Here is a 71,467-nt window from a genome sequence, read left to right on the forward strand (position 1 = left end):
GGGAGCCGTCTCCATGGGCGTCAGCTTGCTCTCCATATCGCACTGCCCTGGCTTACGTGTGAGACAGGAGAGAGGGAGCCGGCTCCATGGGTGCAGTTTGCTCTCCATATCGCACTGCCCTGGCTTACGTGTGAGACAGGAGAGAGGGAGCCGGCTCCATGGGCGTCAGCTTGCTCTCCATATCGCACTGCCCTGGCTTACGTGTGAGACAGGAGAGAGGGAGCCGGCTCCATGGGCGTCAGCTTGCTCTCCATATCGCACTGCCCTGGCTTACGTGTGAGACAGGAGAGAGGGAGCCGGCTCCATTGGAGACAGCTTCCTCTCTATATCGCACTGTCCTGGCATACGTGTGAGACAGGAGAGAGGGAGCCGGCTCCATTGGAGACAGCTTGCTCTCCATATCGCACTGTCCTGGATTACGTGTGAGACAGGAGAGAGGGAGCCGGCTCCATGGGCGTCAGCTTGCTCTCCGTATCGCACTGCCCTGGCTTACGTGTGAGACAGGAGAAGGGAGCCGGCTCCATGGGCGTCAGCTTGCTCTCCATATCGCACTGCCCTGGCTTACGTGTGTGACAGGAGAGAGGGAGCCGTCTCCATGGGCGTCAGCTTGCTCTCCATATCGCACTGCCCAGGCTTACGTGTGAGACAGGAGAGAGGGAGCCGGCTCCATGGGCGTCAGCGTGCTCTCGATATCGCACTGTTCTGGCTTACACGTGAGACAGGAGAGAGGGAGCCGGCTCCATGGGCGTCAGCTTGCTCTCCATATCACTCTGCCCTGGCTTACGTGTGAGACAGGAGAGAGGGAGCCGGCTCCATGGGCGCCAGCTTGCTCTCTGTATCGTACTGCCCTGGCTTACGTGTGAGACAGGAGGGAGGGAGCCGGCTCCATGCGCGTCAGCTTGCTCTCCATATCGTACTGCCCTGGAATAAGTGTGAGACAGGAGAGAGAGTGCCGGCTCCATTGGCGTCAGCTTGCTCTCCGTATCGCACTGCCCTGGCTTACGTGTGAGACAGGAGAGAGGGAGCCGACTCCATGGGCGTCAGCTTGCTCTCCATATCGCACTGCCCTGGCTTACTTGTGAGACAGGAGAGAGGGAGCCGACTCCATGGGCCTCAGCTTGCTCTCCATATCGCACTACCCTGGCTTACGTTTGAGACAGGAGAGAGGGAGCCGACTCCATGGGCGTCAGCTTGCTCTCCATATCGCACTGCCCTGGCTTACGTGTGAGACAGGAGAGAGGGAGCCGGCTCCATGGGCGTCAGCTTGCTCTCAGTATCGCACTGTCTGGCTTACGTGTGAGACAGGAGAGAGTAAGCCAGCTCCATGGGCGTCAGCTTACTCTCCGTATCTCACAGCCCTGGCTTACGTGTGAGACAGGAGAGAGGGAGCCGGCTCCATAGGCATCAGCTTGCTCTCCGTATCGCACTGTCCTGGCTTACGTGTCAGACAGGAGAGAGAGAGCCGGCTCCATGGGTGTCAGCTTGCTCTCCGTATCGCACTGTCCTGGCTTACGTGTGAGACAGGAGAGAGGGAGCCGGCTCCATGAGCGTCAGCTTGTTCTCCATATCACACTGCCCTGGTTTACGTGTGAGACAGGAGAGAGGGAGCCGGCTCCATGGGCGTCAGCTTGCTCTCCATATCGCACTGCCCTGGCTTACGTGTGAGACAGGAGAGAGGGAGCCGGCTCCATTGGAGACAGCTTGCTCTCCATATCGCACTGTCCTGGATTACGTGTGAGACAGGAGAGAGGGAGCCGGCTCCATTGGAGACAGCTTGCTCTCCATATCGCACTGCCCTGGCTTACGTGTGAGACAGGAGAGAGCGAGCCGGCTCCATGAGCGTCAGCTTGCTCTCCTTATCGCACTGTCCTGGCTTACATGTGAGACAGGAGAGAGGGAGCCGGCTCCATGGGCGTCAGCTTGCTCTCCATATCGCACTGCCCTGGCTTACGTGTGAGACAGGAGAGAGGGAGCCGGCTCCATGGGCGTCAGCTTGCTCTCCATATCGCACTGCCCTGGCTTACGTGTGAGACAGGAGAGAGGGAGCCGGCTCCATGAGCGTCAGCTTGCTCTCCGTATCGCACTGCCCTGGCTTACCTGTCAGACAGGAGAGAGCGAGCCGGCTCCATGGGCGTCAGCTTGCTCTCCGTATCTCACTGCCCTGGCTTACGTGTGAGACAGGAGAGAGGGAGCCGGCTCCATGGGCGTCAGCTTGCTCTCCGTATCGCACTGCCCTGGCTTACGTGTGAGACAGGAGAGAGGGAGCCGGCCTCATGGGTGTCAGCTTGCTCTCCGTATCGCACTGTCCTGGCTTACGTGTGAGACAGGAGAGAGGGAGCCGGCCCCATAGGCGTCAGCTTGCTCTCCATATCTCACTGCCCTGGCTTACGTGTGAGACAGGAGAGAGGGAGCCGGCTCCATGGGCGTCAGCTTGCTCTCCACATCGCACTGCCCTGGCTTACGTGTGAGACAGGAGAGAGGGAGCCGGCTCCATGGGTGTCAGCTTGCTCTCCACATCTCACTGCACTGGCTTACGTGTGAGACAGGAGAGAGGGAGCCGGCTCCATGCGTGTCAGCTTGCTCTCCGTATCGCACTGTCCTGGCTTACGTGTGAGACAGGAGAGAGGGAGCCGGCTCCATGGGCGTCAGCTTGCTCTCCATATCGCACTGCCCTGGCTTACGTGTGAGACAGGAGAGAGGGAGCCGGCTCCATTGGAGACAGCTTCCTCTCTATATCGCACTGTCCTGGCATACGTGTGAGACAGGAGAGAGGGAGCCGGCTCCATTGGAGACAGCTTGCTCTCCATATCGCACTGTCCTGGATTACGTGTGAGACAGGAGAGAGGGAGCCGGCTCCATGGGCGTCAGCTTGCTCTCCGTATCGCACTGCCCTGGCTTACGTGTGAGACAGGAGAAGGGAGCCGGCTCCATGGGCGTCAGCTTGCTCTCCATATCGCACTGCCCTGGCTTACGTGTGTGACAGGAGAGAGGGAGCCGTCTCCATGGGCGTCAGCTTGCTCTCCATATCGCACTGCCCAGGCTTACGTGTGAGACAGGAGAGAGGGAGCCGGCTCCATGGGCGTCAGCGTGCTCTCGATATCGCACTGTTCTGGCTTACACGTGAGACAGGAGAGAGGGAGCCGGCTCCATGGGCGTCAGCTTGCTCTCCATATCACTCTGCCCTGGCTTACGTGTGAGACAGGAGAGAGGGAGCCGGCTCCATGGGCGCCAGCTTGCTCTCTGTATCGTACTGCCCTGGCTTACGTGTGAGACAGGAGGGAGGGAGCCGGCTCCATGCGCGTCAGCTTGCTCTCCATATCGTACTGCCCTGGAATAAGTGTGAGACAGGAGAGAGAGTGCCGGCTCCATTGGCGTCAGCTTGCTCTCCGTATCGCACTGCCCTGGCTTACGTGTGAGACAGGAGAGAGGGAGCCGACTCCATGGGCGTCAGCTTGCTCTCCATATCGCACTGCCCTGGCTTACTTGTGAGACAGGAGAGAGGGAGCCGACTCCATGGGCGTCAGCTTGCTCTCCATATCGCACTACCCTGGCTTACGTTTGAGACAGGAGAGAGGGAGCCGACTCCATGGGCGTCAGCTTGCTCTCCATATCGCACTGCCCTGGCTTACGTGTGAGACAGGAGAGAGGGAGCCGGCTCCATGGGCGTCAGCTTGCTCTCAGTATCGCACTGTCTGGCTTACGTGTGAGACAGGAGAGAGTAAGCCAGCTCCATGGGCGTCAGCTTCCTCTCCGTATCTCACTGCCCTGGCTTACGTGTGAGACAGGAGAGAGGGAGCCGGCTCCATAGGCATCAGCTTGCTCTCCGTATCGCACTGTCCTGGCTTACGTGTCAGACAGGAGAGAGAGAGCCGGCTCCATGGGTGTCAGCTTGCTCTCCGTATCGCACTGTCCTGGCTTACGTGTGAGACAGGAGAGAGGGAGCCGGCTCCATGAGCGTCAGCTTGTTCTCCATATCACACTGCCCTGGTTTACGTGTGAGACAGGAGAGAGGGAGCCGGCTCCATGGGCGTCAGCTTGCTCTCCATATCGCACTGCCCTGGCTTACGTGTGAGACAGGAGAGAGGGAGCCGGCTCCATTGGAGACAGCTTGCTCTCCATATCGCACTGTCCTGGATTACGTGTGAGACAGGAGAGAGGGAGCCGGCTCCATTGGAGACAGCTTGCTCTCCATATCGCACTGCCCTGGCTTACGTGTGAGACAGGAGAGAGCGAGCCGGCTCCATGAGCGTCAGCTTGCTCTCCGTATCGCACTGTCCTGGCTTACATGTGAGACAGGAGAGAGGGAGCCGGCTCCATGGGCGTCAGCTTGCTCTCCATATCGCACTGCCCTGGCTTACGTGTGAGACAGGAGAGAGGGAGCCGGCTCCATGGGCGTCAGCTTGCTCTCCATATCGCACTGCCCTGGCTTACGTGTGAGACAGGAGAGAGGGAGCCGGCTCCATGAGCGTCAGCTTGCTCTCCGTATCGCACTGCCCTGGCTTACCTGTCAGACAGGAGAGAGCGAGCCGGCTCCATGGGCGTCAGCTTGCTCTCCGTATCTCACTGCCCTGGCTCACGTGTGAGACAGGAGAGAGGGAGCCGGCTCCATGGGCGTCAGCTTGCTCTCCGTATCGCACTGCCCTGGCTTACGTGTGAGACAGGAGAGAGGGAGCCGGCCTCATGGGTGTCAGCTTGCTCTCCGTATCGCACTGTCCTGGCTTACGTGTGAGACAGGAGAGAGGGAGCCGGCCCCATGGGCGTCAGCTTGCTCTCCATATCTCACTGCCCTGGCTTACGTGTGAGACAGGAGAGAGGGAGCCGGCTCCATGGGCGTCAGCTTGCTCTCCACATCGCACTGCCCTGGCTTACGTGTGAGACAGGAGAGAGGGAGCCGGCTCCATGGGTGTCAGCTTGCTCTCCACATCTCACTGCACTGGCTTACGTGTGAGACAGGAGAGAGGGAGCCGGCTCCATGCGTGTCAGCTTGCTCTCCGTATCGCACTGTCCTGGCTTACGTGTGAGACAGGAGAGAGGGAGCCGTCTCCATGGGCGTCAGCTTGCTCTCCATATCGCACTGCCCTGGCTTACGTGTGAGACAGGAGAGAGGGAGCCGGCTCCATGGGTGTCAGTTTGCTCTCCATATCGCACTGCCCTGGCTTACGTGTGAGACAGGAGAGAGGGAGCCGGCTCCATGGGCGTCAGCTTGCTCTCCATATCGCACTGCCCTGGCTTACGTGTGAGACAGGAGAGAGGGAGCCGGCTCCATGGGCGTCAGCTTGCTCTCCATATCGCACTGCCCTGGCTTACGTCTGAGACAGGAGAGAGGGAGCCGGCTCCATTGGAGACAGCTTCCTCTCTATATCGCACTGTCCTGGCATACGTGTGAGACAGGAGAGAGGGAGCCGGCTCCATTGGAGACAGCTTGCTCTCCATATCACACTGTCCTGGATTACGTGTGAGACAGGAGAGAGGGAGCCGGCTCCATGGGCGTCAGCTTGCTCTCCGTATCGCACTGCCCTGGCTTACGTGTGAGACAGGAGAAGGGAGCCGGCTCCATGGGCGTCAGCTTGCTCTCCATATCGCACTGCACTGGCTTACGTGTGTGACAGGAGAGAGGGAGCCGTCTCCATGGGCGTCAGCTTGCTCTCCATATCGCACTGCCCAGGCTTACGTGTGAGACAGGAGAGAGGGAGCCGGCTCCATGGGCGTCAGCGTGCTCTCGATATCGCACTGTTCTGGCTTACACGTGAGACAGGAGAGAGGGAGCCGGCTCCATGGGCGTCAGCTTGCTCTCCATATCACTCTGCCCTGGCTTACGTGTGAGACAGGAGAGAGGGAGCCGGCTCCATGGGCGCCAGCTTGCTCTCTGTATCGTACTGCCCTGGCTTACGTGTGAGACAGGAGGGAGGGAGCCGGCTCCATGCGCGTCAGCTTGCTCTCCATATCGTACTGCCCTGGAATAAGTGTGAGACAGGAGAGAGAGTCCCGGCTCCATTGGCGTCAGCTTACTCTCCGTATCGCACTGCCCTGGCTTACGTGTGAGACAGGAGAGAGGGAGCCGACTCCATGGGCGTCAGCTTGCTCTCCATATCGCACTGCCCTGGCTTACGTGTGAGACAGGAGAGAGGGAGCCGGCTCCATGGGCGTCAGCTTGCTCTCAGTATCGCACTGTCTGGCTTACGTGTGAGACAGGAGAGAGGGAGCCGGCTCCATGGGCGTCAGCTTGCTCTCCGTATCGCACTGCCCTGGCTTACGTGTGAGACAGGAGAGAGGGAGCCGGCCTCATGGGTGTCAGCTTGCTCTCCGTATCGCACTGTCCTGGCTTACGTGTGAGACAGGAGAGAGGGAGCCGGCCCCATGGGCGTCAGCTTGCTCTCCATATCTCACTGCCCTGGCTTACGTGTGAGACAGGAGAGAGGGAGCCGGCTCCATGGGCGTCAGCTTGCTCTCCATATCGCACTGCCCTGGCTTACGTGTGAGACAGGAGAGAGGGAGCCGGCTCCATGGGCGTCAGCTTGCTCTCCATATCGCACTGCCCTGGCTTACGTGTGAGACAGGAGAGAGCGAGCCGGCTCCATGAGCGTCAGCTTGCTCTCCGTATCGCACTGTCCTGGCTTACGTGTGAGACAGGAGAGAGGGAGCCGGCTCCATGGGCGTCAGCTTGCTCTCCATATCGCACTGCCCTGGCTTACGTGTGAGACAGGAGAGAGGGAGCAGGCTCCATGGGCGTCAGCTTGCTCTCCATATCGCACTGCCCTGGCTTACGTGTGAGACAGGAGAGAGGGAGCCGGCTCCATGAGCGTCAGCTTGCTCTCCGTATCGCACTGCCCTGGCTTACCTGTCAGACAGGAGAGAGCGAGCCGGCTCCATGGGCGTCAGCTTGCTCTCCGTATCTCACTGCCCTGGCTTACGTGTGAGACAGGAGAGAGGGAGCCGGCTCCATGGGCGTCAGCTTGCTCTCCTTATCGCACTGCCCTGGCTTACGTGTGAGACAGGAGAGAGGGAGCCGGCTCCATTGGCGTCAGCTTGCTCTCCATATCGCACTGCCCTAGCTTACGTGTGAGACAGGGGAGAGTGAGCCGGCTCCATGCGTGTCAGCTTGCTCTCCATATCGCACTGCCCTGGCTTACGTGTGAGACAGGAGAGAGGGAGCCGGCTCCATGGGCGTCAGCTTTCTCTCCATATCGCACTGCCCTGGCTTACCTGTGAGACAGGAGAGAGGGAGCCGGCTCCATGGGCGTCAGCTTGCTCTCCATATCGCACTGCCCTGGATTACGTATGAGACAGGAGAGAGGGAGCCGGCTCCATGGGCGTCAGCTTGCTCTCCGTATCGCACTACACTGGTTTACGTGTGAGACAGGAGAGAGGGAGCCGGCTCCATGGGCGTCAGCTTGCTCTCCATATCGCACTGCCCTGGTTTACGTGTGAGACAGGAGAGAGGGAGCCGGCTCCATGGGCGTCAGCTTGCTCTCCATATCGCACTGCCCTGGCTTACGTGTGAGACAGGAGAGAGGGAGCCGGCTCCATAGGCATCAGCTTGCTCTCCATATAACTCTGCCCTGGTTTACGTGTGAGACAGCAGAGAGGGAGCCGGCTCCATGGGCGTCAGCTTGCTCTCCATATAACACTGCCCTGGTTTACGTGTGAGACAGGAGAGAGGGAGCCGTCTCCATGGGCGTCAGCTTGCTCTCCGTATCTCACTGCCCTGGCTTACATGTGAGACAGGAGAGAGGGAGCCGGCTCCATGAGCGTCATCTTGCTCTCCGTATCGCACTGCCCTGGTTTACGTGTGAGACAGGAGAGAGGGAGCCGGCTCCATGGGCGTCAGCTTGCTCTCCATATCGCACTGCCCTGGCTTACGTGTGAGACAGGAGAGAGGGAGCCGGCTCCATTGGAGACAGCTTCCTCTCTATATCGCACTGTCCTGGCTTACGTGTGAGACAGGAGAGAGGGAGCCGGCTCCATTGGAGACAGCTTGCTCTCCATATCGCACTGTCCTGGATTACGTGTGAGACAGGAGAGAGGGAGCCGGCTCCATGGGCGTCAGCTTGCTCTCCGTATCGCACTGCCCTGGCTTACGTGTGAGACAGGAGAGAGGGAGCCGGCCTCATGGGTGTCAGCTTGCTCTCCGTATCGCACTGTCCTGGCTTACGTGTGAGACAGGAGAGAGGGAGCCGGCCCCATGGGCGTCAGCTTGCTCTCCATATCTCACTGCCCTGGCTTACGTGTGAGACAGGAGACAGGGAGCCGGCTCCATGGGCGTCAGCTTGCTCTCCACATCGCACTGCCCTGGCTTACGTGTGAGACAGGAGAGAGGGAGCCGGCTCCATGGGCGTCAGCTTGCTCTCCACATCTCACTGCACTGGCTTACGTGTGAGACAGGAGAGAGGGAGCCGGCTCCATGCGTGTCAGCTTGCTCTCCGTATCGCACTGTCCTGGCTTACGTGTGAGACAGGAGAGAGGGAGCCGGCTCCATGGGCGTCAGCTTGCTCTCAGTATCGCACTGTCTGGCTTACGTGTGAGACAGGAGAGAGGGAGCCGGCTCCATGGGCGTCAGCTTGCTCTCCGTATCGCACTGCCCTGGCTTACGTGTGAGACAGGAGAGAGGGAGCCGGCCTCATGGGTGTCAGCTTGCTCTCCGTATCGCACTGTCCTGGCTTACGTGTGAGACAGGAGAGAGGGAGCCGGCCCCATGGGCGTCAGCTTGCTCTCCATATCTCACTGCCCTGGCTTACGTGTGAGACAGGAGAGAGGGAGCCGGCTCCATGGGCGTCAGCTTGCTCTCCATATCGCACTGCCCTGGCTTACGTGTGAGACAGGAGAGAGGGAGCCGGCTCCATGGGCGTCAGCTTGCTCTCCATATCGCACTGCCCTGGCTTACGTGTGAGACAGGAGAGAGCGAGCCGGCTCCATGAGCGTCAGCTTGCTCTCCGTATCGCACTGTCCTGGCTTACGTGTGAGACAGGAGAGAGGGAGCCGGCTCCATGGGCGTCAGCTTGCTCTCCATATCGCACTGCCCTGGCTTACGTGTGAGACAGGAGAGAGGGAGCAGGCTCCATGGGCGTCAGCTTGCTCTCCATATCGCACTGCCCTGGCTTACGTGTGAGACAGGAGAGAGGGAGCCGGCTCCATGAGCGTCAGCTTGCTCTCCGTATCGCACTGCCCTGGCTTACCTGTCAGACAGGAGAGAGCGAGCCGGCTCCATGGGCGTCAGCTTGCTCTCCGTATCTCACTGCCCTGGCTTACGTGTGAGACAGGAGAGAGGGAGCCGGCTCCATGGGCGTCAGCTTGCTCTCCTTATCGCACTGCCCTGGCTTACGTGTGAGACAGGAGAGAGGGAGCCGGCTCCATTGGCGTCAGCTTGCTCTCCATATCGCACTGCCCTAGCTTACGTGTGAGACAGGGGAGAGTGAGCCGGCTCCATGCGTGTCAGCTTGCTCTCCATATCGCACTGCCCTGGCTTACGTGTGAGACAGGAGAGAGGGAGCCGGCTCCATGGGCGTCAGCTTTCTCTCCATATCGCACTGCCCTGGCTTACCTGTGAGACAGGAGAGAGGGAGCCGGCTCCATGGGCGTCAGCTTGCTCTCCATATCGCACTGCCCTGGATTACGTATGAGACAGGAGAGAGGGAGCCGGCTCCATGGGCGTCAGCTTGCTCTCCGTATCGCACTACACTGGTTTACGTGTGAGACAGGAGAGAGGGAGCCGGCTCCATGGGCGTCAGCTTGCTCTCCATATCGCACTGCCCTGGTTTACGTGTGAGACAGGAGAGAGGGAGCCGGCTCCATGGGCGTCAGCTTGCTCTCCATATCGCACTGCCCTGGCTTACGTGTGAGACAGGAGAGAGGGAGCCGGCTCCATAGGCATCAGCTTGCTCTCCATATAACACTGCCCTGGTTTACGTGTGAGACAGCAGAGAGGGAGCCGGCTCCATGGGCGTCAGCTTGCTCTCCATATAACACTGCCCTGGTTTACGTGTGAGACAGGAGAGAGGGAGCCGTCTCCATGGGCGTCAGCTTGCTCTCCGTATCTCACTGCCCTGGCTTACATGTGAGACAGGAGAGAGGGAGCCGGCTCCATGAGCGTCATCTTGCTCTCCGTATCGCACTGCCCTGGTTTACGTGTGAGACAGGAGAGAGGGAGCCGGCTCCATGGGCGTCAGCTTGCTCTCCATATCGCACTGCCCTGGCTTACGTGTGAGACAGGAGAGAGGGAGCCGGCTCCATTGGAGACAGCTTCCTCTCTATATCGCACTGTCCTGGCTTACGTGTGAGACAGGAGAGAGGGAGCCGGCTCCATTGGAGACAGCTTGCTCTCCATATCGCACTGTCCTGGATTACGTGTGAGACAGGAGAGAGGGAGCCGGCTCCATGGGCGTCAGCTTGCTCTCCGTATCGCACTGCCCTGGCTTACGTGTGAGACAGGAGAGAGGGAGCCGGCCTCATGGGTGTCAGCTTGCTCTCCGTATCGCACTGTCCTGGCTTACGTGTGAGACAGGAGAGAGGGAGCCGGCCCCATGGGCGTCAGCTTGCTCTCCATATCTCACTGCCCTGGCTTACGTGTGAGACAGGAGACAGGGAGCCGGCTCCATGGGCGTCAGCTTGCTCTCCACATCGCACTGCCCTGGCTTACGTGTGAGACAGGAGAGAGGGAGCCGGCTCCATGGGCGTCAGCTTGCTCTCCACATCTCACTGCACTGGCTTACGTGTGAGACAGGAGAGAGGGAGCCGGCTCCATGCGTGTCAGCTTGCTCTCCGTATCGCACTGTCCTGGCTTACGTGTGAGACAGGAGAGAGGGAGCCGGCTCCATGGGCGTCAGCTTGCTCTCCATATCGCACTGCCCTGGCTTACGTGTGAGACAGGAGAGAGGGAGCCGGCTCCATGGGCGTCAGCTTCCTCTCCATATCGCACTGCCCTGGCTTACGTGTGAGACAGGAGAGAGGGAGCCGGCTCCATTGGAGACAGCTTCCTCTCTATATCGCACTGTCCTGGCTTACGTGTGAGACAGGAGAGAGGGAGCCGGCTCCATTGGAGACAGCTTGCTCTCCATATCGCACTGTCCTGGATTACGTGTGAAACAGGAGAGAGGGAGCCGGCTCCATGGGCGTCAGCTTGCTCTCCGTATCGCACTGCCCTGGCTTACGTGTGAGACAGGAGAGAGGGAGCCGGCTCCATGGGTGTCAGCTTGCTCTCCGTATCGCACTGTCCTGGCTTACGTGTGAGACAGGAGAGAGGGAGCCGGCCCCATGGGCGTCAGCTTGCTCTCCATATCTCACTGCCCTGGCTTACGTGTGAGACAGGAGAGAGGGAGCCGGCTCCATGGGCGTCAGCTTGCTCTCCATATCGCACTGCCCTGGCTTACGTGTGAGACAGGAGAGAAGGAGCCGGCTCCATGAGCGTCAGCTTGCTCTCCGTATCGCACTGCCCTGGCTTACCTGTCAGACAGGAGAGAGCGAGCCGGCTCCATGGGCGTCAGCTTGCTCTCCGTATCTCACTGCCCTGGCTTACGTGTGAGACAGGAGAAGGGAGCCGGCTCCATGGGCGTCAGCTTGCTCTCCATATCGCACTGCCCTGGCTTACGTGTGAGACAGGAGAGAGGGAGCCGGCTCCATGGGCGTCAGCTTGCTCTCCATATCGCACTGCCCTGGCTTACGTGTGAGACAGGAGAGAGGGAGCCGGCTCCATGGGCGTCAGCTTGCTCTCCGTATCGCACTACACTGGTTTACGTGTGAGACAGGAGAGAGGGAGCCGGCTCCATGGGCGTCAGCTTGCTCTCCATATCGCACTGCCAAGGTTTACGTGTGAGACAGGAGAGAGGGAGCCGGCTCCATGGGCGTCAGCTTGCTCTCCATATCGCACTGCCCTGGCTTACGTGTGAGACAGGAGAGAGGGAGCCGGCTCCATAGGCATCAGCTTGCTCTCCATATAACACTGCCCTGGTTTACGTGTGAGACAGGAGATAGTGAGCCGTCTCTATGGGCGTCAGCTTACTCTCCACATCGCTCTGTCCTGGTTTACGTGTGAGACAGGAGAGAGGGAGCCGTCTCCATGGGCGTCAGCTTGCTCTCCGTATCTCACTGCCCTGGCTTACATGTGAGACAGGAGAGAGGGAGCCGGCTCCATGAGCGTCATCTTGCTCTCCGTATCGCACTGCCCTGCTTTACGTGTGAGACAGGAGAGAGGGAGCCGGCTCCATGGGCGTCAGCTTGCTCTCCATATCGCACTGCCCTGGCTTACGTGTGAGACAGGAGAGAGGGAGCCGGCTCCATTGGAGACAGCTTCCTCTCTATATCGCACTCTCCTGGCTTACGTGTGAGACAGGAGAGAGGGAGCCGGCTCCATTGGAGACAGCTTGCTCTCCATATCGCACTGTCCTGGATTACGTGTGAGACAGGAGAGAGGGAGCCGGCTCCATGGGCGTCAGCTTGCTCTCCGTATCGCACTGCCCTGGCTTACGTGTGAGACAGGAGTGAGGGAGCCGGCTCCATGGGCGTCAGCTTGCTCTCCATATCGTACTGCCCTGGCTTACGTGTGAGACAGGAGAGAGGGAGCCGGATCCATTGGAGACAGCTTGCTCTCCATATCGCACTGCCCTGGCTTACACGTCAGACAGGAGAGAGGGAGCCGGCTCCATGGGCGTCAGCTTGCTCTCCATATCGCACTGCCCTGGCTTACGTGTGAGACAGGAGAGAGGGAGCCGGCTCCATCGGCGTTAGCTTGCTCTCCATATCGCACTGTCCTGGCTTACGTGTGAGACATGAGAGAGGGAGCCGGCTCCATGGGCGTCAGCTTTCTCTCCATATCGCACTGTCCTGGCTTACGTGTGAGACAGGAGAGAGTGAGCCGGCTCCATGCGTGTCAGCTTGCTCTCCGTATCGTACTGCCCTGGCTTACGTGTGTGACAGGAGAGAGCGAGCCGGCTCCATGGGCGTCAGCTTGCTCTCCGTATCTCACTGCCCTGGCTTACGTGTGAGACAGGAGAGAGGGAGCCGGCTCCATGGGCGTCAGCTTGCTCTCCTTATCGCACTGCCCTGGCTTACGTGTGAGACAGGAGAGAGGGAGCCGGCTCCATTGGCGTCAGCTTGCTCTCCATATCGCACTGCCCTGGCTTACGTGTGAGACAGGGGAGAGTGAGCCGGCTCCATGCGTGTCAGCTTGCTCTCCATATCGCACTGCCCTGGCTTACGTGTGAGACAGGAGAGAGGGAGCCGGCTCCATGGGCGTCAGCTTTCTCTCCATATCGCACTGCCCTGGCTTACCTGTGAGACAGGAGAGAGGGAGCCGGCTCCATGGGCGTCAGCTTGCTCTCCATATCGCACTGCCCTGGATTACGTATGAGACAGGAGAGAGGGAGCCGGCTCCATGGGCGTCAGCTTGCTCTCCGTATCGCACTACACTGGTTTACGTGTGAGACAGGAGAGAGGGAGCCGGCTCCATGGGCGTCAGCTTGCTCTCCATATCGCACTGCCCTGGTTTACGTGTGAGACAGGAGAGAGGGAGCCGGCTCCATGGGCGTCAGCTTGCTCTCCATATCGCACTACCCTGGCTTACGTGTGAGACAGGAGAGAGGGAGCCGGCTCCATAGGCATCAGCTTGCTCTCCATATAACACTGCCCTGGTTTACGTGTGAGACAGCAGAGAGGGAGCCGGCTCCATGGGCGTCAGCTTGCTCTCCATATAACACTGCCCTTGTTTACGTGTGAGACAGGAGAGAGGGAGCCGTCTCCATGGGCGTCAGCTTGCTCTCCGTATCTCACTGCCCTGGCTTACATGTGAGACAGGAGAGAGGGAGCCGGCTCCATGAGCGTCATCTTGCTCTCCGTATCGCACTGCCCTGGTTTACGTGTGAGACAGGAGAGAGGGAGCCGGCTCCATGGGCGTCAGCTTGCTCTCCATATCGCACTGCCCTGGCTTACGTGTGAGACAGGAGAGAGGGAGCCGGCTCCATTGGAGACAGCTTCCTCTCTATATCGCACTGTCCTGGCTTACGTGTGAGACAGGAGAGAGGGAGCCGGCTCCATTGGAGACAGCTTGCTCTCCATATCGCACTGTCCTGGATTACGTGTGAGACAGGAGAGAGGGAGCCGGCTCCATGGGCGTCAGCTTGCTCTCCGTATCGCACTGCCCTGGCTTACGTGTGAGACAGGAGAGAGGGAGCCGGCCTCATGGGTGTCAGCTTGCTCTCCGTATCGCACTGTCCTGGCTTACGTGTGAGACAGGAGAGAGGGAGCCGGCCCCATGGGCGTCAGCTTGCTCTCCATATCTCACTGCCCTGGCTTACGTGTGAGACAGGAGAGAGGGAGCCGGCTCCATGGGCGTCAGCTTGCTCTCCACATCGCACTGCCCTGGCTTACGTGTGAGACAGGAGAGAGGGAGCCGGCTCCATGGGCGTCAGCTTGCTCTCCACATCTCACTGCACTGGCTTACGTGTGAGACAGCAGAGAGGGAGCCGGCTCCATGCGTGTCAGCTTGCTCTCCGTATCGCACTGTCCTGGCTTACGTGTGAGACAGGAGAGAGGGAGCCGTCTCCATGGGCGTCAGCTTGCTCTCCATATCGCACTGCCCTGGCTTACGTGTGAGACAGGAGAGAGGGAGCCGGCTCCATGGGTGTCAGTTTGCTCTCCATATCGCACTGCCCTGGCTTACGTGTGAGACAGGAGAGAGGGAGCCGGCTCCATGGGCGTCAGCTTGCTCTCCATATCGCACTGCCCTGGCTTACGTGTGAGACAGGAGAGAGGGAGCCGGCTCCATGGGCGTCAGCTTCCTCTCCATATCGCACTGCCCTGGCTTACGTGTGAGACAGGAGAGAGGGAGCCGGCTCCATTGGAGACAGCTTCCTCTCTATATCGCACTGTCCTGGCTTACGTGTGAGACAGGAGAGAGGGAGCCGGCTCCATTGGAGACAGCTTGCTCTCCGTATCGCACTGTCCTGGATTACGTGTGAGACAGGAGAGAGGGAGCCGGCTCCATGGGCGTCAGCTTGCTCTCCGTATCGCACTGCCCTGGCTTACGTGTGAGACAGGAGAGAGGGAGCCGGCTCCATGGGTGTCAGCTTGCTCTCCGTATCGCACTGTCCTGGCTTACGTGTGAGACAGGAGAGAGGGAGCCGGCCCCATGGGCGTCAGCTTGCTCTCCATATCTCACTGCCCTGGCTTACGTGTGAGACAGGAGAGAGGGAGCCGGCTCCATGGGCGTCAGCTTGCTCTCCATATCGCACTGCCCTGGCTTACGTGTGAGACAGGAGAGAAGGAGCCGGCTCCATGAGCGTCAGCTTGCTCTCCGTATCGCACTGCCCTGGCTTACCTGTCAGACAGGAGAGAGCGAGCCGGCTCCATGGGCGTCAGCTTGCTCTCCGTATCTCACTGCCCTGGCTTACGTGTGAGACAGGAGAAGGGAGCCGGCTCCATGGGCGTCAGCTTGCTCTCCATATCGCACTGCCCTGGCTTACGTGTGAGACAGGAGAGAGGGAGCCGGCTCCATGGGCGTCAGCTTGCTCTCCATATCGCACTGCCCTGGCTTACGTGTGAGACAGGAGAGAGGGAGCCGGCTCCATGGGCGTCAGCTTGCTCTCCGTATCGCACTACACTGGTTTACGTGTGAGACAGGAGAGAGGGAGCCGGCTCCATGGGCGTCAGCTTGCTCTCCATATCGCACTGCCCTGGTTTACGTGTGAGACAGGAGAGAGGGAGCCGGCTCCATGGGCGTCAGCTTGCTCTCCATATCGCACTGCCCTGGCTTACGTGTGAGACAGGAGAGAGGGAGCCGGCTCCATAGGCATCAGCTTGCTCTCCATATAACACTGCCCTGGTTTACGTGTGAGACAGGAGATAGTGAGCCGGCTCTATGGGCGTCAGCTTACTCTCCACATCGCTCTGTCCTGGTTTACGTGTGAGACAGGAGAGAGGGAGCCGTCTCCATGGGCGTCAGCTTGCTCTCCGTATCTCACTGCCCTGGCTTACATGTGAGACAGGAGAGAGGGAGCCGGCTCCATGAGCGTCATCTTGCTCTCCGTATCGCACTGCCCTGCTTTACGTGTGAGACAGGAGAGAGGGAGCCGGCTCCATGGGCGTCAGCTTGCTCTCCATATCGCACTGCCCTGGCTTACGTGTGAGACAGGAGAGAGGGAGCCGGCTCCATTGGAGACAGCTTCCTCTCTATATCGCACTCTCCTGGCTTAGGTGTGAGACAGGAGAGAGGGAGCCGGCTCCATTGGAGACAGCTTGCTCTCCATATCGCACTGTCCTGGATTACGTGTGAGACAGGAGAGAGGGAGCCGGCTCCATGGGCGTCAGCTTGCTCTCCGTATCGCACTGCCCTGGCTTACGTGTGAGACAGGAGTGAGGGAGCCGGCTCCATGGGCGTCAGCTTGCTCTCCATATCGTACTGCCCTGGCTTACGTGTGAGACAGGAGAGAGGGAGCCGGATCCATTGGAGACAGCTTGCTCTCCATATCGCACTGCCCTGGCTTACACGTCAGACAGGAGAGAGGGAGCCGGCTCCATGGGCGTCAGCTTGCTCTCCATATCGCACTGCCCTGGCTTACGTGTGAGACAGGAGAGAGGGAGCCGGCTCCATCGGCGTTAGCTTGCTCTCCATATCGCACTGTCCTGGCTTACGTGTGAGACATGAGAGAGGGAGCCGGCTCCATGGGCGTCAGCTTTCTCTCCATATCGCACTGTCCTGGCTTACGTGTGAGACAGGAGAGAGTGAGCCGGCTCCATGCGTGTCAGCTTGCTCTCCGTATCGCACTGCCCTGGCTTACGTGTGAGACAGGAGAGAGGGAGCCGGCTCCATGGGCGTCAGCTTGCTCTCCATATCGCACTGCCCAGGCTTACGTGTGAGACAGGAGAGAGGGAGCCGTCTCCATGGGCGTCAGCTTGCTCTCCATATCACACTCCCCAGGCTTACGTGTGAGACAGGAGAGAGGGAGCCGGATCCATGGGCGTCAGCTTGCTCTCCATATCGCACTGCCCTGGCTTACGTGTGTGACAGGAGAGAGGGAGCCGTCTCCATGGGCGTCAGCTTGCTCTCCATATCGCACTGCCCAGGCTTACGTGTGAGACAGGAGAGAGGGAGCCGGCTCCATGGGCGTCAGCTTGTTCTCCATATCACACTGCCCTGGTTTACGTGTGAGACAGGAGAGAGGGAGCCGGCTCCATGGGCGTCAGCTTGCTCTCCATATCGCACTGCCCTGGCTTACGTGTGAGACAGGAGAGAGGGAGCCGGCTCCATTGGAGACAGCTTGCTCTCCATATCGCACTGTCCTGGATTACGTGTGAGACAGGAGAGAGGGAGCCGGCTCCATTGGAGACAGCTTGCTCTCCATATCGCACTGCCCTGGCTTTCGTGTGAGACCCGAGAGAGCGAGCCGGCTCCATGAGCGTCAGCTTGCTCTCCGTATCGCACTGTCCTGGCTTACGTGTGAGACAGGAGAGAGGGAGCCGGCTCCATGGGCGTCAGCTTGCTCTCCATATCGCACTGCCCTGGCTTACGTGTGAGACAGGAGAGAGGGAGCCGGCTCCATTGGCGTCAGCTTGCTCTCCATATCGCACTGCCCTGGCTTACGTGTGAGACAGGGGAGAGTGAGCCGGCTCCATGCGTGTCAGCTTGCTCTCCATATCGCACTGCCCTGGCTTACGTGTGAGACAGGAGAGAGGGAGCCGGCTCCATGGGAGTCAGCTTTCTCTCCATATCGCACTGCCCTGGCTTACCTGTGAGACAGGAGAGAGGGAGCCGGCTCCATGGGCGTCAGCTTGCTCTCCATATCGCACTGCCCTGTATTACGTATGAGACAGGAGAGAGGGAGCCGGCTCCATGGGCGTCAGCTTGCTCTCCGTATCGCACTACACTGGTTTACGTGTGAGACAGGAGAGAGGGAGCCGGCTCCATGGGCGTCAGCTTGCTCTCCAAATCGCACTGCCCTGGTTTACGTGTGAGACAGGAGAGAGGGAGCCGGCTCCATGGGCGTCAGCTTGCTCTCCATATCGCACTGCCCTGGATTACGTGTGAGACAGGAGAGAGGGAGCCGGCTCCATTGGAGACAGCTTCCTCTCTATATCGCACTGTCCTGGCTTACGTGTGAGACAGGAGAGAGGGAGCCGGCTCCATTGGAGACAGCTTGCTCTCCGTATCGCACTGTCCTGGATTACGTGTGAGACAGGAGAGAGGGAGCCGGCTCCATGGGCGTCAGCTTGCTCTCCGTATCGCACTGCCCTGGCTTACGTGTGAGACAGGAGAGAGGGAGCCGGCTCCATGGGTGTCAGCTTGCTCTCCGTATCGCACTGTCCTGGCTTACGTGTGAGACAGGAGAGAGGGAGCCGGCCCCATGGGCGTCAGCTTGCTCTCCATATCTCACTGCCCTGGCTTACGTGTGAGACAGGAGAGAGGGAGCCGGCCCCATGGGCGTCAGCATGCTCTCCGTATCGCACAGCCCTGGCTTACGTGTGAGACAGGAGAGAGGGAGCCGGCTCCATGAGCGTCAGCTTGCTCTCCGTATCGCACTGCCCTGGCTTACCTGTCAGACAGGAGAGAGCGAGCCGGCTCCATGGGCGTCAGCTTGCTCTCCGTATCTCACTGCCCTGGCTTACGTGTGAGACAGGAGAAGGGAGCCGGCTCCATGGGCGTCAGCTTGCTCTCCATATCGCACTGCCCTGGCTTACGTGTGAGACAGGAGAGAGGGAGCCGGCTCCATGGGCGTCAGCTTGCTCTCCATATCGCACTGCCCTGGCTTACGTGTGAGACAGGGGAGAGTGAGCCGGCTCCATGCGTGTCAGCTTGCTCTCCATATCGCACTGCCCTGACTTACGTGTGAGACAGGAGAGAGGGAGCCGGCTCCATGGGCGTCAGCTTTCTCTCCATATCGCACTACCCTGGCTTACCTGTGAGACAGGAGAGAGGGAGCCGGCTCCATGGGCGTCAGCTTGCTCTCCATATCGCACTGCCCTGGCTTACGTGTGAGACAGGAGAGAGGGAGCCGGCTCCATGGGCGTCAGCTTGCTCTCCGTATCACACTACACTGGTTTACGTGTGAGACAGGAGAGAGGGAGCCGGCTCCATGGGCGTCAGCTTGCTCTCCATATCGCACTGCCCTGGTTTACGTGTGAGACAGGAGAGAGGGAGCCGGCTCCATGGCCGTCAGCTTGCTCTCCATATCGCACTGCCCTGGCTTACGTGTGAGACAGGAGAGAGGGAGCCGGCTCCATAGGCATCAGCTTGCTCTCCATATCGCACTGTCCTGGATTACGTGTGAGACAGGAGAGAGGGAGCCGGCTCCATGGGCGTCAGCTTGCTCTCCGTATCGCACTGCCCTGGCTTACGTGTGAGACAGGAGAAGGGAGCCGGCTCCATGGGCGTCAGCTTGCTCTCCATATCGCACTGCCCAGGCTTACGTGTGAGACAGGAGAGAGGGAGCCGGCTCCATGGGCGTCAGCGTGCTCTCGATATCGCACTGTTCTGGCTTACACGTGAGACAGGAGAGAGGGAGCCGGCTCCATGGGCGTCAGCTTGCTCTCCATATCACTCTGCCCTGGCTTACGTGTGAGACAGGAGAGAGGGAGCCGGCTCCATGGGCGCCAGCTTGCTCTCTGTATCGTACTGCCCTGGCTTACGTGTGAGACAGGAGGGAGGGATCCGGCTCCATGCGCGTCAGCTTGCTCTCCATATCGTACTGCCCTGGAATAAGTGTGAGACAGGAGAGAGAGTGCCGGCTCCATTGGCGTCAGCTTGCTCTCCGTATCGCACTGCCCTGGCTTACGTGTGAGACAGGAGAGAGGGAGCCGACTCCATGGGCGTCAGCTTGCTCTCCATATCGCACTGCCCTGGCTTACTTGTGAGACAGGAGAGAGGGAGCCGACTCCATGGGCGTCAGCTTGCTCTCCATATCGCACTACCCTGGCTTACGTTTGAGACAGGAGAGAGGGAGCCGACTCCATGGGCGTCAGCTTGCTCTCCATATCGCACTGCCCTGGCTTACGTGTGAGACAGGAGAGAGGGAGCCGGCTCCATGGGCGTCAGCTTGCTCTCAGTATCGCACTGTCTGGCTTACGTGTGAGACAGGAGAGAGTAAGCCAGCTCCATGGGCGTCAGCTTGCTCTCCGTATCTCACTGCCCTGGCTTACGTGTGAGACAGGAGAGAGGGAGCCGGCTCCATAGGCATCAGCTTGCTCTCCGTATCGCACTGTCCTGGCTTACGTGTGAGACAGGAGAGAGAGAGCCGGCTCCATGGGTGTCAGCTTGCTCTCCATATCGCACTGCCCTGGCTTACGTGTGAGACAGGAGAGAGGGAGCCGGCTCCATTGGAGACAGCTTGCTCTCCATATCGCACTGTCCTGGATTACGTGTGAGACAGGAGAGAGGGAGCCGGCTCCATTGGAGACAGCTTGCTCTCCATATCGCACTGCCCTGGCTTACGTGTGAGACAGGAGAGAGCGAGCCGGCTCCATGAGCGTCAGCTTGCTCTCCGTATCGCACTGTCCTGGCTTACGTGTGAGACAGGAGAGAGGGAGCCGGCTCCATGGGCGTCAGCTTGCTCTCCATATCGCACTGCCCTGGCTTACGTGTGAGACAGGAGAGAGGGAGCCGGCTCCATGGGCGTCAGCTTGCTCTCCATATCGCACTGCCCTGGCTTACGTGTGAGACAGGAGAGAGGGAGCCGGCTCCATGAGCGTCAGCTTGCTCTCCGTATCGCACTGCCCTGGCTTACCTGTCAGACAGGAGAGAGCGAGCCGGCTCCATGGGCGTCAGCTTGCTCTCCGTATCTCACTGCCCTGGCTTACGTGTGAGACAGGAGAGAGGGAGCCGGCTCCATGGGCGTCAGCTTGCTCTCCTTATCGCACTGCCCTGGCTTACGTGTGAGACAGGAGAGAGGGAGCCGGCTCCATTGGCGTCAGCTTGCTCTCCATATCGCACTGCCCTGGCTTACGTGTGAGACAGGGGAGAGTGAGCCGGCTCCATGCGTGTCAGCTTGCTCTCCATATCGCACTGCCCTGGCTTACGTGTGAGACAGGAGAGAGGGAGCCGGCTCCATGGGCGTCAGCTTTCTCTCCATATCGCACTGCCCTGGCTTACCTGTGAGACAGGAGAGAGGGAGCCGGCTCCATGGGCGTCAGCTTGCTCTCCATATCGCACTGCCCTGGATTACGTATGAGACAGGAGAGAGGGAGCCGGCTCCATGGGCGTCAGCTTGCTCTCCGTATCGCACTACACTGGTTTACGTGTGAGACAGGAGAGAGGGAGCCGGCTCCATGGGCGTCAGCTTGCTCTCCATATCGCACTGCCCTGGTTTACGTGTGAGACAGGAGAGAGGGAGCCGGCTCCATGGGCGTCAGCTTGCTCTCCATATCGCACTGCCCTGGCTTACGTGTGAGACAGGAGAGAGGGAGCCGGCTCCATAGGCATCAGCTTGCTCTCCATATAACACTGCCCTGGTTTACGTGTGAGACAGCAGAGAGGGAGCCGGCTCCATGGGCGTCAGCTTGCTCTTCATATAACACTGCCCTGGTTTACGTGTGAGACAGGAGAGAGGGAGCCGGCTCCATGGGCGTCAGCTTTCTCTCCATATCGCACTACCCTGGCTTACCTGTGAGACAGGAGAGAGGGAGCCGGCTCCATGGGCGTCAGCTTGCTCTCCATATCGCACTGCCCTGGCTTACGTGTGAGACAGGAGAGAGGGAGCCGGCTCCATGGGCGTCAGCTTGCTCTCCGTATCACACTACACTGGTTTACGTGTGAGACAGGAGAGAGGGAGCCGGCTCCATGGGCGTCAGCTTGCTCTCCATATCGCACTGCCCTGGTTTACGTGTGAGACAGGAGAGAGGGAGCCGGCTCCATGGCCGTCAGCTTGCTCTCCATATCGCACTGCCCTGGCTTACGTGTGAGACAGGAGAGAGGGAGCCGGCTCCATAGGCATCAGCTTGCTCTCCATATCGCACTGTCCTGGATTACGTGTGAGACAGGAGAGAGGGAGCCGGCTCCATGGGCGTCAGCTTGCTCTCCGTATCGCACTGCCCTGGCTTACGTGTGAGACAGGAGAAGGGAGCCGGCTCCATGGGCGTCAGCTTGCTCTCCATATCGCACTGCCCAGGCTTACGTGTGAGACAGGAGAGAGGGAGCCGGCTCCATGGGCGTCAGCGTGCTCTCGATATCGCACTGTTCTGGCTTACACGTGAGACAGGAGAGAGGGAGCCGGCTCCATGGGCGCCAGCTTGCTCTCTGTATCGTACTGCCCTGGCTTACGTGTGAGACAGGAGGGAGGGATCCGGCTCCATGCGCGTCAGCTTGCTCTCCATATCGTACTGCCCTGGAATAAGTGTGAGACAGGAGAGAGAGTGCCGGCTCCATTGGCGTCAGCTTGCTCTCCGTATCGCACTGCCCTGGCTTACGTGTGAGACAGGAGAGAGGGAGCCGACTCCATGGGCGTCAGCTTGCTCTCCATATCGCACTGCCCTGGCTTACTTGTGAGACAGGAGAGAGGGAGCCGACTCCATGGGCGTCAGCTTGCTCTCCATATCGCACTACCCTGGCTTACGTTTGAGACAGGAGAGAGGGAGCCGACTCCATGGGCGTCAGCTTGCTCTCCATATCGCACTGCCCTGGCTTACGTGTGAGACAGGAGAGAGGGAGCCGGCTCCATGGGCGTCAGCTTGCTCTCAGTATCGCACTGTCTGGCTTACGTGTGAGACAGGAGAGAGTAAGCCAGCTCCATGGGCGTCAGCTTGCTCTCCGTATCTCACTGCCCTGGCTTACGTGTGAGACAGGAGAGAGGGAGCCGGCTCCATAGGCATCAGCTTGCTCTCCGTATCGCACTGTCCTGGCTTACGTGTGAGACAGGAGAGAGAGAGCCGGCTCCATGGGTGTCAGCTTGCTCTCCATATCGCACTGCCCTGGCTTACGTGTGAGACAGGAGAGAGGGAGCCGGCTCCATTGGAGACAGCTTGCTCTCCATATCGCACTGTCCTGGATTACGTGTGAGACAGGAGAGAGGGAGCCGGCTCCATTGGAGACAGCTTGCTCTCCATATCGCACTGCCCTGGCTTACGTGTGAGACAGGAGAGAGCGAGCCGGCTCCATGAGCGTCAGCTTGCTCTCCGTATCGCACTGTCCTGGCTTACGTGTGAGACAGGAGAGAGGGAGCCGGCTCCATGGGCGTCAGCTTGCTCTCCATATCGCACTGCCCTGGCTTACGTGTGAGACAGGAGAGAGGGAGCCGGCTCCATGGGCGTCAGCTTGCTCTCCATATCGCACTGCCCTGGCTTACGTGTGAGACAGGAGAGAGGGAGCCGGCTCCATGAGCGTCAGCTTGCTCTCCGTATCGCACTGCCCTGGCTTACCTGTCAGACAGGAGAGAGCGAGCCGGCTCCATGGGCGTCAGCTTGCTCTCCGTATCTCACTGCCCTGGCTTACGTGTGAGACAGGAGAGAGGGAGCCGGCTCCATGGGCGTCAGCTTGCTCTCCTTATCGCACTGCCCTGGCTTACGTGTGAGACAGGAGAGAGGGAGCCGGCTCCATTGGCGTCAGCTTGCTCTCCATATCGCACTGCCCTGGCTTACGTGTGAGACAGGGGAGAGTGAGCCGGCTCCATGCGTGTCAGCTTGCTCTCCATATCGCACTGCCCTGGCTTACGTGTGAGACAGGAGAGAGGGAGCCGGCTCCATGGGCGTCAGCTTTCTCTCCATATCGCACTGCCCTGGCTTACCTGTGAGACAGGAGAGAGGGAGCCGGCTCCATGGGCGTCAGCTTGCTCTCCATATCGCACTGCCCTGGATTACGTATGAGACAGGAGAGAGGGAGCCGGCTCCATGGGCGTCAGCTTGCTCTCCGTATCGCACTACACTGGTTTACGTGTGAGACAGGAGAGAGGGAGCCGGCTCCATGGGCGTCAGCTTGCTCTCCATATCGCACTGCCCTGGTTTACGTGTGAGACAGGAGAGAGGGAGCCGGCTCCATGGGCGTCAGCTTGCTCTCCATATCGCACTGCCCTGGCTTACGTGTGAGACAGGAGAGAGGGAGCCGGCTCCATAGGCATCAGCTTGCTCTCCATATAACACTGCCCTGGTTTACGTGTGAGACAGCAGAGAGGGAGCCGGCTCCATGGGCGTCAGCTTGCTCTTCATATAACACTGCCCTGGTTTACGTGTGAGACAGGAGAGAGGGAGCCGTCTCCATGGGCGTCAGCTTGCTCTCCGTATCTCACTACCCTGGCTTACATGTGAGACAGGAGAGAGGGAGCCGGCTCCATGAGCGTCATCTTGCTCTCCGTATCGCACTGCCCTGGTTTACGTGTGAGACAGGAGAGAGGGAGCCGGCTCCATGGGCGTCAGCTTGCTCTCCATATCGCACTGCCCTGGCTTACGTGTGAGACAGGAGAGAGGGAGCCGGCTCCATTGGAGACAGCTTCCTCTCTATATCGCACTATCCTGGCTTACGTGTGAGACAGGAGAGAGGGAGCCGGCTCCATTGGAGACAGCTTGCTCTCCATATCGCACTGTCCTGGATTACGTGTGAGACAGGAGAGAGGGAGCCGGCTCCATGGGCGTCAGCTTGCTCTCCGTATCGCACTGCCCTGGCTTACGTGTGAGACAGGAGAGAGGGAGCCGGCCTCATGGGTGTCAGCTTGCTCTCCATATCTCACTGCCCTGGCTTACGTGTGAGACAGGAGAGAGGGAGCCGGCTCCATGGGCGTCAGCTTGCTCTCCACATCGCACTGCCCTGGCTTACGTGTGAGACAGGAGAGAGGGAGCCGGCTCCATGGGCGTCAGCTTGCTCTCCACATCTCACTGCACTGGCTTACGTGTGAGACAGGAGAGAGGGAGCCGGCTCCATGCGTGTCAGCTTGCTCTCCGTATCGCACTGTCCTGGCTTACGTGTGAGACAGGAGAGAGGGAGCCGTCTCCATGGGCGTCAGCTTGCTCTCCATATCGCACTGCCCTGGCTTACGTGTGAGACAGGAGAGAGGGAGCCGGCTCCATGGGTGTCAGTTTGCTCTCCATATCGCACTGCCCTGGCTTACGTGTGAGACAGGAGAGAGGGAGCCGGCTCCATGGGCGTCAGCTTGCTCTCCATATCGCACTGCCCTGGCTTACGTGTGAGACAGGAGAGAGGGAGCCGGCTCCATGGGCGTCAGCTTCCTCTCCATATCGCACTGCCCTGGCTTACGTGTGAGACAGGAGAGAGGGAGCCGGCTCCATTGGAGACAGCTTCCTCTCTATATCGCACTGTCCTGGCTTACGTGTGAGACAGGAGAGAGGGAGCCGGCTCCATTGGAGACAGCTTTTATCTCCATATCGCACTGTCCTGGATTACGTGTGAGACAGGAGAGAGGGAGCCGGCTCCATGGGCGTCAGCTTGCTCTCCGTATCGCACTGCCCTGGCTTACGTGTGAGACAGGAGAGAGGGAGCCGGCTCCATGGGTGTCAGCTTGCTCTCCGTATCGCACTGTCCTGGCTTACGTGTGAGACAGGAGAGAGGGAGCCGGCCCCATGGGCGTCAGCTTGCTCTCCATATCTCACTGCCCTGGCTTACGTGTGAGACAGGAGAGAGGGAGCCGGCTCCATGGGCGTCAGCTTGCTCTCCATATCGCACTGCCCTGGCTTACGTGTGAGACAGGAGAGAAGGAGCCGGCTCCATGAGCGTCAGCTTGCTCTCCGTATCGCACTGTCCTGGCTTACGTGTGAGACAGGAGAGAGGGAGCCGGCTCCATGGGTGTCAGCTTGCTCTCCGTATCGCACTGTCCTGGCTTACGTGTGAGACAGGAGAGAGGGAGCCGGCCCCATGGGCGTCAGCTTGCTCTCCACATCTCACTGCACTGGCTTACGTGTGAGACAGGAGAGAGGGAGCCGGCTCCATGCGTGTCAGCTTGCTCTCCGTATCGCACTGTCCTGGCTTACGTGTGAGACAGGAGAGAGGGAGCCGTCTCCATGGGCGTCAGCTTGCTCTCCATATCGCACTGCCCTGGCTTACGTGTGAGACAGGAGAGAGGGAGCCGGCTCCATGGGCGTCAGCTTGCTCTCCACATCTCACTGCACTGGCTTACGTGTGAGACAGGAGAGAGGGAGCCGGCTCCATGCGTGTCAGCTTGCTCTCCGTATCGCACTGTCCTGGCTTACGTGTGAGACAGGAGAGAGGGAGCCGTCTCCATGGGCGTCAGCTTGCTCTCCATATCGCACTGCCCTGGCTTACACGTGAGACAGGAGAGAGGGAGCCGGCTCCATGGGCGTCAGCTTGCTCTCCATATCACTCTGCCCTGGCTTACGTGTGAGACAGGAGAGAGGGAGCCGGCTCCATGGGCGCCAGCTTGCTCTCTGTATCGTACTGCCCTGGCTTACGTGTGAGACAGGAGGGAGGGATCCGGCTCCATGCGCGTCAGCTTGCTCTCCATATCGTACTGCCCTGGAATAAGTGTGAGACAGGAGAGAGAGTGCCGGCTCCATTGGCGTCAGCTTGCTCTCCGTATCGCACTGCCCTGGCTTACGTGTGAGACAGGAGAGAGGGAGCCGACTCCATGGGCGTCAGCTTGCTCTCCATATCGCACTGCCCTGGCTTACTTGTGAGACAGGAGAGAGGGAGCCGACTCCATGGGCGTCAGCTTGCTCTCCATATCGCACTACCCTGGCTTACGTTTGAGACAGGAGAGAGGGAGCCGACTCCATGGGCGTCAGCTTGCTCTCCATATCGCACTGCCCTGGCTTACGTGTGAGACAGGAGAGAGGGAGCCGGCTCCATGGGCGTCAGCTTGCTCTCAGTATCGCACTGTCTGGCTTACGTGTGAGACAGGAGAGAGTAAGCCAGCTCCATGGGCGTCAGCTTGCTCTCCGTATCTCACTGCCCTGGCTTACGTGTGAGACAGGAGAGAGGGAGCCGGCTCCATAGGCATCAGCTTGCTCTCCGTATCGCACTGTCCTGGCTTACGTGTGAGACAGGAGAGAGAGAGCCGGCTCCATGGGTGTCAGCTTGCTCTCCATATCGCACTGCCCTGGCTTACGTGTGAGACAGGAGAGAGGGAGCCGGCTCCATTGGAGACAGCTTGCTCTCCATATCGCACTGTCCTGGATTACGTGTGAGACAGGAGAGAGGGAGCCGGCTCCATTGGAGACAGCTTGCTCTCCATATCGCACTGCCCTGGCTTACGTGTGAGACAGGAGAGAGCGAGCCGGCTCCATGAGCGTCAGCTTGCTCTCCGTATCGCACTGTCCTGGCTTACGTGTGAGACAGGAGAGAGGGAGCCGGCTCCATGGGCGTCAGCTTGCTCTCCATATCGCACTGCCCTGGCTTACGTGTGAGACAGGAGAGAGGGAGCCGGCTCCATGGGCGTCAGCTTGCTCTCCATATCGCACTGCCCTGGCTTACGTGTGAGACAGGAGAGAGGGAGCCGGCTCCATGAGCGTCAGCTTGCTCTCCGTATCGCACTGCCCTGGCTTACCTGTCAGACAGGAGAGAGCGAGCCGGCTCCATGGGCGTCAGCTTGCTCTCCGTATCTCACTGCCCTGGCTTACGTGTGAGACAGGAGAGAGGGAGCCGGCTCCATGGGCGTCAGCTTGCTCTCCTTATCGCACTGCCCTGGCTTACGTGTGAGACAGGAGAGAGGGAGCCGGCTCCATTGGCGTCAGCTTGCTCTCCATATCGCACTGCCCTGGCTTACGTGTGAGACAGGGGAGAGTGAGCCGGCTCCATGCGTGTCAGCTTGCTCTCCATATCGCACTGCCCTGGCTTACGTGTGAGACAGGAGAGAGGGAGCCGGCTCCATGGGCGTCAGCTTTCTCTCCATATCGCACTGCCCTGGCTTACCTGTGAGACAGGAGAGAGGGAGCCGGCTCCATGGGCGTCAGCTTGCTCTCCATATCGCACTGCCCTGGATTACGTATGAGACAGGAGAGAGGGAGCCGGCTCCATGGGCGTCAGCTTGCTCTCCGTATCGCACTACACTGGTTTACGTGTGAGACAGGAGAGAGGGAGCCGGCTCCATGGGCGTCAGCTTGCTCTCCATATCGCACTGCCCTGGTTTACGTGTGAGACAGGAGAGAGGGAGCCGGCTCCATGGGCGTCAGCTTGCTCTCCATATCGCACTGCCCTGGCTTACGTGTGAGACAGGAGAGAGGGAGCCGGCTCCATAGGCATCAGCTTGCTCTCCATATAACACTGCCCTGGTTTACGTGTGAGACAGCAGAGAGGGAGCCGGCTCCATGGGCGTCAGCTTGCTCTTCATATAACACTGCCCTGGTTTACGTGTGAGACAGGAGAGAGGGAGCCGGCTCCATGGGCGTCAGCTTTCTCTCCATATCGCACTACCCTGGCTTACCTGTGAGACAGGAGAGAGGGAGCCGGCTCCATGGGCGTCAGCTTGCTCTCCATATCGCACTGCCCTGGCTTACGTGTGAGACAGGAGAGAGGGAGCCGGCTCCATGGGCGTCAGCTTGCTCTCCGTATCACACTACACTGGTTTACGTGTGAGACAGGAGAGAGGGAGCCGGCTCCATGGGCGTCAGCTTGCTCTCCATATCGCACTGCCCTGGTTTACGTGTGAGACAGGAGAGAGGGAGCCGGCTCCATGGCCGTCAGCTTGCTCTCCATATCGCACTGCCCTGGCTTACGTGTGAGACAGGAGAGAGGGAGCCGGCTCCATAGGCATCAGCTTGCTCTCCATATCGCACTGTCCTGGATTACGTGTGAGACAGGAGAGAGGGAGCCGGCTCCATGGGCGTCAGCTTGCTCTCCGTATCGCACTGCCCTGGCTTACGTGTGAGACAGGAGAAGGGAGCCGGCTCCATGGGCGTCAGCTTGCTCTCCATATCGCACTGCCCAGGCTTACGTGTGAGACAGGAGAGAGGGAGCCGGCTCCATGGGCGTCAGCGTGCTCTCGATATCGCACTGTTCTGGCTTACACGTGAGACAGGAGAGAGGGAGCCGGCTCCATGGGCGCCAGCTTGCTCTCTGTATCGTACTGCCCTGGCTTACGTGTGAGACAGGAGGGAGGGATCCGGCTCCATGCGCGTCAGCTTGCTCTCCATATCGTACTGCCCTGGAATAAGTGTGAGACAGGAGAGAGAGTGCCGGCTCCATTGGCGTCAGCTTGCTCTCCGTATCGCACTGCCCTGGCTTACGTGTGAGACAGGAGAGAGGGAGCCGACTCCATGGGCGTCAGCTTGCTCTCCATATCGCACTGCCCTGGCTTACTTGTGAGACAGGAGAGAGGGAGCCGACTCCATGGGCGTCAGCTTGCTCTCCATATCGCACTACCCTGGCTTACGTTTGAGACAGGAGAGAGGGAGCCGACTCCATGGGCGTCAGCTTGCTCTCCATATCGCACTGCCCTGGCTTACGTGTGAGACAGGAGAGAGGGAGCCGGCTCCATGGGCGTCAGCTTGCTCTCAGTATCGCACTGTCTGGCTTACGTGTGAGACAGGAGAGAGTAAGCCAGCTCCATGGGCGTCAGCTTGCTCTCCGTATCTCACTGCCCTGGCTTACGTGTGAGACAGGAGAGAGGGAGCCGGCTCCATAGGCATCAGCTTGCTCTCCGTATCGCACTGTCCTGGCTTACGTGTGAGACAGGAGAGAGAGAGCCGGCTCCATGGGTGTCAGCTTGCTCTCCATATCGCACTGCCCTGGCTTACGTGTGAGACAGGAGAGAGGGAGCCGGCTCCATTGGAGACAGCTTGCTCTCCATATCGCACTGTCCTGGATTACGTGTGAGACAGGAGAGAGGGAGCCGGCTCCATTGGAGACAGCTTGCTCTCCATATCGCACTGCCCTGGCTTACGTGTGAGACAGGAGAGAGCGAGCCGGCTCCATGAGCGTCAGCTTGCTCTCCGTATCGCACTGTCCTGGCTTACGTGTGAGACAGGAGAGAGGGAGCCGGCTCCATGGGCGTCAGCTTGCTCTCCATATCGCACTGCCCTGGCTTACGTGTGAGACAGGAGAGAGGGAGCCGGCTCCATGGGCGTCAGCTTGCTCTCCATATCGCACTGCCCTGGCTTACGTGTGAGACAGGAGAGAGGGAGCCGGCTCCATGAGCGTCAGCTTGCTCTCCGTATCGCACTGCCCTGGCTTACCTGTCAGACAGGAGAGAGCGAGCCGGCTCCATGGGCGTCAGCTTGCTCTCCGTATCTCACTGCCCTGGCTTACGTGTGAGACAGGAGAGAGGGAGCCGGCTCCATGGGCGTCAGCTTGCTCTCCTTATCGCACTGCCCTGGCTTACGTGTGAGACAGGAGAGAGGGAGCCGGCTCCATTGGCGTCAGCTTGCTTTCCATATCGCACTGCCCTGGCTTACGTGTGAGACAGGGGAGAGTGAGCCGGCTCCATGCGTGTCAGCTTGCTCTCCATATCGCACTGCCCTGGCTTACGTGTGAGACAGGAGAGAGGGAGCCGGCTCCATGGGCGTCAGCTTTCTCTCCATATCGCACTGCCCTGGCTTACCTGTGAGACAGGAGAGAGGGAGCCGGCTCCATGGGCGTCAGCTTGCTCTCCATATCGCACTGCCCTGGATTACGTATGAGACAGGAGAGAGGGAGCCGGCTCCATGGGCGTCAGCTTGCTCTCCGTATCGCACTACACTGGTTTACGTGTGAGACAGGAGAGAGGGAGCCGGCTCCATGGGCGTCAGCTTGCTCTCCATATCGCACTGCCCTGGTTTACGTGTGAGACAGGAGAGAGGGAGCCGGCTCCATGGGCGTCAGCTTGCTCTCCATATCGCACTGCCCTGGCTTACGTGTGAGACAGGAGAGAGGGAGCCGGCTCCATAGGCATCAGCTTGCTCTCCATATAACACTGCCCTGGTTTACGTGTGAGACAGCAGAGAGGGAGCCGGCTCCATGGGCGTCAGCTTGCTCTTCATATAACACTGCCCTGGTTTACGTGTGAGACAGGAGAGAGGGAGCCGTCTCCATGGGCGTCAGCTTGCTCTCCGTATCTCACTACCCTGGCTTACATGTGAGACAGGAGAGAGGGAGCCGGCTCCATGAGCGTCATCTTGCTCTCCGTATCGCACTGCCCTGGTTTACGTGTGAGACAGGAGAGAGGGAGCCGGCTCCATGGGCGTCAGCTTGCTCTCCATATCGCACTGCCCTGGCTTACGTGTGAGACAGGAGAGAGGGAGCCGGCTCCATTGGAGACAGCTTCCTCTCTATATCGCACTATCCTGGCTTACGTGTGAGACAGGAGAGAGGGAGCCGGCTCCATTGGAGACAGCTTGCTCTCCATATCGCACTGTCCTGGATTACGTGTGAGACAGGAGAGAGGGAGCCGGCTCCATGGGCGTCAGCTTGCTCTCCGTATCGCACTGCCCTGGCTTACGTGTGAGACAGGAGAGAGGGAGCCGGCCTCATGGGTGTCAGCTTGCTCTCCATATCTCACTGCCCTGGCTTACGTGTGAGACAGGAGAGAGGGAGCCGGCTCCATGGGCGTCAGCTTGCTCTCCACATCGCACTGCCCTGGCTTACGTGTGAGACAGGAGAGAGGGAGCCGGCTCCATGGGCGTCAGCTTGCTCTCCACATCTCACTGCACTGGCTTACGTGTGAGACAGGAGAGAGGGAGCCGGCTCCATGCGTGTCAGCTTGCTCTCCGTATCGCACTGTCCTGGCTTACGTGTGAGACAGGAGAGAGGGAGCCGTCTCCATGGGCGTCAGCTTGCTCTCCATATCGCACTGCCCTGGCTTACGTGTGAGACAGGAGAGAGGGAGCCGGCTCCATGGGTGTCAGTTTGCTCTCCATATCGCACTGCCCTGGCTTACGTGTGAGACAGGAGAGAGGGAGCCGGCTCCATGGGCGTCAGCTTGCTCTCCATATCGCACTGCCCTGGCTTACGTGTGAGACAGGAGAGAGGGAGCCGGCTCCATGGGCGTCAGCTTCCTCTCCATATCGCACTGCCCTGGCTTACGTGTGAGACAGGAGAGAGGGAGCCGGCTCCATTGGAGACAGCTTCCTCTCTATATCGCACTGTCCTGGCTTACGTGTGAGACAGGAGAGAGGGAGCCGGCTCCATTGGAGACAGCTTTTATCTCCATATCGCACTGTCCTGGATTACGTGTGAGACAGGAGAGAGGGAGCCGGCTCCATGGGCGTCAGCTTGCTCTCCGTATCGCACTGCCCTGGCTTACGTGTGAGACAGGAGAGAGGGAGCCGGCTCCATGGGTGTCAGCTTGCTCTCCGTATCGCACTGTCCTGGCTTACGTGTGAGACAGGAGAGAGGGAGCCGGCCCCATGGGCGTCAGCTTGCTCTCCATATCTCACTGCCCTGGCTTACGTGTGAGACAGGAGAGAGGGAGCCGGCTCCATGGGCGTCAGCTTGCTCTCCATATCGCACTGCCCTGGCTTACGTGTGAGACAGGAGAGAAGGAGCCGGCTCCATGAGCGTCAGCTTGCTCTCCGTATCGCACTGTCCTGGCTTACGTGTGAGACAGGAGAGAGGGAGCCGGCTCCATGGGTGTCAGCTTGCTCTCCGTATCGCACTGTCCTGGCTTACGTGTGAGACAGGAGAGAGGGAGCCGGCCCCATGGGCGTCAGCTTGCTCTCCACATCTCACTGCACTGGCTTACGTGTGAGACAGGAGAGAGGGAGCCGGCTCCATGCGTGTCAGCTTGCTCTCCGTATCGCACTGTCCTGGCTTACGTGTGAGACAGGAGAGAGGGAGCCGTCTCCATGGGCGTCAGCTTGCTCTCCATATCGCACTGCCCTGGCTTACGTGTGAGACAGGAGAGAGGGAGCCGGCTCCATGGGCGTCAGCTTGCTCTCCACATCTCACTGCACTGGCTTACGTGTGAGACAGGAGAGAGGGAGCCGGCTCCATGCGTGTCAGCTTGCTCTCCGTATCGCACTGTCCTGGCTTACGTGTGAGACAGGAGAGAGGGAGCCGTCTCCATGGGCGTCAGCTTGCTCTCCATATCGCACTGCCCTGGCTTACGTGTGAGACAGGAGAGAGGGAGCCGGCTCCATGGGCGTCAGCTTCCTCTCCATATCGCACTGCCCTGGCTTACGTGTGAGACAGGAGAGAGGGAGCCGGCTCCATTGGAGACAGCTTCCTCTCTATATCGCACTGTCCTGGCTTACGTGTGAGACAGGAGAGAGGGAGCCGGCTCCATTGGAGACAGCTTGCTCTCCATATCGCACTGTCCTGGATTACGTGTGAGACAGGAGAGAGGGAGCCGGCTCCATGGGCGTCAGCTTGCTCTCCGTATCGCACTGCCCTGGCTTACGTGTGAGACAGGAGAGAGGGAGCCGGCTCCATGGGTGTCAGCTTGCTCTCCGTATCGCACTGTCCTGGCTTACGTGTGAGACAGGAGAGAGGGAGCCGGCCCCATGGGCGTCAGCTTGCTCTCCATATCTCACTGCCCTGGCTTACGTGTGAGACAGGAGAGAGGGAGCCGGCTCCATGGGCGTCAGCTTGCTCTCCATATCGCACTGCCCTGGCTTACGTGTGAGACAGGAGAGAAGGAGCCGGCTCCATGAGCGTCAGCTTGCTCTCCGTATCGCACTGCCCTGGCTTACCTGTCAGACAGGAGAGAGCGAGCCGGCTCCATGGGCGTCAGCTTGCTCTCCGTATCTCACTGCCCTGGCTTACGTGTGAGACAGGAGAAGGGAGCCGGCTCCATGGGCGTCAGCTTGCTCTCCATATCGCACTGCCCTGGCTTACGTGTGAGACAGGAGAGAGGGAGCCGGCTCCATGGGCGTCAGCTTGCTCTCCATATCGCACTGCCCTGGCTTACGTGTGAGACAGGAGAGAGGGAGCCGGCTCCATGGGCGTCAGCTTGCTCTCCGTATCGCACTACACTGGTTTACGTGTGAGACAGGAGAGAGGGAGCCGGCTCCATGGGCGTCAGCTTGCTCTCCATATCGCACTGCCCTGGTTTACGTGTGAGACAGGAGAGAGGGAGCCGGCTCCATGGGCGTCAGCTTGCTCTCCATATCGCACTGCCCTGGCTTACGTGTGAGACAGGAGAGAGGGAGCCGGCTCCATAGGCATCAGCTTGCTCTCCATATAACACTGCCCTGGTTTACGTGTGAGACAGGAGATAGTGAGCCGGCTCTATGGGCGTCAGCTTACTCTCCACATCGCTCTGTCCTGGTTTACGTGTGAGACAGGAGAGAGGGAGCCGTCTCCATGGGCGTCAGCTTGCTCTCCGTATCTCACTGCCCTGGCTTACATGTGAGACAGGAGAGAGGGAGCCGGCTCCATGAGCGTCATCTTGCTCTCCGTATCGCACTGCCCTGCTTTACGTGTGAGACAGGAGAGAGGGAGCCGGCTCCATGGGCGTCAGCTTGCTCTCCATATCGCACTGCCCTGGCTTACGTGTGAGACAGGAGAGAGGGAGCCGGCTCCATTGGAGACAGCTTCCTCTCTATATCGCACTCTCCTGGCTTACGTGTGAGACAGGAGAGAGGGAGCCGGCTCCATTGGAGACAGCTTGTTCTCCGTATCGCACTACACTGGTTTACGTGTGAGACAGGAGAGAGGGAGCCGGCTCCATGGGCGTCAGCTTGCTCTCCATATCGCACTGCCCTGGTTTACGTGTGAGACAGGAGAGAGGGAGCCGGCTCCATGGGCGTCAGCTTGCTCTCCATATCGCACTGCCCTGGCTTACGTGTGAGACAGGAGAGAGGGAGCCGGCTCCATAGGCATCAGCTTGCTCTCCATATAACACTGCCCTGGTTTACGTGTGAGACAGCAGAGAGGGAGCCGGCTCCATGGGCGTCAGCTTGCTCTCCGTATAACACTGCCCTGGTTTACGTGTGAGACAGGAGAGAGGGAGCCGTCTCCATGGGCGTCAGCTTGCTCTCCGTATCTCACTGCCCTGGCTTACCTGTGAGACAGGAGAGAGGGAGCCGGCTCCATGAGCGTCATCTTGCTCTCCGTATCGCACTGCCCTGGTTTACGTGTGAGACAGGAGAGAGGGAGCCGGCTCCATGGGCGTCAGCTTGCTCTCCATATCGCACTGCCCTGGCTTACGTGTGAGACAGGAGAGAGGGAGCCGGCTCCATTGGAGACAGCTTCCTCTCTATATCGCACTGTCCTGGCTTACGTGTGAGACAGGAGAGAGGGAGCCGGCTCCATTGGGGACAGCTTGCTCTCCATATCGCACTGTCCTGGATTACGTTTGAGACAGGAGAGAGGGAGCCGGCTCCATGGGCGTCAGCTTGCTCTCCGTATCGCACTGCCCTGGCTTACGTGTGAGACAGGAGAGAGGGAGCCGGCCTCATGGGTGTCAGCTTGCTCTCCGTATCGCACTGTCCTGGCTTACGTGTGAGACAGGAGAGAGGGAGCCGGCCCCATGGGCGTCAGCTTGCTCTCCATAACTCACTGCCCAGGCTTACGTGTGAGACAGGAGAGAGGGAGCCGGCTCCATGGGCGTCAGCTTGTTCTCCATATCACACTGCCCTGGTTTACGTGTGAGACAGGAGAGAGGGAGCCGGCTCCATGGGCGTCAGCTTGCTCTCCATATCGCACTGCCCTGGCTTACGTGTGAGACAGGAGAGAGGGAGCCGGCTCCATTGGAGACAGCTTGCTCTCCATATCGCACTGTCCTGGATTACGTGTGAGACAGGAGAGAGGGAGCCGGCTCCATTGGAGACAGCTTGCTCTCCATATCGCACTGCCCTGGCTTACGTGTGAGACAGGAGAGAGCGAGCCGGCTCCATGAGCGTCAGCTTGCTCTCCGTATCGCACTGTCCTGGCTTACGTGTGAGACAGGAGAGAGGGAGCCGGCTCCATGGGCGTCAGCTTGCTCTCCATATCGCACTGCCCTGGCTTACGTGTGAGACAGGAGAGAGGGAGCCGGCTCCATTGGCGTCAGCTTGCTCTCCATATCGCACTGCCCTGGCTTACGTGTGAGACAGGGGAGAGTGAGCCGGCTCCATGCGTGTCAGCTTGCTCTCCATATCGCACTGCCCTGGCTTACGTGTGAGACAGGAGAGAGGGAGCCGGCTCCATGGGAGTCAGCTTTCTCTCCATATCGCACTGCCCTGGCTTACCTGTGAGACAGGAGAGAGGGAGCCGGCTCCATGGGCGTCAGCTTGCTCTCCATATCGCACTGCCCTGGATTACGTATGAGACAGGAGAGAGGGAGCCGGCTCCATGGGCGTCAGCTTGCTCTCCGTATCGCACTACACTGGTTTACGTGTGAGACAGGAGAGAGGGAGCCGGCTCCATGGGCGTCAGCTTGCTCTCCATATCGCACTGCCCTGGTTTACGTGTGAGACAGGAGAGAGGGAGCCGGCTCCATGGGCGTCAGCTTGCTCTCCATATCGCACTGCCCTGGATTACGTGTGAGACAGGAGAGAGGGAGCCGGCTCCATTGGAGACAGCTTCCTCTCTATATCGCACTGTCCTGGCTTACGTGTGAGACAGGAGAGAGGGAGCCGGCTCCATTGGAGACAGCTTGCTCTCCGTATCGCACTGTCCTGGATTACGTGTGAGACAGGAGAGAGGGAGCCGGCTCCATGGGCGTCAGCTTGCTCTCCGTATCGCACTGCCCTGGCTTACGTGTGAGACAGGAGAGAGGGAGCCGGCTCCATGGGTGTCAGCTTGCTCTCCGTATCGCACTGTCCTGGCTTACGTGTGAGACAGGAGAGAGGGAGCCGGCCCCATGGGCGTCAGCTTGCTCTCCATATCTCACTGCCCTGGCTTACGTGTGAGACAGGAGAGAGGGAGCCGGCCCCATGGGCGACAGCATGCTCTCCGTATCGCACAGCCCTGGCTTACGTGTGAGACAGGAGAGAGGGAGCCGGCTCCATGAGCGTCAGCTTGCTCTCCGTATCGCACTGCCCTGGCTTACCTGTCAGACAGGAGAGAGCGAGCCGGCTCCATGGGCGTCAGCTTGCTCTCCGTATCTCACTGCCCTGGCTTACGTGTGAGACAGGAGAAGGGAGCCGGCTCCATGGGCGTCAGCTTGCTCTCCATATCGCACTGCCCTGGCTTACGTGTGAGACAGGAGAGAGGGAGCCGGCTCCATGGGCGTCAGCTTGCTCTCCATATCGCACTGCCCTGGCTTACGTGTGAGACAGGGGAGAGTGAGCCGGCTCCATGGGCGTCAGCTTGCTCTCCGTATCGCACTGCCCTGGCTTACGTGTGAGACAGGAGTGAGGGAGCCGGCTCCATGGGCGTCAGCTTGCTCTCCATATCGTACTGCCCTGGCTTACGTGTGAGACAGGAGAGAGGGAGCCGGATCCATTGGAGACAGCTTGCTCTCCATATCGCACTGCCCTGGCTTACACGTCAGACAGGAGAGAGGGAGCCGGCTCCATGGGCGTCAGCTTGCTCTCCATATCGCACTGCCCTGGCTTACGTGTGAGACAGGAGAGAGGGAGCCGGCTCCATCGGCGTTAGCTTGCTCTCCATATCGCACTGTCCTGGCTTACGTGTGAGACATGAGAGAGGGAGCCGGCTCCATGGGCGTCAGCTTTCTCTCCATATCGCACTGTCCTGGCTTACGTGTGAGACAGGAGAGAGTGAGCCGGCTCCATGCGTGTCAGCTTGCTCTCCGTATCGCACTGCCCTGGCTTACGTGTGAGACAGGAGAGAGGGAGCCGGCTCCATGGGCGTCAGCTTGCTCTCCATATCGCACTGCCCTGGCTTACGTGTGTGACAGGAGAGAGGGAGCCGTCTCCATGGGCGTCAGCTTGCTCTCCATATCGCACTGCCCAGGCTTACGTGTGAGACAGGAGAGAGGGAGCCGGCTCCATGGGCGTCAGCTTGTTCTCCATATCACACTGCCCTGGTTTACGTGTGAGACAGGAGAGAGGGAGCCGGCTCCATGGGCGTCAGCTTGCTCTCCATATCGCACTGCCCTGGCTTACGTGTGAGACAGGAGAGAGGGAGCCGGCTCCATTGGAGACAGCTTGCTCTCCATATCGCACTGTCCTGGATTACGTGTGAGACAGGAGAGAGGGAGCCGGCTCCATTGGAGACAGCTTGCTCTCCATATCGCACTGCCCTGGCTTACGTGTGAGACAGGAGAGAGCGAGCCGGCTCCATGAGCGTCAGCTTGCTCTCCGTATCGCACTGTCCTGGCTTACGTGTGAGACAGGAGAGAGGGAGCCGGCTCCATGGGCGTCAGCTTGCTCTCCATATCGCACTGCCCTGGCTTACGTGTGAGACAGGAGAGAGGGAGCCGGCTCCATTGGCGTCAGCTTGCTCTCCATATCGCACTGCCCTGGCTTACGTGTGAGACAGGGGAGAGTGAGCCGGCTCCATGCGTGTCAGCTTGCTCTCCATATCGCACTGCCCTGGCTTTCGTGTGAGACAGGAGAGAGGGAGCCGGCTCCATGGGAGTCAGCTTTCTCTCCATATCGCACTGCCCTGGCTTACCTGTGAGACAGGAGAGAGGGAGCCGGCTCCATGGGCGTCAGCTTGCTCTCCATATCGCACTGCCCTGGATTACGTATGAGACAGGAGAGAGGGAGCCGGCTCCATGGGCGTCAGCTTGCTCTCCGTATCGCACTACACTGGTTTACGTGTGAGACAGGAGAGAGGGAGCCGGCTCCATGGGCGTCAGCTTGCTCTCCATATCGCACTGCCCTGGTTTACGTGTGAGACAGGAGAGAGGGAGCCGGCTCCATGGGCGTCAGCTTGCTCTCCATATCGCACTGCCCTGGATTACGTGTGAGACAGGAGAGAGGGAGCCGGCTCCATTGGAGACAGCTTCCTCTCTATATCGCACTGTCCTGGCTTACGTGTGAGACAGGAGAGAGGGAGCCGGCTCCATTGGAGACAGCTTGCTCTCCGTATCGCACTGTCCTGGATTACGTGTGAGACAGGGGAGAGTGAGCCGGCTCCATGCGTGTCAGCTTGCTCTCCATATCGCACTGCCCTGACTTACGTGTGAGACAGGAGAGAGGGAGCCGGCTCCATGGGCGTCAGCTTTCTCTCCATATCGCACTACCCTGGCTTACCTGTGAGACAGGAGAGAGGGAGCCGGCTCCATGGGCGTCAGCTTGCTCTCCATATCGCACTGCCCTGGCTTACGTGTGAGACAGGAGAGAGGGAGCCGGCTCCATGGGCGTCAGCTTGCTCTCCGTATCACACTACACTGGTTTACGTGTGAGACAGGAGAGAGGGAGCCGGCTCCATGGGCGTCAGCTTGCTCTCCGTATCGCACTGCCCTGGTTTACGTGTGAGACAGGAGAGAGGGAGCCGGCTCCATGGGCGTCAGCTTGCTCTCCATATCGCACTGCCCTGGCTTACGTGTGAGACAGGAGAGAGGGAGCCGGCTCCATAGGCATCAGCTTGCTCTCCATATAACACTGCCCTGGTTTACGTGTGAGACAGGAGATAGTGAGCCGGCTCTATGGGCGTCAGCTTACTCTCCACATCGCTCTGTCCTGGTTTACGTGTGAGACAGGAGAGAGGGAGCCGTCTCCATGGGCGTCAGCTTGCTCTCCGTATCTCACTGCCCTGGCTTACATGTGAGACAGGAGAGAGGGAGCCGGCTCCATGAGCGTCATCTTGCTCTCCGTATCGCACTGCCCTGGTTTACGTGTGAGACAGGAGAGAGGGAGCCGGCTCCATGGGCGTCAGCTTGCTCTCCATATCGCACTGCCCTGGCTTACGTGTGAGACAGGAGAGAGGGAGCCGGCTCCATTGGAGACAGCTTCCTCTCTATATCGCACTCTCCTGGCTTACGTGTGAGACAGGAGAGAGGGAGCCGGCTCCATTGGAGACAGCTTGCTCTCCATATCGCACTGTCCTGGATTACGTGTGAGACAGGAGAGAGGGAGCCGGCTCCATGGGCGTCAGCTTGCTCTCCGTATCGCACTGCCCTGGCTTACGTGTGAGACAGGAGTGAGGGAGCCGGCTCCATGGGCGTCAGCTTGCTCTCCATATCGTACTGCCCTGGCATACGTGTGAGACAGGAGAGAGGGAGCCGGCTCCATTGGAGACAGCTTGCTCTCCATATCGCACTGCCCTGGCTTACACGTCAGACAGGAGAGAGGGAGCCGGCTCCATGGGCGTCAGCTTGCTCTCCATATCGCACTGCCCTGGCTTACGTGTGAGACAGGAGAGAGGGAGCCGGCTCCATCGGCGTTAGCTTGCTCTGCATATCGCACTGTCCTGGCTTACGTGTGAGACATGAGAGAGGGAGCCGGCTCCATGGGCGTCAGCTTTCTCTCCATATCGCACTGTCCTGGCTTACGTGTGAGACAGGAGAGAGTGAGCCGGCTCCATGCGTGTCAGCTTGCTCTCCGTATCGCACTGCCCTGGCTTACGTGTGAGACAGGAGAGAGGGAGCCGGCTCCATGGGCGTCAGCTTGCTCTCCATATCGCACTGCCCTGGCTTACGTGTGTGACAGGAGAGAGGGAGCCGTCTCCATGGGCGTCAGCTTGCTCTCCATATCGCACTGCCCAGGCTTACGTGTGAGACAGGAGAGAGGGAGCCGGCTCCATGGGCGTCAGCGTGCTCTCGATATCGCACTGTTCTGGCTTACACGTGAGACAGGAGAGAGGGAGCCGGCTCCATGGGCGTCAGCTTGCTCTCCATATCACTCTGCCCTGGCTTACGTGTGAGACAGGAGAGAGGGAGCCGGCTCCATGGGCGCCAGCTTGCTCTCTGTATCGTACTGCCCTGGCTTACGTGTGAGACAGGAGGGAGGGAGCCGGCTCCATGCGCGTCAGCTTGCTCTCCATATCGTACTGCCCTGGATTAAGTGTGAGACAGGAGAGAGAGTGCCGGCTCCATTGGCGTCAGCTTGCTCTCAGTATCGCACTGTCTGGCTTATGTGTGAGACAGGAGAGAGGGAGCCGGCTCCATGGGCGTCAGGTTGCTCTCAGTATCGCACTGCCCTGGCTTACGTGTGAGACAGGAGAGAGGGAGCCGGCTCCATGGGCGTCAGCTTGCTCTCAGTATCGCACTGTCTGGCTTACGTGTGAGACAGGAGAGAGTAAGCCAGCTCCATGGGCGTCAGCTTGCCATCCGTATCTCACTGCCCTGGCTTACGTGTGAGACAGGAGAGAGGGAGCCGGCTCCATTGGAGACAGCTTGCTCTCCATATCGCACTGTCCTGGATTACGTGTGAGACAGGAGAGAGGGAGCCGGCTCCATGGGCGTCAGCTTGCTCTCCGTATCGCACTGCCCTGGTTTACGTGTGAGACAGGAGAGAGGGAGCCGGCTCCATGGGCGTCAGCTTGCTCTCCATATCGCACTGCCCTGGCTTACGTGTGAGACAGGAGAGAGGGAGCCGGCTCCATAGGCATCAGCTTGCTCTCCATATAACACTGCCCTGGTTTACGTGTGAGACAGGAGATAGTGAGCCGGCTCTATGGGCGTCAGCTTACTCTCCACATCGCTCTGTCCTGGTTTACGTGTGAGACAGGAGAGAGGGAGCCGTCTCCATGGGCGTCAGCTTGCTCTCCGTATCTCACTGCCCTGGCTTACATGTGAGACAGGAGAGAGGGAGCCGGCTCCATGAGCGTCATCTTGCTCTCCGTATCGCACTGCCCTGGTTTACGTGTGAGACAGGAGAGAGGGAGCCGGCTCCATGGGCGTCAGCTTGCTCTCCATATCGCACTGCCCTGGCTTACGTGTGAGACAGGAGAGAGGGAGCCGGCTCCATTGGAGACAGCTTCCTCTCTATATCGCACTCTCCTGGCTTACGTGTGAGACAGGAGAGAGGGAGCCGGCTCCATTGGAGACAGCTTGCTCTCCATATCGCACTGTCCTGGATTACGTGTGAGACAGGAGAGAGGGAGCCGGCTCCATGGGCGTCAGCTTGCTCTCCGTATCGCACTGCCCTGGCTTACGTGTGAGACAGGAGTGAGGGAGCCGGCTCCATGGGCGTCAGCTTGCTCTCCATATCGTACTGCCCTGGCTTACGTGTGAGACAGGAGAGAGGGAGCCGGATCCATTGGAGACAGCTTGCTCTCCATATCGCACTGCCCTGGCTTACACGTCAGACAGGAGAGAGGGAGCCGGCTCCATGGGCGTCAGCTTGCTCTCCATATCGCACTGCCCTGGCTTACGTGTGAGACAGGAGAGAGGGAGCCGGCTCCATCGGCGTCAGCTTGTTCTCCATATCACACTGCCCTGGTTTACGTGTGAGACAGGAGAGAGGGAGCCGGCTCCATGGGCGTCAGCTTGCTCTCCATATCGCACTGCCCTGGCTTACGTGTGAGACAGGAGAGAGGGAGCCGGCTCCATTGGAGACAGCTTGCTCTCCATATCGCACTGTCCTGGATTACGTGTGAGACAGGAGAGAGGGAGCCGGCTCCATTGGAGACAGCTTGCTCTCCATATCGCACTGCCCTGGCTTACGTGTGAGACAGGAGAGAGCGAGCCGGCTCCATGAGCGTCAGCTTGCTCTCCGTATCGCACTGTCCTGGCTTACGTGTGAGACAGGAGAGAGGGAGCCGGCTCCATGGGCGTCAGCTTGCTCTCCATATCGCACTGCCCTGGCTTACGTGTGAGACAGGAGAGAGGGAGCCGGCTCCATTGGCGTCAGCTTGCTCTCCATATCGCACTGCCCTGGCTTACGTGTGAGACAGGGGAGAGTGAGCCGGCTCCATGCGTGTCAGCTTGCTCTCCATATCGCACTGCCCTGGCTTTCGTGTGAGACAGGAGAGAGGGAGCCGGCTCCATGGGAGTCAGCTTTCTCTCCATATCGCACTGCCCTGGCTTACCTGTGAGACAGGAGAGAGGGAGCCGGCTCCATGGGCGTCAGCTTGCTCTCCATATCGCACTGCCCTGGATTACGTATGAGACAGGAGAGAGGGAGCCGGCTCCATGGGCGTCAGCTTGCTCTCCGTATCGCACTACACTGGTTTACGTGTGAGACAGGAGAGAGGGAGCCGGCTCCATGGGCGTCAGCTTGCTCTCCATATCGCACTGCCCTGGTTTACGTGTGAGACAGGAGAGAGGGAGCCGGCTCCATGGGCGTCAGCTTGCTCTCCATATCGCACTGCCCTGGATTACGTGTGAGACAGGAGAGAGGGAGCCGGCTCCATTGGAGACAGCTTCCTCTCTATATCGCACTGTCCTGGCTTACGTGTGAGACAGGAGAGAGGGAGCCGGCTCCATTGGAGACAGCTTGCTCTCCGTATCGCACTGTCCTGGATTACGTGTGAGACAGGGGAGAGTGAGCCGGCTCCATGCGTGTCAGCTTGCTCTCCATATCGCACTGCCCTGACTTACGTGTGAGACAGGAGAGAGGGAGCTGGCTCCATGGGCGTCAGCTTTCTCTCCATATCGCACTACCCTGGCTTACCTGTGAGACAGGAGAGAGGGAGCCGGCTCCATGGGCGTCAGCTTGCTCTCCATATCGCACTGCCCTGGCTTACGTGTGAGACAGGAGAGAGGGAGCCGGCTCCATGGGCGTCAGCTTGCTCTCCGTATCACACTACACTGGTTTACGTGTGAGACAGGAGAGAGGGAGCCGGCTCCATGGGCGTCAGCTTGCTCTCCGTATCGCACTGCCCTGGTTTACGTGTGAGACAGGAGAGAGGGAGCCGGCTCCATGGGCGTCAGCTTGCTCTCCATATCGCACTGCCCTGGCTTACGTGTGAGACAGGAGAGAGGGAGCCGGCTCCATAGGCATCAGCTTGCTCTCCATATAACACTGCCCTGGTTTACGTGTGAGACAGGAGATAGTGAGCCGGCTCTATGGGCGTCAGCTTACTCTCCACATCGCTCTGTCCTGGTTTACGTGTGAGACAGGAGAGAGGGAGCCGTCTCCATGGGCGTCAGCTTGCTCTCCGTATCTCACTGCCCTGGCTTACATGTGAGACAGGAGAGAGGGAGCCGGCTCCATGAGCGTCATCTTGCTCTCCGTATCGCACTGCCCTGGTTTACGTGTGAGACAGGAGAGAGGGAGCCGGCTCCATGGGCGTCAGCTTGCTCTCCATATCGCACTGCCCTGGCTTACGTGTGAGACAGGAGAGAGGGAGCCGGCTCCATTGGAGACAGCTTCCTCTCTATATCGCACTCTCCTGGCTTACGTGTGAGACAGGAGAGAGGGAGCCGGCTCCATTGGAGACAGCTTGCTCTCCATATCGCACTGTCCTGGATTACGTGTGAGACAGGAGAGAGGGAGCCGGCTCCATGGGCGTCAGCTTGCTCTCCGTATCGCACTGCCCTGGCTTACGTGTGAGACAGGAGTGAGGGAGCCGGCTCCATGGGCGTCAGCTTGCTCTCCATATCGTACTGCCCTGGCATACGTGTGAGACAGGAGAGAGGGAGCCGGCTCCATTGGAGACAGCTTGCTCTCCATATCGCACTGCCCTGGCTTACACGTCAGACAGGAGAGAGGGAGCCGGCTCCATGGGCGTCAGCTTGCTCTCCATATCGCACTGCCCTGGCTTACGTGTGAGACAGGAGAGAGGGAGCCGGCTCCATCGGCGTTAGCTTGCTCTGCATATCGCACTGTCCTGGCTTACGTGTGAGACATGAGAGAGGGAGCCGGCTCCATGGGCGTCAGCTTTCTCTCCATATCGCACTGTCCTGGCTTACGTGTGAGACAGGAGAGAGTGAGCCGGCTCCATGCGTGTCAGCTTGCTCTCCGTATCGCACTGCCCTGGCTTACGTGTGAGACAGGAGAGAGGGAGCCGGCTCCATGGGCGTCAGCTTGCTCTCCATATCGCACTGCCCTGGCTTACGTGTGTGACAGGAGAGAGGGAGCCGTCTCCATGGGCGTCAGCTTGCTCTCCATATCGCACTGCCCAGGCTTACGTGTGAGACAGGAGAGAGGGAGCCGGCTCCATGGGCGTCAGCGTGCTCTCGATATCGCACTGTTCTGGCTTACACGTGAGACAGGAGAGAGGGAGCCGGCTCCATGGGCGTCAGCTTGCTCTCCATATCACTCTGCCCTGGCTTACGTGTGAGACAGGAGAGAGGGAGCCGGCTCCATGGGCGCCAGCTTGCTCTCTGTATCGTACTGCCCTGGCTTACGTGTGAGACAGGAGGGAGGGAGCCGGCTCCATGCGCGTCAGCTTGCTCTCCATATCGTACTGCCCTGGATTAAGTGTGAGACAGGAGAGAGAGTGCCGGCTCCATTGGCGTCAGCTTGCTCTCAGTATCGCACTGTCTGGCTTATGTGTGAGACAGGAGAGAGGGAGCCGGCTCCATGGGCGTCAGGTTGCTCTCAGTATCGCACTGCCCTGGCTTACGTGTGAGACAGGAGAGAGGGAGCCGGCTCCATGGGCGTCAGCTTGCTCTCAGTATCGCACTGTCTGGCTTACGTGTGAGACAGGAGAGAGTAAGCCAGCTCCATGGGCGTCAGCTTGCCATCCGTATCTCACTGCCCTGGCTTACGTGTGAGACAGGAGAGAGGGAGCCGGCTCCATTGGAGACAGCTTGCTCTCCATATCGCACTGTCCTGGATTACGTGTGAGACAGGAGAGAGGGAGCCGGCTCCATGGGCGTCAGCTTGCTCTCCGTATCGCACTGCCCTGGTTTACGTGTGAGACAGGAGAGAGGGAGCCGGCTCCATGGGCGTCAGCTTGCTCTCCATATCGCACTGCCCTGGCTTACGTGTGAGACAGGAGAGAGGGAGCCGGCTCCATAGGCATCAGCTTGCTCTCCATATAACACTGCCCTGGTTTACGTGTGAGACAGGAGATAGTGAGCCGGCTCTATGGGCGTCAGCTTACTCTCCACATCGCTCTGTCCTGGTTTACGTGTGAGACAGGAGAGAGGGAGCCGTCTCCATGGGCGTCAGCTTGCTCTCCGTATCTCACTGCCCTGGCTTACATGTGAGACAGGAGAGAGGGAGCCGGCTCCATGAGCGTCATCTTGCTCTCCGTATCGCACTGCCCTGGTTTACGTGTGAGACAGGAGAGAGGGAGCCGGCTCCATGGGCGTCAGCTTGCTCTCCATATCGCACTGCCCTGGCTTACGTGTGAGACAGGAGAGAGGGAGCCGGCTCCATTGGAGACAGCTTCCTCTCTATATCGCACTCTCCTGGCTTACGTGTGAGACAGGAGAGAGGGAGCCGGCTCCATTGGAGACAGCTTGCTCTCCATATCGCACTGTCCTGGATTACGTGTGAGACAGGAGAGAGGGAGCCGGCTCCATGGGCGTCAGCTTGCTCTCCGTATCGCACTGCCCTGGCTTACGTGTGAGACAGGAGTGAGGGAGCCGGCTCCATGGGCGTCAGCTTGCTCTCCATATCGTACTGCCCTGGCTTACGTGTGAGACAGGAGAGAGGGAGCCGGATCCATTGGAGACAGCTTGCTCTCCATATCGCACTGCCCTGGCTTACACGTCAGACAGGAGAGAGGGAGCCGGCTCCATGGGCGTCAGCTTGCTCTCCATATCGCACTGCCCTGGCTTACGTGTGAGACAGGAGAGAGGGAGCCGGCTCCATCGGCGTCAGCTTGCTCTCCATATCGCACTGCCCTGGCTTACGTGTGAGACATGAGAGAGGGAGCCGGCTCCATGGGCGTCAGCTTTCTCTCCATATCGCACTGTCCTGGCTTACGTGTGAGACAGGAGAGAGTGAGCCGGCTCCATGGGCGTCAGCTTTCTCTCCATATCGCACTGTCCTGGCTTACGTGTGAGACAGGAGAGAGTGAGCCGGCTCCATGGGCGTCAGCTTTCTCTCCATATCGCACTGTCCTGGCTTACGTGTGAGACAGGAGAGAGTGAGCCGGCTCCATGCGTGTCAGCTTGCTCTCCGTATCGCACTGCCCTGGCTTACGTGTGAGACAGGAGAGAGGGAGCCGGCTCCATGGGCGTCAGCTTGCTCTCCATATCGCACTGCCCTGGCTTACGTGTGTGACAGGAGAGAGGGAGCCGTCTCCATGGGCGTCAGCTTGCTCTCCATATCGCACTGCCCAGGCTTACGTGTGAGACAGGAGAGAGGGAGCCGGCTCCATGGGCGTCAGCTTGTTCTCCATATCACACTGCCCTGGTTTACCTGTGAGACAGGAGAGAGGGAGCCGGCTCCATGGGCGTCAGCTTGCTCTCCATATCGCACTGCCCTGGCTTACGTGTGAGACAGGAGAGAGGGAGCCGGCTCCATTGGAGACAGCTTGCTCTCCATATCGCACTGTCCTGGATTACGTGTGAGACAGGAGAGAGGGAGCCGGCTCCATTGGAGACAGCTTGCTCTCCATATCGCACTGCCCTGGCTTACGTGTGAGACAGGAGAGAGCGAGCCGGCTCCATGAGCGTCAGCTTGCTCTCCGTATCGCACTGTCCTGGCTTACGTGTGAGACAGGAGAGAGGGAGCCGGCTCCATGGGCGTCAGCTTGCTCTCCATATCGCACTGCCCTGGCTTACGTGTGAGACAGGAGAGAGGGAGCCGGCTCCATTGGCGTCAGCTTGCTCTCCATATCGCACTGCCCTGGCTTACGTGTGAGACAGGGGAGAGTGAGCCGGCTCCATGCGTGTCAGCTTGCTCTCCATATCGCACTGCCCTGGCTTACGTGTGAGACAGGAGAGAGGGAGCCGGCTCCATGGGAGTCAGCTTTCTCTCCATATCGCACTGCCCTGGCTTACCTGTGAGACAGGAGAGAGGGAGCCGGCTCCATGGGCGTCAGCTTGCTCTCCATATCGCACTGCCCTGGATTACGTATGAGACAGGAGAGAGGGAGCCGGCTCCATGGGCGTCAGCTTGCTCTCCGTATCGCACTACACTGGTTTACGTGTGAGACAGGAGAGAGGGAGCCGGCTCCATGGGCGTCAGCTTGCTCTCCATATCGCACTGCCCTGGTTTACGTGTGAGACAGGAGAGAGGGAGCCGGCTCCATGGGCGTCAGCTTGCTCTCCATATCGCACTGCCCTGGATTACGTGTGAGACAGGAGAGAGGGAGCCGGCTCCATTGGAGACAGCTTCCTCTCTATATCGCACTGTCCTGGCTTACGTGTGAGACAGGAGAGAGGGAGCCGGCTCCATTGGAGACAGCTTGCTCTCCGTATCGCACTGTCCTGGATTACGTGTGAGACAGGAGAGAGGGAGCCGGCTCCATGGGCGTCAGCTTGCTCTCCGTATCGCACTGCCCTGGCTTACGTGTGAGACAGGAGAGAGGGAGCCGGCTCCATGGGTGTCAGCTTGCTCTCCGTATCGCACTGTCCTGGCTTACGTGTGAGACAGGAGAGAGGGAGCCGGCCCCATGGGCGTCAGCTTGCTCTCCATATCTCACTGCCCTGGCTTACGTGTGAGACAGGAGAGAGGGAGCCGGCCCCATGGGCGTCAGCATGCTCTCCGTATCGCACAGCCCTGGCTTACGTGTGAGACAGGAGAGAGGGAGCCGGCTCCATGAGCGTCAGCTTGCTCTCCGTATCGCACTGCCCTGGCTTACCTGTCAGACAGGAGAGAGCGAGCCGGCTCCATGGGCGTCAGCTTGCTCTCCGTATCTCACTGCCCTGGCTTACGTGTGAGACAGGAGAAGGGAGCCGGCTCCATGGGCGTCAGCTTGCTCTCCATATCGCACTGCCCTGGCTTACGTGTGAGACAGGAGAGAGGGAGCCGGCTCCATGGGCGTCAGCTTGCTCTCCATATCGCACTGCCCTGGCTTACGTGTGAGACAGGGGAGAGTGAGCCGGCTCCATGCGTGTCAGCTTGCTCTCCATATCGCACTGCCCTGACTTACGTGTGAGACAGGAGAGAGGGAGCCGGCTCCATGGGCGTCAGCTTTCTCTCCATATCGCACTACCCTGGCTTACCTGTGAGACAGGAGAGAGGGAGCCGGCTCCATGGGCGTCAGCTTGCTCTCCATATCGCACTGTCCTGGCTTACGTGTGAGACCGGAGAGAGGGAGCCGGCTCCATGGGCGTCAGCTTGCTCTCCGTATCACACTACACTGGTTTACGTGTGAGACAGGAGAGAGGGAGCCGGCTCCATGGGCGTCAGCTTGCTCTCCGTATCGCACTGCCCTGGTTTACGTGTGAGACAGGAGAGAGGGAGCCGGCTCCATGGGCGTCAGCTTGCTCTCCATATCGCACTGCCCTGGCTTACGTGTGAGACAGGAGAGAGGGAGCCGGCTCCATAGGCATCAGCTTGCTCTCCATATAACACTGCCCTGGTTTACGTGTGAGACAGGAGAGAGGGAGCCGGCTCCATGGGCGTCAGCTTACTCTCCACATCGCTCTGTCCTGGTTTACGTGTGAGACAGGAGAGAGGGAGCCGTCTCCATGGGCGTCAGCTTGCTCTCCGTATCTCACTGCCCTGGCTTACATGTGAGACAGGAGAGAGGGAGCCGGCTCCATGAGCGTCATCTTGCTCTCCGTATCGCACTGCCCTGGTTTACGTGTGAGACAGGAGAGAGGGAGCCGGCTCCATGGGCGTCAGCTTGCTCTCCATATCGCACTGCCCTGGCTTACGTGTGAGACAGGAGAGAGGGAGCCGGCTCCATTGGAGACAGCTTCCTCTCTATATCGCACTCTCCTGGCTTACGTGTGAGACAGGAGAGAGGGAGCCGGCTCCATTGGAGACAGCTTGCTCTCCATATCGCACTGTCCTGGATTACGTGTGAGACAGGAGAGAGGGAGCCGGCTCCATGGGCGTCAGCTTGCTCTCCGTATCGCACTGCCCTGGCTTACGTGTGAGACAGGAGTGAGGGAGCCGGCTCCATGGGCGTCAGCTTGCTCTCCATATCGTACTGCCCTGGCATACGTGTGAGACAGGAGAGAGGGAGCCGGCTCCATTGGAGACAGCTTGCTCTCCATATCGCACTGCCCTGGCTTACACGTCAGACAGGAGAGAGGGAGCCGGCTCCATGGGCGTCAGCTTGCTCTCCATATCGCACTGCCCTGGCTTACGTGTGAGACAGGAGAGAGGGAGCCGGCTCCATCGGCGTTAGCTTGCTCTGCATATCGCACTGTCCTGGCTTACGTGTGAGACATGAGAGAGGGAGCCGGCTCCATGGGCGTCAGCTTTCTCTCCATATCGCACTGTCCTGGCTTACGTGTGAGACAGGAGAGAGTGAGCCGGCTCCATGCGTGTCAGCTTGCTCTCCGTATCGCACTGCCCTGGCTTACGTGTGAGACAGGAGAGAGGGAGCCGGCTCCATGGGCGTCAGCTTGCTCTCCATATCGCACTGCCCTGGCTTACGTGTGTGACAGGAGAGAGGGAGCCGTCTCCATGGGCGTCAGCTTGCTCTCCATATCGCACTGCCCAGGCTTACGTGTGAGACAGGAGAGAGGGAGCCGGCTCCATGGGCGTCAGCGTGCTCTCGATATCGCACTGTTCTGGCTTACACGTGAGACAGGAGAGAGGGAGCCGGCTCCATGGGCGTCAGCTTGCTCTCCATATCACTCTGCCCTGGCTTACGTGTGAGACAGGAGAGAGGGAGCCGGCTCCATGGGCGCCAGCTTGCTCTCTGTATCGTACTGCCCTGGCTTACGTGTGAGACAGGAGGGAGGGAGCCGGCTCCATGCGCGTCAGCTTGCTCTCCATATCGTACTGCCCTGGATTAAGTGTGAGACAGGAGAGAGAGTGCCGGCTCCATTGGCGTCAGCTTGCTCTCAGTATCGCACTGTCTGGCTTACGTGTGAGACAGGAGAGAGGGAGCCGGCTCCATGGGCGTCAGCTTGCTCTCAGTATCGCACTGCCCTGGCTTACGTGTGAGACAGGAGAGAGGGAGCCGGCTCCATGGGCGTCAGCTTGCTCTCAGTATCGCACTGTCTGGCTTACGTGTGAGACAGGAGAGAGTAAGCCAGCTCCATGGGCGTCAGCTTGCCATCCGTATCTCACTGCCCTGGCTTACGTGTGAGACAGGAGAGAGGGATCCGGCTCCATAGGCATCAGCTTGCTCACCGTATCGCACTGTCCTGGCGTACGTGTGAGACAGGAGAGAGGGAGCCGGCTCCATGAGCGTCAGCTTGTTCTCCATATCACACTGCCCTGGTTTACGTGTGAGACAGGAGAGAGGGAGCCGGCTCCATGGGCGTCAGCTTGCTCTCCATATCGCACTGCCCTGGCTTACGTGTGAGACAGGAGAGAGGGAGCCGGCTCCATTGGAGACAGCTTGCTCTCCATATCGCACTGTCCTGGATTACGTGTGAGACAGGAGAGAGGGAGCCGGCTCCATTGGAGACAGCTTGCTCTCCATATCGCACTGCCCTGGCTTACGTGTGAGACAGGAGAGAGCGAGCCGGCTCCATGAGCGTCAGCTTGCTCTCCGTATCGCACTGTCCTGGCTTACGTGTGAGACAGGAGAGAGGGAGCCGGCTCCATGGGCGTCAGCTTGCTCTCCATATCGCACTGCCCTGGCTTACGTGTGAGACAGGAGAGAGGGAGCCGGCTCCATGGGCGTCAGCTTGCTCTCCATATCGCACTGCCCTGGCTTACGTGTGAGACAGGAGAGAGGGAGCCGGCTCCATGAGCGTCAGCTTGCTCTCCGTATCGCACTGCCCTGTCTTACCTGTCAGACAGGAGAGAGCGAGCCGGCTCCATGGGCGTCAGCTTGCTCTCCGTATCTCACTGCCCTGGCTTACGTGTGAGACAGGAGAGAGGGAGCCGGCTCCATGGGCGTCAGCTTGCTCTCCATATCGCACTGCCCTGGCTTACGTGTGAGACAGGAGAGAGGGAGCCGGCTCCATTGGCGTCAGCTTGCTCTCCATATCGCACTGCCCTGGCTTACGTGTGAGACAGGGGAGAGTGAGCCGGCTCCATGCGTGTCAGCTTGCTCTCCATATCGCACTGCCCTGGATTACGTATGAGACAGGAGAGAGGGAGCCGGCTCCATGGGCGTCAGCTTGCTCTCCGTATCGCACTACACTGGTTTACGTGTGAGACAGGAGAGAGGGAGCCGGCTCCATGGGCGTCAGCTTGCTCTCCATATCGCACTGCCCTGGTTTACGTGTGAGACAGGAGAGAGGGAGCCGGCTCCATGGGCGTCAGCTTGCTCTCCATATCGCACTGCCCTGGCTTACGTGTGAGACAGGAGAGAGTGAGCCGGCTCCATAGGCATCAGCTTGCTCTCCATATAACACTGCCCTGGTTTACGTGTGAGACAGCAGAGAGGGAGCCGGCTCCATGGGCGTCAGCTTGCTCTCCATATAACACTGCCCTGGTTTATGTGTGAGACAGGAGAGAGGGAGCCGTCTCCATGGGCGTCAGCTTGCTCTCCGTATCTCACTGCCCTGGCTTACATGTGAGACAGGAGAGAGGGAGCCGGCTCCATGAGCGTCATCTTGCTCTCCGTATCGCACTGCCCTGGTTTACGTGTGAGACAGGAGAGAGGGAGCCGGCTCCATGGGCGTCAGCTTGCTCTCCATATCGCACTGCCCTGGCTTACGTGTGAGACAGGAGAGAGGGAGCCGGCTCCATGGGTGTCAGCTTGCTCTCCGTATCGCACTGTCCTGGCTTACGTGTGAGACAGGAGAGAGGGAGCCGGCCCCATGGGCGTCAGCTTGCTCTCCATATCTCACTGCCCTGGCTTACGTGTGAGACAGGAGAGAGGGAGCCGGCTCCATGGGCGTCAGCTTGCTCTCCATATCGCACTGCCCTGGCTTACGTGTGAGACAGGAGAGAAGGAGCCGGCTCCATGAGCGTCAGCTTGCTCTCCGTATCGCACTGCCCTGGCTTACCTGTCAGACAGGAGAGAGCGAGCCGGCTCCATGGGCGTCAGCTTGCTCTCCGTATCTCACTGCCCTGGCTTACGTGTGAGACAGGAGAAGGGAGCCGGCTCCATGGGCGTCAGCTTGCTCTCCATATCGCACTGCCCTGGCTTACGTGTGAGACAGGAGAGAGGGAGCCGGCTCCATGGGCGTCAGCTTGCTCTCCATATCGCACTGCCCTGGCTTACGTGTGAGACAGGGGAGAGTGAGCCGGCTCCATGCGTGTCAGCTTGCTCTCCATATCGCACTGCCCTGGCTTACGTGTGAGACAGGAGAGAGGGAGTCGGCTCCATGGGCGTCAGCTTGCTCTCCATATCTCACTGCCCTGGCTTACGTGTGAGGCAGGAGAGAGGGAGCCGGCTCCATGGGCGTCAGCTTGCTCTCCATATCTCACTGCCCTGGCTTACGTGTGAGACAGGGGAGAGTGAGCCGGCTCCATGCGTCTCAGCTTGCTCTCCATATCGCACTGCCCTGGCTTACGTGTGAGACAGGAGAGAGGGAGCCGGCTCCATGGGCGTCAGCTTGCTCTCCATATCGCACTGCCCTGGATTACGTGTGAGACAGGAGAGAGGGAGCCGGCTCCATTGGAGACAGATTCCTCTCTATATCGCACTCTCCTGGCTTACGTGTGAGACAGGAGAGAGGGAGCCGGCTCCATTGGAGACAGATTCCTCTCTATATCGCACTGCCCTGGCTTACGTGTGAGACATGAGAGAGGGAGCCGGCTCCATGGGCGTCAGCTTGCTCTCCATATCGCACTGCCCTGGATTACGTGTGAGACAGGAGAGAGGGAGCCGGCTCCATTGGAGACAGATTCCTCTCTATATCGCACTCTCCTGGCTTACGTGTGAGACAGGAGAGAGGGAGCCGGCTCCATTGGAGACAGATTCCTCTCTATATCGCACTGCCCTGGCTTACGTGTGAGACATGAGAGAGGACCTGTCCAAAGTTGATTGGAAGGGGACATTCGCAGGCTGGAGTTGGGAATTGGGGCAATTGGGAAGGCACCGGATAGATACATCCCAAAGAAGTATTCTAAAGGGAGGATGATGCACGAGGGTCCCTTTGACCATTAACAACATCTATCAACCCAGAAAGTCCATAATCTTTATCAAAGCTGGAGTCCAACCCGGATCACCACTGACTGGCAACCTGAAGTCAATCTTGGCAAGCAATTAAAGTTTACTGACTTCATCACATCACCATCTTATGTAAATAGTGAAAGATTGCAGCATGCTGTTGTGCAGAGGGACCTGGGAGTGCTTGTTCATGAATCGCAGAAAGTTGGCTTGCAGGTTCAACAGGTTATTAAGAAGGCAAACGGAATGTGGGCCTTCATTGCTAGAGGGATTGAATTCAAGAGCAGGGAGGTCATGCTGCAACTGCACAGGGTACTGGTGAGGCCGCACCTGGAGTAATGTGTGTAATTTTGATCTCCGTACTTGAGGAAGGATATACTGGCTTTGGGGGCAGTGCAGAGGTTTACCAGGTAGATTCCAGAGATGAAGGGGTTAACCTATGAGGAGAGATTGAGTCGCCTGGGACTATACTTTCTGGAGTTCAGAAGAATGAGAGGGGATCTTATAGAAACATGCAAAATTTTGAAAGGGATAGATAAGATAGAAGTAGGAAAGTTGTTTCCATTGGTAGGTGAGACTAGAACTAGGGGACATTGCCTCAAGATTCAGGGGAGAAGATTTAGGGCAGAGATGAGGAGAAACTGTTTTTTTCCCAGAGAGTGGTGAATCTGTGGAATTCTCCACCTTAAGTATATTTATCTTCACTAAATATATTCAAGGTACAGTTGGGTCGATTTTTACACAGTAGGGGAATTAAGGGTTATGGGGAAAAGGCAGGTAGATGGAGCCGAGTTTAAGGATAGATCAGCCATGATCTCATTGAATGGTGGGGCAGACTCGATGGGCCGGATGGCCTGCTCCTGCTGCTACTTCTTATGTTCTTATCATCCCTGAGGCCTGATAGGGTCATTCTGTCAGAAACCTTGAAGCAGGGAGTCCTGGTATGACGGACCGGTCCTTGGGAAGACCGGATTGAGGAGGCATTTGGATGTGAGAAAGGCAGCTGGTAGAGCAGTGCCAGAGACAGGGGTGGAGGGCACGACGGGAGGTGGGTGTGGAAGTTTTGCTGCAGAACCTACTCTCTCCTTGGCAGTATGGGAGCTACAAGGAAACGAACCATGGGACCCTCACACGGGGTGCTGGGCGAGCCTCCAGGTGGCTGCTGGCCCAGAGCGGTGACCCGTGGGCCAGTTGCTGCCGGGGCCTGACCAACGGGGTCGCCTGAGTGAGGGTGGCTGATGCTGGAAGACCTGAAGCACCCGATTTCCCCCCTCCCAGGTAACATCGCTGGCGATGTGTCCCAGCACGTCCCAAGATGGGTCTCAGCACCATTAGTGAGTGTAAAAGAACGGGTTAAGTGGATATTGGACCACTAAAAAACAATGCTGGAGAGGTAGTAATGGGGGACAAAGAAATGGCAGACAAACCTAGCAAGCACTTTGAACCAGCACTATGCCAGAAATTCGAGAGCGTCAGGGGACAGAGGTGTGCGCAGCTGCTATTACTGAGGAGAATGCTCTTGGGAAGCTGAGTGGCCTGACGGTGGACAATTCACCTGGACCAGGTGGTCCGCCTGGAGGCGTTAGTAGTGATCTTTCAAGGATCACTAGATTCTGGAATGACTCCAGAGGACTGGAAAATTGCAAATGTCACTCCACTCTTCAAGAAGAGAAAGAGGCAGAAATAAAAGTCAGATTATAGGCCAGATAACCCGACATCAGTGGTTGGGAAGATGTTGGGGCCCATTATTATGGATGAGGTTTTGAGGCCAAAATCAGAATCGTTTCCTTGAGGGGAAGTCTTGCCTGAAAAAATCTGTTGGAATTCTCTAAGGAAATAACAGGCAGTGGATATTGTTTATTTGGATTTTCGGAAGAGTTTTACAAACTGACACACATGAAGCGCTGATAAATTAAGAGCCCATGGAAAGATGCTAATATGTACAGAGGATTGGTTGCCTGGCAGAAGGCTAGAAGTCTGAATAAAGGTGGTGCTTTCTGGTTGGCTCCCAATGGCGTCCCAACAGGACTGGTGTTGGCTCAGCTTCTTTTAACGTCGCTTGTCAATTTTGACAGAATTGATCGGATTGTGGCCCAGTTTGATTCCAATACGAAGAGAGGTGGAGGGGGCAGGTAGTGTTGGGGGAACAGGGTATCTGGAGAAGTACTTGTTTAGATTGGAAGAATGGGTGGCCATTGGAATATAGTACAGGGAAGCGTACTTTGGGAGAAGGAACAAAGGTACAGACTGCTTTCTAAATAGAAAATACAAAAATCTGAGACGCACAGGAACTGGGGAGTCATTGTGCGGGATTGTCTGAAGGTTAACTTGCAGAAAGACAAAATGCAATGGTGGCATTCATTTTGAGAGGGCTGGAGTATAAAAGCAAGGATGTAATGCCGAGATTTTGTAAGGCGTCGGGGTGACTGAACTTGGGGTTCAGTCCGCAGTTTCGGGCTGCTTATCTAAGAAAGGATGTGCTGGTATTGGAGAGGGTCCAGAGGAGGTTCACGAGAATGATCCCAGGAATGAAAAGGTTAATATTAATAATTCAAGGTATGAAAAGGTTAAAGGTTAAAAAGGTTAACAAGTGAGGGGGAAAATCTAGTCAGGTGGAAGAAGGCAGCATACACGAGGTTTAGGAAGCAAGGATCAGATGGGTCTATTGAGGAATATAGGGTAGCAAGAAAGGAGCTTGAGAAGGAGCTTAGAAGAGCAAGAAGGGGGCATGAGAAGGCCTCGGTGAGTAGGGTAAAGGAAAACCCCAAGGCATTCTTCAATTATGTGAAGAGCAAAAGGATGACAGGAGTGAAGGTAGGACCGATTAGAGATAAAAGTGGGAAGATATGCCTGGAGGCTGTGGAAGTGAGCGAGGTCCTCAATGAATACTTCTCTTCGGTATTCACCACTGAGAGGGAACTTGATGACGGTGAGGACAATATGAGTGAGGTTGATGTTCTGGAGCATGTTGATATTAAGGGAGAGGAGGTGTTGGAGTTGTGAAAATACATTAGGACGGATAAGTCCCCGGGGCCTGACGGAATGTTCCCCAGGCTGCTCCACGAGGCGAGGGAAAAGATTGCTGAGCCTCTGGCTAGGATCTTTATGTCCTCGTTGTCCACGGGAATGGTACCGGAGGACTGGAGGGAGGTGAATGTTGTCCCTCGCTCAAAAAAGGTAGTAGGGATAGTCCAGGTAATTATAGACCAGTGAGCCTCACGTCTGTGGTGGGAAAGCTGTTGGAAAAGATTCTTAGAGATAGGATCTATGGGCATTTAGAGAATCATAGACTGATCAGGGACAGTCAGCATGGCTTTGTGAAGGGCAGATCATGTCTAACAAGCCTGATAGAGTTCTTTGAGGAGGTGACCAGGCATATAGATGAGGGTAGTGCAGTGGATGTGATCTACATGGATTTTAGTAAGGCATTTGACAAGGTTCCACACGAAAGGCTTATTCAGAAAGTCAGAAGGCATGGGATCCAGGGAAGTTTGGCCAGGTGGATTCAGAATTGGCTTGCCTGCAGAGGGCAGAGGGTCGTGGTGGAGGGAGTACATTCAGATTGGAGGGTTGTGACTACTGATGTCCCACAAGGATCTGTTCTGGGACCTCAACTTTTTGTGATTTTTATTAATGACCTAGATGAGGGGGTAGAAGGGGGGGTTGGCAAGTTTGCAGATGACACAAAGGTTAGAGGTGTTGTAGATAGTGTAGAGGATTGTCGAAAATTGCAGAGAGACATTGATAGGATGCAGAAGTGGGTTGAGAAGTGGCAGATGGAGTTCAATCCGGAGAAGTGTGAGGTGGTACACTTTGGAAGGACAAACTCCAAGGCAGAGTATAAAGTAAATGGCAGGATACTTGGTAGTGTGGAGGAGCAGAGGGATCTGGGGGTACATGACCACAGATCTCTGAAAGTTGCCTCACAGGTAGATAGGGTAGTTAAGAAAGCTTATGGGGTGTTAGCTTTCATAAGTCGAGGGACAGAGTTTAAGAGACGCGATGTAATGATGCAGCTCTATAAAACTCTGGTTAGGCCACACTTGGAGTACTGTGTCCAGTTCTGGTCGCCTCACTATAGGAAGGATGTGGAAGCATTGGAAAGGGTACAGAGGAGATTTACCAGGATGCTGCCTGGTTTCGAGAGTATGGATTATGATCAGAGATTAAGGGAGCTAGGGCTTTACTCTTTGGAGAGAAGGAGGATGAGAGGAGACATGATAGAGGTGTACAAGATGTTAAGAGGAATAGACAGAGTGGACAGCCAGCGCCTCTTCCCCAGGGAACCACTGCTCAGTACAAGAGGACATGGCTTTAAGGTAAGGGGAGGGAAGTTCAAGGGGGATATTAGAGGAAGGTTTTCCACTCAGAGAGTGGTTGGTGTGTGGAATGCACTGCCTGAGTCAGTGGTGGAGGCAGATACACTAGTGAAGTTTAAGAGACTACTAGACAGGTATATGGAGGAATTTAAGGTGGGGGGTTATATCGGAGGCAGGGTTTAGACAATAGACAATAGACAATAGGTGCAGAAGTAGACCATTCAGCCCTTCGAGCCTGCACCGCCATTTTGAGATCATGGCTGATCAACTACAATCAATACCCAGTTCCTGCCTTGTCCCCATATCCCTTGATTCCCCTATCCATAAGATACCTATCTAGCTCCTTCTTGAAAGCATCCAGAGAATTGGCCTCCACTACCTTCCGATGTAATGCATTCCAGACCCCCACAACTCTCTGGGAGAAGAAGTTTTTCCTTAACTCTGTCCTAAATGACCTACCCCTTATTCTCAAACCATGCCCTCTGGTACTGGACTCTCCCAGCATCTGGAACATATTTCCTGCCTCTATCTTGTCCAATCCCTTAATAATCTTATATGTTTCAATCAGATCCCCTCTCAATCTCCTTAATTCCAGCATGTACAAGCCCAGTCTCTCTAACCTCTCTGCGTAAGACAGTCCAGACATCCCAGGAATTAACCTCGTGAATCTACGCTGCACTTCCTCTACAGCCAGGATGTCCTTCCTTAACCCTGGAGACCAAAACTGTACACAATACTCCAGGTGTGGTCTCACCAGGGCCCTGTACAAATGCAAGAGGATTTCCTTGCTCTTGTACTCAATTCCCTTTGTAATAAAGGCCAACTTTCCATTAGCCTTCTTCACTGCCTGCTGCACTTGCTCATTCACCTTCAGTGACTGATGAACAAGTACTCCTGGATCTCTCTGTATTTCTCCCTTACCTAACTCTACACCGTTCAGATAATAATTTGCCTTCCTGTTCTTACTCCCAAAGTGGATAACCTCACACTTATTCACATTAAATGTCATCTGCCAAGTATCTGCCCACTCACCCAGCCTATCCAAATCACCCTGAATTCTCCTAACATCCTCATCACATGTCACACTGCCACCCAGCTTAGTATCATCAGCAAATTTGCTGATGTTATTTTCAATGCCTTCATCCAAATCGTTGACGTAAATTGTAAACAGCTGTGGTCCCAATACCGAGCCCTGTGGCACCCCACTAGTCACCACCTGCCATTCCGAGAAACACCCATTCACCGCTACCCTTTGCTTTCTAACTGCCAACCAGTTTTCTATCCATGTCAATGCCTTCCCCCCGATGCCCTGAGCTTTGATTTTACCCACCAATCTCCTATGTGGGACCTTATCAAATGCCTTCTGAAAATCGAGGTACACTACATCCACTGGATCTCCCCCATCTAACTTTCTGGTTACATCCTCGAAAAACTCCAACAAATTAGTCAAGCATGATTTACCCTTGGTAAATCCATGCTGGCTCAGCCCAATCCTATCACTGCTATCTAGATATGCCACTATTTCATCCTTAATAATGGACTCTAGCATCTTTCCCACCACCGATGTCAGGCTGACAGGTCGATAGTTCTCTGTTTTCTCCCTCCCTCCTTTCTTAAAAAGTGGGATAACATTAGCCATTCTCCAATCCTCAGGAACTGATCCTGAATCTAAGGAACATTGGAAAATGATTACCAATGCATCCGCAATTTCCAGGGCCACCTCCTTTAGTACCCTAGGATGCAGACCATCTGGACCTGGGGATTTGTCAGCCTTCAGTCCCATCAGTCTTCTCATCACCGTTTCCTTCCTAATGTCAATCTGTTTCATTTCCTCTGTTACCCTATGTCTTTGGCCCATCCATACATCTGGGAGATTGTTTGTGTCTTCCTTAGTGAAAACAGATCTAAAGTACTCATTAAATTCTTCTGCCATTTCTCAGTTTCCCATAACAATTTCATCCAATTCATTCTTCAAAGTCCCAACATTGTTCTTAACTATCTTCCTTCTCTTCACATACCTAAAAAAGCTTTTGCTATCTTCCTTTATATTCCTGGCTAGCTTGCATTCGTACCTCATTTTTTCTCCCCGTATTGTCTTTTTAGTTAAGTTCTGTTGTTCCTTAAAAATTTCCCAATCATCTGTCCTCCCACTCACCTTAGCTCTGTCATACTTCCTTTTTTTTAATGCTATGCAATCTCTGACTTCCTTTGTCAACCACTGTGGCCCCTTTCCCCCCTTTGAATCCTTCCTTCTCCAGAGGATGAACTGATTTGAGGGGTGGCACAACTTTGTGGGCCGAAGGGCCTGTAATGTACTGTACTATTCTATGTTCTATGTTCTATATGTGATGAGCATTTGAAGACTACGTGCCTATACTCACTGGAGGGGTGATCTCATTGAAATCTATCAAATGTTGAAGGCCCAAGACAGACACAGATAGAGTGGATGTGGAGAGAACGTTTCCTATAGTGGGGTGTGTAGGATCAGAGGACACAGATATAGTGGATGTGGAGAGGATGTTTCCTATAGTGGGGGAGTCTAGGACCAGAGGACACAGATAGAGTGGATGTGGAGAGGATGTTTCCTATAGTGGGGGAGTCTAGGACCAGAGGACACAGATAGAGTGGATGTGGGGAGGATGTTTCCTATAGTGGGGGAGTCTAGGACCAGAGGACACAGATAGAGTGGATGTGGAGAGGATGTTTCCTATAGTGGGGGAGTCTAGGAACAGAGAACACAGATAGAGTGGATGTGGAGAGGATGTTTCCTATAGTTGGGGAGTCTAGGACCAGAGAACACAGATAGAGTGGATGTGGAGAGGATGTTTCCTATAGTGGGGGAGTCTAGGACCAGAGGACACAGATAGAGTGGATGTGGAGAGGATGTTTCCTATAGTGGGGTGTCTAGGAGCAGAGGACACAGATAGAGTGGATGTGGAGAGGATGTTTCCTATAGTGGGGAGTCTAGAACCAGAGGACACAGATAGAGTGGATGTGGAGAGGATGTTTCCTATAGTGGGGGAGTCTAGGACAAGAGGACACAGATAGAGTGGATGTGGAGAGGATGTTTCCTATAGTGTGGGAGTCTAGGACCAGAGGACACAGATAGAGTGGACGTGGAGAGGATGTTTTCTATAGTGGGGGAGTCGAGAGTGGAATGCATTGCCACAGATGGTTGTAGAGGCCAAGTCGTTGGATATATTTAAAGTGGAGGTTCTAAGGTTATTGATTAGTCTGGAAATCAAAGTGTACGGGGAGAAGGCAGGAGAATGGATTTGAGAGGGATAATCAGTCAGCCATGATGGAATAGAGGAGCAGATGTGATGGGCCGAATGGCCTAATTCTGCTCCAGTGTCTGATGGCCACGTGGTCTTACCCAGAGTCACACACAGTCATAGTGCATTACAACATAGGAACATGCCCTTCGGCCCATCGGCCTGCACCTGGACCATACCCTTCTCATCCATGACCCTCCCCAAACTTCTCATGAATGTTACAGTCAAGCCTCTATCCACCACTTGCCCCATCTCTAGACTGTTTTGGGATAAAAACTGTCCACCTGTGACACTTCATATGATGGTGTTCCCCTCCTCTCTGCTTTCTAATCCATCGCGAAACCCCCAATATCTCTGGGCAGCCCCTCCCTCTCGGTGGTCCCCCGTCTGGCTATATCCTTTATCGGAGTCGGTCTCGCCTGGAGTTAGTTGTCTTTAACTTTCCCACTCACGGCAACACACTGGCCCTGGATGCTCACCGTCCCACTCGTAACTCTCTCCCGCTGGCCCGATGTAGACTTACCTGCCTGCTGCTGTTCCCAGTCTATTGTCGTTCGCCTCTGCCTTATGAAATCACCCTCCTCCAATTCGCTATTTCCAGCCCATGCTGACCTTCATTTTTCTACTTAATTGTGAAGGTTACTGAGTTACAATCACTGTGTTGGAAATGTTTTACCTCGGACCCTTGAGCCGTTCTTAGCTGCACGGGTTACTGTGTCCACAGTACTGACTAACCTACTGACCCATACATCCACGGGAGGGAACAACAGTGCCCTCACAGTCATGGGGAGAATATCGGGTACTGTGAAAAGGTTTTCGGCTCATATATAGGGTGCCCGAGACTTTTGCACAGTACTATCTTAATTTTATGTATCGCACTGTACGGCTGCCACAAGAGAAACAAATTCCCTGACACGTGTGGGTGATGATAAACCTGATTCTGATCTGGGTCTCTATTGTGGACTGAGAGTGGGAAGGGGGCAGGGAGAGGGGAATCATGGTTGGGTAAAGGGGAAGGGAGAGGGGAGGGAGCGGGACGCACCAGAGGGACATTCTGTAATGATCAATAAACCGATTGTTTGGAATCAAATGACCTTGCCTGGTGTCTCAGGGCTGGGTGTGCCTGTACCCGCCCCTGGCACTCCTTCTCTGTCCCCTGTCCCATGGCGCCCCACCCTCACCATTCCCAACATCCTTTGCTCGTGCTGATTTACTGTATTTCAGCCCACAAACTAGCCCGGTCCCTCTGCTCTTGCTTCATTCTTCCTGCAAAAGTGTGCCATCTTGTCTCCACCCTCAACTTCACCTGCCTGCTCCAAACGGGAGTGCATCAGCCACACAGGTGGGCACCGCCACGCACACGGGGTCAGCGCCGACCCCTGGTCACCTTCCTCCAGCCCGAAGGACGACCACTGCCTCCGGCCCCTGCTGTCCGCCACTCAGCCCACGCCTGTGTCTGGTGCTCTCGGTGAGGACCCCTCTATACGTCGGTCAGACCCGACTTGACTGGCGTCCACTTTGGCGAGCGCCATCATTCCACCCACAAGAAGCAGGAATTCCCAGTGCTCAGCCATTTTAACACCACCGCCCATTCCCATTCCAGCCTGTTAGTCCAAAGGTCAGAGTTCGAAGTTCGTGTATTATCAAACTACTTTATGCCGGCTTCAGATTTGTCTCCTTAAGGGGAACGCAAAGACAAAGCAACTCAACGTGCAGGACCCATTACAGAAAGCACATCAAACACTCAACGTGCAGGACCCATTACATAAATCCCATCAAACACTCAACGTGCAGGACCCATTACATAAATCCCATCAAACACTCAACGTGCAGGACCCATTACAGAAAGCACATCAAACACTCAACGTGCAGGACCCATTACAGAAAGCCCATCAAACACTCAACGTGCAGGACCCATTACAGAAAGCCCATCAAACACTCAACGTGCAGGACCCATTACATAAATCCCATCAAACACTCAACGTGCAGGACCCATTATAGAAATCCCATCAAACACTCAACGTGCAGGACCCATTATAGAAAGCCCATCAAACACTCAACGTGCAGGACCCATTATAGAAAGCCCATCAAACACTCAACGTGCAGGACCCATTATAGAAAGCCCATCAAACACTCAACGTGCAGGACCCATTACAGAAAGCACATCAAACACTCAACGTGCAGGACCCATTATAGAAATCCCATCAAACACTCAACGTGCAGGACCCATTACAGAAAGCACATCAAACACTCAACGTGCAGGACCCATTACAGAAAGCACATCAAACACTCAACGTGCAGGACCCATTATAGAAATCCCATCAAACACTCAACGTGCAGGACCCATTACAGAAAGCACATCAAACACTCAACGTGCAGGACCCATTACAGAAAGCACATCAAACACTCAACGTGCAGGACCCATTATAGAAATCCCATCAAACACTCAACGTGCAGGACCCATTACAGAAAGCACATCAAACACTCAACGTGCAGGACCCATTATAGAAAGCCCATCAAACACTCAACGTGCAGGACCCATTATAGAAAGCCCATCAAACACTCAACGTGCAGGACCCATTACAGAAAGCCCATCAAACACTCAACGTGCAGGACCCATTACAGAAAGCCCATCAAACACTCAACGTGCAGGACCCATTACAGAAAGCACATCAAACACTCAACGTGCAGGACCCATTATAGAAAGCCCATCAAACACTCAACGTGCAGGACCCATTACAGAAAGCCCATCAAACACTCAACGTGCAGGACCCATTATAGAAAGCCCATCAAACACTCAACGTGCAGGACCCATTATAGAAAGCCCATCAAACACTCAACGTGCAGGACCCATTATAGAAAGCCCATCAAACACTCAACGTGCAGGACCCATTATAGAAAGCCCATCAAACACTCAACGTGCAGGACCCATTATAGAAAGCCCATCAAACACTCAACGTGCAGGACCCATTATAGAAAGCCCATCAAACACTCAACGTGCAGGACCCATTATAGAAATCCCATCAAACACTCAACGTGCAGGACCCATTATAGAAAGCCCATCAAACACTCAACGTGCAGGACCCATTACAGAAAGCACATCAAACACTCAACGTGCAGGACCCATTACATAAATCCCATCAAACACTCAACGTGCAGGACCCATTACAGAAAGCACATCAAACACTCAACGTGCAGGACCCATTACATAAATCCCATCAAACACTCAACGTGCAGGACCCATTATAGAAAGCCCATCAAACACTCAACGTGCAGGACCCATTACAGAAAGCCCATCAAACACTCAACGTGCAGGACCCATTATAGAAAGCCCATCAAACACTCAACGTGCAGGACCCATTACAGAAAGCACATCAAACACTCAACGTGCAGGACCCATTATAGAAATCCCATCAAACACTCAACGTGCAGGACCCATTACAGAAAGCACATCAAACACTCAACGTGCAGGACCCATTACATAAATCCCATCAAACACTCAACGTGCAGGACCCATTATAGAAATCCCATCAAACACTCAACGTGCAGGACCCATTACAGAAAGCACATCAAACACTCAACGTGCAGGACCCATTACATAAATCCCATCAAACACTCAACGTGCAGGACCCATTACATAAATCCCATCAAACACTCAACGTGCAGGACCCATTATAGAAAGCCCATCAAACACTCAACGTGCAGGACCCATTACAGAAAGCCCATCAAACACTCAACGTGCAGGACCCATTATAGAAAGCCCATCAAACACTCAACGTGCAGGACCCATTATAGAAAGCCCATCAAACACTCAACGTGCAGGACCCATTATAGAAAGCCCATCAAACACTCAACGTGCAGGACCCATTACAGAAAGCCCATCAAACACTCAACGTGCAGGACCCATTATAGAAAGCCCATCAAACACTCAACGTGCAGGACCCATTATAGAAAGCCCATCAAACACTCAACGTGCAGGACCCATTATAGAAAGCCCATCAAACACTCAACGTGCAGGACCCATTACAGAAAGCACATCAAACACTCAACGTGCAGGACCCATTACAGAAAGCCCATCAAACACTCAACGTGCAGGACCCATTATAGAAAGCCCATCAAACACTCAACGTGCAGGACCCATTACAGAAAGCCCATCAAACACTCAACGTGCAGGACCCATTATAGAAAGCCCATCAAACACTCAACGTGCAGGACCCATTATAGAAAGCCCATCAAACACTCAACGTGCAGGACCCATTACAGAAATCCCATCAAACACTCAACGTGCAGGACCCATTACAGAAAGCCCATCAAACACTCAACGTGCAGGACCCATTACAGAAAGCCCATCAAACACTCAACGTGCAGGACCCATTATAGAAAGCCCATCAAACACTCAACGTGCAGGACCCATGACAGAAAGCCCATCAAACACTCAACGTGCAGGACCCATTATAGAAAGCCCATCAAACACTCAACGTGCAGGACCCATTACAGAAAGCACATCAAACACTCAACGTGCAGGACCCATTATAGAAAGCCCATCAAACACTCAACGTGCAGGACCCATTATAGAAAGCCCATCAAACACTCAACGTGCAGGACCCATTATAGAAAGCCCATCAAACACTCAACGTGCAGGACCCATTACAGAAAGCACATCAAACACTCAATGTGCAGGACCCATTATAGAAAGCCCATCAAACACTCAACGTGCAGGACCCATTATAGAAAGCCCATCAAACACTCAACGTGCAGGACCCATTATAGAAAGCCCATCAAACACTCAACGTGCTGGACCCATTATAGAAAGCCCATCAAACACTCAACGTGCAGGACCCATTATAGAAAGCCCATCAAACACTCAACGTGCAGGACCCATTATAGAAAGCCCATCAAACACTCAACGTGCAGGACCCATTACAGAAAGCCCATCAAACACTCAACGTGCAGGACCCATTACAGAAAGCCCATCAAACACTCAACGTGCAGGACCCATTATAGAAAGCCCATCAAACACTCAACGTGCAGGACCCATGACAGAAAGCCCATCAAACACTCAACGTGCAGGACCCATTATAGAAAGCCCATCAAACACTCAACGTGCAGGACCCATTATAGAAAGCCCATCAAACACTCAACGTGCAGGACCCATTACAGAAAGCACATCAAACACTCAACGTGCAGGACCCATTATAGAAAGCCCATCAAACACTCAACGTGCAGGACCCATTATAGAAAGCCCATCAAACACTCAACGTGCAGGACCCATTATAGAAAGCCCATCAAACACTCAACGTGCAGGACCCATTATAGAAAGCCCATCAAACACTCAACGTGCAGGACCCATTATAGAAAGCCCATCAAACACTCAACGTGCAGGACCCATTATAGAAAGCCCATCAAACACTCAACGTGCAGGACCCATTATAGAAAGCCCATCAAACACTCAACGTGCAGGACCCATTACAGAAAGCCCATCAAACACTCAACGTGCAGGACCCATTATAGAAAGCCCATCAAACACTCAACGTGCAGGACCCATTACAGAAAGCACATCAAACACTCAACGTGCAGGACCCATTATAGAAAGCCCATCAAACACTCAACGTGCAGGACCCATTACAGAAAGCACATCAAACACTCAATGTGCAGGACCCATTATAGAAAGCCCATCAAACACTCAACGTGCAGGACCCATTATAGAAAGCCCATCAAACACTCAACGTGCTGGACCCATTACAGAAAGCCCATCAAACACTCAACGTGCAGGACCCATTACAGAAAGCCCATCAAACACTCAACGTGCAGGACCCATTATAGAAAGCCCATCAAACACTCAACGTGCAGGACCCATTATAGAAAGCCCATCAAACACTCAACGTGCAGGACCCATTATAGAAAGCCCATCAAACACTCAACGTGCAGGACCCATTATAGAAAGCCCATCAAACACTCAACGTGCAGGACCCATTATAGAAAGCCCATCAAACACTCAACGTGCAGGACCCATTATAGAAAGCCCATCAAACACTTAACGTGCAGGACCCATTATAGAAAGCCCATCAAACACTCAACGTGCAGGACCCATTACATAAATCCCATCAAACACTCAACGTGCAGGACCCATTACAGAAAGCCCATCAAACACTCAACGTGCAGGACCCATTATAGAAAGCCCATCAAACACTCAACGTGCAGGACCCATTACAGAAAGCCCATCAAACACTCAACGTGCAGGACCCATTACAGAAAGCCCATCAAACATTCAACGTGCAGGACCCATTACAGAAAGCCCATCAAACACTCAACATGCAGGACCCATTATAGAAAGCCCATCAAACACTCAACGTGCAGGACCCATTACAGAAAGCCCATCAAACACTCAACATGCAGGACCCATTACAGAAAGCCCATCAAACACTCAACATGCAGGACCCATTATAGAAATCCCATCAAACACTCAACGTGCCGGACCCATTATAGAAAGCCCATCAAACACTCAACGTGCAGGACCCATTATAGAAATCCCATCAAACACTCAACGTGCCGGACCCATTATAGAAATCCCATCAAACACTCAACGTGCCGGACCCATTATAGAAAGCCCATCAAACACTCAACGTGCAGGAAAAAACAAATCGTGCTAACAATAAAAGTAAGCAAATCACATTCAGGACTGCAGTTCACGGCCACAAGGCCAGTCGCAGCCGATCCAGGAGCCCGTTAGTTGCAGGCCGCAGCCTCTGTTCAGTGCAGAGACGGGTAAACCTCGTGGGGCAGTGAGCCGAACCAGCTCATCCCTCGCCTCCGGCCCTGACCCCCTGACCTTTCCCATCTGGCCCGGCTACACAGTGAGTCCACCACCTCCTCTGAGGCCACTCTTAGCACAGTCCACCTCCAGGAACACTGATTTCTGGTCATTTCCACACCCTCCCTTTTCCCATTCCCAGTCTGGCTCCCAACCCCCACCCCTTTACTCCTCTCTTCTCCTCACCTGCCTATCACCTCCCCAGGGTGTCCCTTCTCCTTCCCTTTCTCCCATGGTCCACTCTCCTCTCTCAGCAGATTTGTTCCTCGCCAGCCCTCCGCCACCTCCCCGTCTCTCGCTTGGCTCTGGCTTGTGTTTAGTCTGCCGTCCCGTGGCACAGCGGTGAGGGAGTTGCCCCAGGCCCGTCCTCCCCCACCTGGGTTCACCAATACCTTCCAGTCTGTCTTCCTTCCCCTCCCTCACTTTTTTATTCCAGTCTTCCCTTTCTTTCCTGTTGTGATGAAGGGTCTCGGACCGAGACATCATCTCTTTATTCCCCTCCATAGATGCTGCCCGACCAGCTGAGTTCCTCCAGTATTTTCTATGAATCACCCTGGATTTCCAGCCTCTGCAGAATCTCTTTTCCATTGATATATATTGAGATAGAGCACAGAATATGCCATTCCGGACCTTCAAGTGCGCTACCGAGCACTTCCCTGATTTAATCCTGGCCTACTCACGGGACAGTTTACAATGACCAACGAACCTGCCAACCTTGGACTGTGGGAGCAAACCGGGGAAAACCAATGCCGTCACTGGGAGAATGGGCAGACATCTTGCAGACAACAGCGGAGATTGAACCTAGGTCTCCCTGTCCCCTTCCCACTCTCAGTCCACGACACAGATTGTCTCTCTGGTGCTTCCCGCTCCCTCCCCTCTCCAACCATGATTCCCCTCTCCCTGTCCCCTTCCCACTCTCAGTCCACGACACAGATTGTCTCTCTGGTGCTTCCCGCTCCCTCCCCTCTCCAGCCATGATCCCCCTCTCCCTGTCCCCTTCCCACTCTCAGTCCACGACACAGATTGTCTCTCTGGTGCTTCCCGCTCCCTCCCCTCTCCAACCATGATCCCTCTCTCCCTGTCCCCTTCCCACTCTCAGTCCACGACACAGATTGTCTATCTGGTGCTTCCCGCTCCCTCCCCTCTCCAACCATGATCCCCCTCTCCCTGTCCCCTTCCCACTCTCAGTCCACGACACAGATTGTCTCTCTGGTGCTTCCCGCTCCCTCCCCTCTCCAACCATGATCCCCCTCTCCCTGTCCCCTTCCCACTCTCAGTCCACGACACAGATTGTCTCTCTGGTGCTTCCCGCTCCCTCCCCTCTCCAGCCATGATCCCCCTCTCCCTGTCCCCTTCCCACTCTCAGTCCACGACACAGATTGTCTCTCTGGTGCTTCCCGCTCCCTCCCCTCTCCAACCATGATCCCTCTCTCCCTGTCCCCTTCCCACTCTCAGTCCACGACACAGATTGTCTCTCTGGTGCTTCCCGCTCCCTCCCCTCTCCAACCATGATCCCCTTCTCACTGTCCCCTTCCCACTCTCAGTCCACGACACAGATTGTCTCTCTGGTGCTTCCCGCTCCCTCCCCTCTCCAACCATGATCCCCCTCTCCCTGTCCCCTTCCCACTCTCAGTCCACGATACAGATTGTCTCTCTGGTGCTTCCCGCTCCCTCCCCTCTCCAACCATGATTCCCCTCTCCCTGTCCCCTTCCCACTCTCAGTCCACGACACAGATTGTCTCTCTGGTGCTTCCCGCTCCCTCCCCTCTCCAACCATGATCCCCCTCTCCCTGTCCCCTTCCCACTCTCAGTCCACGACACAGATTGTCTCTCTGGTGCTTCCCGCTCCCTCCCCTCTCCAACCATGATCCCCCTCTCCCTGTCCCCTTCCCACTCTCAGTCCACGACACAGATTGTCTCTCTGGTGCTTCCCGCTCCCTCCCCTCTCCAACCATGATCCCCTTCTCCCTGTCCCCTTCCCACTCTCAGTCCACGACACAGATTGTCTCTCTGGTGCTTCCCGCTCCCTCCCCTCTCCAACCACGATCCCCCTCTCCCTGTTCCCTTCCCACTCTCAGTCCACGACACAGATTGTCTCTCTGGTGCTTCCCGCTCCCTCCCCTCTCCAACAACGATTCCCCTCTCCCTGTCCCCTTCCCACTCTCAGTCCACGACACAGATTGTCTCTCTGGTGCTTCCCGCTCCCTCCCCTCTCCAACCATGATCCCCCTCTCCCTGTCCCCTTCCCACTCTCAGTCCACGACACAGATTGTCTCTCTGGTGCTTCCCGCTCCCTCCCCTCTCCAACCATGATCCCCCTCTCCCTGTCCCCTTCCCACTCTCAGTCCACGACACAGATTGTCTCTCTGGTGCTTCCCGCTCCCTCCCCTCTCCAACCATGATTCCCCTCTCCCTGCCCCCTTCCCACTCTCAGTCCACGATACAGATTGTCTCTCTGGTGCTTCCCGCTCCCTCCCCTCTCCAACCATGATTCCCCTCTCCCTGTCCCCTTCCCACTCTCAGTCCACGACACAGATTGTCTCTCTGGTACTTCCAGCTCCCTCCCCTCTCCAACCATGATCCCCCTCTCCCTGTCCCCTTCCCACTCTCAGTCCACGACACAGATTGTCTCTCTGGTGCTTCCCGCTCCCTCCCCTCTCCAACCATGATCCCCCTCTCCCTGTCCCCTTCCCACTCTCAGTCCACGACACAGATTGTCTCTCTGGTGCTTCCCGCTCCCTCCCCTCTCCAACCATGATCCCCCTCTCCCTGTCCCCTTCCCACTCTCAGTCCACGACACAGATTGTCTCTCTGGTGCTTCCCGCTCCCTCCCCTCTCCAACCATGATTCCCCCTCTCCCTGTCCCCTTCCCACTCTCAGTCCACAACACAGATTGTCTCTCTGGTGCTTCCCGCTCCCTCCCCTCTCCAACCATGATTCCCCTCTCCCTGCCCCCTTCCCACTCTCAGTCCACGATAGAGACCCAGATCAGAGTCAGGTTTATCATCACTCACACACGTCAGGGAATTTGAGTTTTTTTGTGACAGCAGTACAGTGCGATACATGAGATGACTACAGTCCTGTGTAAAAGTCTCAGGCGCCCTGGCGATATACACGTGCCTGAGAGTTTTGTGCAGGACTCAATGTCCTCCCCATGACGGTGCGGGCTTCTCCAGGCACTGGGGTTTCCGCTCAAAGATGTGTGTGTCTGTCGGTTCATCGGTCCCAATGGTGCAATTGGGTGGCGCAGGCTCGTGCCCGGAGGGGTGCCACCTGGCTGTACCTGGAAATAAAATCGAGTTACTGGAGGTGACCTTTGCTTGATTTTATTCTTGTTGTGTTTTCTTTTATAAATCATATTTTTCATGTGATTGCTGCTTATACGATGCCTGCTGGTTCCTTCAGGTTGTTACGGCGGGGGGGTTAGGGGGTAACGGGGATCTCAAACGGCCTCTGACAACCAAACTTTTTTGCTGTCAATCTGTGCATGCGTAATACAACTCTGGAA

This window comes from Hemitrygon akajei, chromosome 28 (genome assembly GCF_048418815.1).
Source record: "Hemitrygon akajei chromosome 28, sHemAka1.3, whole genome shotgun sequence".
NCBI classification, from domain to species: domain Eukaryota; kingdom Metazoa; phylum Chordata; class Chondrichthyes; order Myliobatiformes; family Dasyatidae; genus Hemitrygon; species Hemitrygon akajei.